This window comes from Nicotiana attenuata, chromosome 10 (genome assembly GCF_001879085.1).
Source record: "Nicotiana attenuata strain UT chromosome 10, NIATTr2, whole genome shotgun sequence".
Taxonomy (NCBI): Eukaryota; Viridiplantae; Streptophyta; class Magnoliopsida; order Solanales; family Solanaceae; genus Nicotiana; species Nicotiana attenuata.
Genome location: NC_031998.1, coordinates 21,612,400 through 21,680,153, shown reverse-complemented (window position 1 = coordinate 21,680,153; position 67,754 = coordinate 21,612,400). Strand labels below are relative to the sequence as shown.

At 39.2% G+C, this 67,754-nt stretch overlaps 1 protein-coding gene and 1 pseudogene across 2 annotated transcripts in view; one reads left to right on the top strand and one right to left on the bottom strand.

Annotated features, from left to right (window-relative positions):
- On the bottom strand, positions 20,082-33,176 carry LOC109233635 (annotated as a pseudogene).
- LOC109233137 (regulatory-associated protein of TOR 1-like) overlaps positions 54,351-67,754 on the top strand; it is a 17,449-nt gene continuing 4,045 nt past the window's right edge. The window contains exons 1-17 of one of the 2 annotated variants that reach the window (XM_019398914.1): positions 54,351-55,085; positions 58,411-58,513; positions 60,449-60,531; positions 60,611-60,769; positions 60,847-60,963; positions 61,101-61,261; positions 61,863-62,017; positions 62,105-62,249; positions 62,327-62,405; positions 62,511-62,612; positions 63,910-63,993; positions 64,084-64,194; positions 64,972-65,325; positions 65,418-65,607; positions 66,243-66,839; positions 66,947-67,267; positions 67,425-67,545. In XM_019398914.1, the coding sequence (XP_019254459.1) occupies positions 54,750-55,085; positions 58,411-58,513; positions 60,449-60,531; positions 60,611-60,769; positions 60,847-60,963; positions 61,101-61,261; positions 61,863-62,017; positions 62,105-62,249; positions 62,327-62,405; positions 62,511-62,612; positions 63,910-63,993; positions 64,084-64,194; positions 64,972-65,325; positions 65,418-65,607; positions 66,243-66,839; positions 66,947-67,267; positions 67,425-67,545 (3,218 nt within the window). In that variant the 5' untranslated portion in view covers positions 54,351-54,749. Of the gene's footprint in view, positions 55,086-58,410; positions 58,514-60,448; positions 60,532-60,610; positions 60,770-60,846; positions 60,964-61,100; positions 61,262-61,862; positions 62,018-62,104; positions 62,250-62,326; positions 62,406-62,510; positions 62,613-63,909; positions 63,994-64,083; positions 64,195-64,971; positions 65,326-65,417; positions 65,608-66,242; positions 66,840-66,946; positions 67,268-67,421; positions 67,546-67,754 lie in introns of both variants that reach the window. The other variant, XM_019398913.1, reaches the window with a different exon arrangement.

Genomic DNA, 67,754 nt, shown 5'->3' with positions numbered 1-67,754 from the left:
GGAGAAGTTCACGAACATCGGAGATACGGGGTAGACAGACCCCGACATCCAACCACTTGATAATCTCCTTCTTGACAACTTCTTGCATAGCCTCATTGAGTCTCCTTTGATGTTAAATAGATGGTTTGGCACCATCCTCCAATTTGATCTTATACATGCAAAAGGCGGGACTTATTGTTGATACCCAATTTTTCCTCATATATTTTTAATACATATATATATTTTCAAAATAGCATATGCAGTTGTAAGCATGCATAAGCATTTTTACAATTTTTCTATAATTTAAAAAGCTCCAAATCAATTTATTTCTTCTCTTTTTTAAGTATCTAATAATTATCCTTCAAATTACTTTTGTGATGGTTTAGTCATCTAAATTCTTTAGTTATGCCAACATAGTGCTTAATAATTTTAGTACATTTTTTGTAATTATATTTACATTTTTAGGCTAAATTGCACATCTTTGCAATAATAGCCTATACTAATGCATAATTACATTATTGATGTATAAAATGGTCTTTTATATTTTTAAAATGTTAAAAAACTATTTCAGATCATTTTTAGTACACGAAAATATTTTTTGAAACTCATTTATAATTTTTATAAATTATGTAGTTATTAAAAGTGGCTATTTAAAATCTGGCCTATTTTTATTTCAATTTTAGTCCTATTTCAACCCAATATCAGCCCAATTTCAATTTAAATTTACCCAGCCCAAACCCTAATACCCGATCCGGCCCCAAAACCCTTTCAATCTCGGTTGTTGATCATAGAGATCAACGGCCACAAACATCCCCTTCCTTTTTTAGTCCCAAACGACCCCCCAAACCCTTTCATTTCCCACCATCTGCCGCCGTGAAATCCCTCTCCTCTCTCATATGCTCTCAAACCTAACCCTAATCGGACCGCATTGTCACTCATCTATGGCTACCTATGGTGGTTTCTCACCATCCCCCAGGCCTCTAGTAGCCTCTCTCACGTTGGTATTGCCATCTCCAGGGTCCTCAAGGGACCAGGGTTAGTTGGCTTGCATCTATAGCCCCTTTCTCGCCTGTTTCAGGCTATCCCAGTGTGATTTCGAGTAAGATCGTCCTACATCGACTATGATCTATGGGTTTCTAAGCATGTTTCTTCACCTCTGTGTTGTTCTCCTCGAAACCCTAATTTTTTTCTTTTGAACCTCTTAGATCTGTACAGATCTGAGATGATTTGGACTTATTTCATATGAGTTTTACAATAACCTTGTGATTCTTTACAAGAATCGTATGATTTTCGAGTAATTTTTTCATCTTTCTCTAAACTAGGGTTTCCTGAAATTTCTTTTTCCAAAACATTTGGTAATTTTGAGTGTTTAATCTCCTGTTTCTATATGTTTTAACCGATTTCGTTAGGTTTGCTCTAATTTCAACTCGTTAATGCTAAAAGCCCTAAATTTTTCGACTCTTTTATTTGGTTTCTGAGTTACTTGTGTACTGACGGTGTTCTTGCCTTGGTTCTTGTGATTCCTTTTTAGCCATTTGAATGTCTCGTGGTTTTCTTGTCCTAAAATGCCTCTACTGAGTTCCTTAGTTCATTTTTTTTTTTCTGATTCCACATGTTTGTGTTCCTTCTGACTATTCATGATCAGACCTATATCTTTCTCCTTAAATCAGTGTCGTTTCTTGATTTAACAATTTGTTTCATTAAAATTATGTGTCGAATCCTGACTATTCATCTCTTACCTTATTTTATCTGCTAAACTTGCTGACTCTTTACGTGATTTTCTCTTTGATTGAACCCTTGATTATTCTGAAGTCCTTATTTCCTGGTTTGATTTGAACACTTTTCATTAACTACACTTTTGATTCTTACCTATCAACTCGGTTTAATTGAACTGCTTACCTTAATTAATTTTCCCTTGCCTTATTTGTTATTTGCTGATTCTTATTGATTGTATCCTTAATTGAAACCCCTGTGCATTCACCCCTAATTACCTACTCTGTACTCGATTTCCTTCCTTAAGTATCCTTCCTGCTTTTACCATTGATTATCCCTTGATTAAAGGGAAGACTTACTGATTTTATATGTGATTAATTCACAGAATTTCTCTAATTGCTACATGATTGATTCATTACCTTATTTTGTTTAACTCTTGATTGCTATATAAACTCCCTCATATTCTCACTTCAGACACGAACATTAGTTCACAAAAGCACACTTACACTCTAAAGCTCTCTTTTCTTCTCTACTACTTGTGATATTCACTGGTCTAGCCGGCTGAAAGCCAAGGCTAGATATTGGAACTACATCTGCTTTATATTCTGCACTCTTTTCTTCAACTGGTATGTCTCTAGTTAAATTTTTAAACGCAAACCCTATGTGTTTCATTCCTGCACTAGTTCATCAGCTATGAATTCAACATGTCTTCCTGCTTGCTTTTTTGCCTAGCATGTCTAAACTCTGTCCTGTCCAATGTGTGATTAGCATGTCTACACTTCACCTTGTTATCTGATACTTAACCAGCCTGTTTGTGAATATCTGTTTAACCCCCTAATTATGTGATCATGTTGGGCTTTCTGTATTACATCTGTGATCTATGTCTTAACTATTTACTGTCCATGACTAGCCTGCTAAGTCTCTAAGACCCTACGTGTTTTATGCGGTTGTTGACTATATGTTTCCTCTATACCCTATCCATGTACCCCCAATGTGACTCTTATGTGCCCAAATCCCTTTATCCCCATGTGAGATATGTTTGTTGATTGTTTCTGAATCTAGATATTTTATAACCAATCGATTGTCTGCTGTTTTCAAAAGAGTTTTGGTACTCTTCTCAAACTGTCATTTACCACCAAACTATTTCCTGTTTCAGAAAACCTTTTCACTCCTAAAGTCATCTCTGTACTACTTTCAAAACCTTTTTAAAACTATGTCAAGCACTCTCACTTTACTCTTAGATTACTAGGTTCTGCCCCTCAGATATGTGTACTACCTTGAGACCCTTGAGATCTCTCTGAACTCTGGCATATCAGGGCTGGCACTTCCACACTACACAATCATCAGTTACTATTTGAGAAAAGTCTGGGTGTGAGCATTGCCCAGGATCCTTGAGGTCCTTAGGGAACTCTGACACACCCAAACATGAAATTGGCTATGGAACTTTGGCATTTGCGACTACTGGAGGTTTGGGAAATCATTTGGGCCTACTGCAGGCTCTCTATAGCTTAGCTTTTATTCTATTTTGTTTATTTAATTTACATTCAGTTCTTGGTCTATAATAATTATTGTAAACAAACATTGGGATGATTAGTGAAAAAGGGTGGGTAGTTGCATATTGTGGGTAAAATCGGGTAGATAACCTGCCTATAGGGTCTATTTCAATTCAAAAAATGTGTTTGTTAGATAATATGCCTATAGGACCTGTTTTTGGTGAATTCTGCATGCTTTACTTTCACACAATTAGAAGCCATGCCTATAGGATCTAAATCAGCTCTATAATTAGATATCATGTCTATAGGGTGTAAAGTAATTGAAGTTCAGTTTCCCTTACAGCATATATTCAAATTCATCTACTTAGAAATCATGTCTATAGGATTAAAAACGGCTTTAACAGAAATCATGCCTATAGGATCTAAAATCAGCCTAACTTTAACTCACGCCTTCAAGTTCTGAATCAGATTAACTAACCTACTCGTTTCTCAATCAATGTCAGTAGAAAGTATGCCTATAGGATTCAAATCGCCCGTTTGAAATTGTTTACTGTTTTATTGCATTTCGGATCAATAATAGATACCATGCTCATAGGACATCACTACGCCTAGGCAATCCTATAGGGCGATTAAAGTCCTGCAACTATAAAATTGCACCTTGTTATTGCTCACACTCAGTAAGGTCTAAAAATCAGTAGGCAAATGGATTCAGTTCTTTCACACTTTGGTCCTAATTCAATATTGTATACCCTCAGCTCACCTAGACATCATGTTCTAAGATTTTTCTCTTAAACAGTTGTTTGAGACGTGCACTTATTTGTTTCTGCTTGCGGAGGTAAAATGTGAGCCCTTAATTGTTCTCTCCTTTAAATGCAGTCTTACTTGTTTTGGTTGATGCTTAGACTTTTCTCCTTTAAACACCATGGATGGTCTAGTACTACCCAAATTAGAGGTCCTAAATACCTTCAAGTCCATAAAGAAGGGACAGGTAGTGCACGCATAGGATATCTTTCAAAGCTGATAGAACGCTGTAGGCTATGACCAAGGGGAAGGAATTGGGTAGTAAGGATATGATGACTACGCGCTAATGCCACGTGTAGCCCCTCGTTGAGGAGTGATTACCGGGCATTGTGTGGGTATGATCCTGTAGGCTAACCAACCTAGGACCCCCTTTCCCAACTCTCGTTGTTTAGATGAATTTACTCTTCTTTATATATGTGCAACTTGTTCAAACTTTTTCCCTTGTTTCATTACTTGAATCACACATGTGCTTAGAATGTCAAAACATGCCCTTACTTGCAAGTACGTGGTCACACTGTTTACTTGTTCAAAATGACTGATTCATATAAGTTCGGCGGGGACCCACCGTTGTGGACCGCGAGTGGTGCCTAACACCTTTCCCTCGAGCTTATTTCGAGCCCTTACCTTAAATCTCTGGTAATGCAAGCTAGTCCATGAGTTAATTGCTCAAGGTGACCTAACGCACCATAATCCGTTAGGTGGCGACTCTTCAAATACCCAATTCCCAAAAGGAAAAGAGTTATTCCCCCATGAAATGTCGAAACCTGGACGTTCTCCGCAAGGAGGAAAGAAGGGGGCGCGACATAAATCCAAAAGCACGTGCTCACCTAATCAACACCTTAGGGCTCAAACTACAGTCAAAACCCAACCTCAAGTTCTACAGACTGGCCTACCACCAACACACAGAAATCACATCTCGCACCTCATCCAGAGAATCACAAGCCGTCGAGGCACAGCTGATACCGAGCGCTCATGTGCGCATAGGAATGCGTGGAAGGAATTCAAAGGATTACGCTTCAAGCTGAATTAATGTCGCACGATAAGGAAAGAAAGATGGGAAGTATATCCTAAATGTCCTGTAGCCTCTCAAAGATAGGTATGGACGTCATCATACCGATCCGCAAGACTCTACTAGACACTTTCTCAAAGAGGCAGCTACAGCACGAACGCAGGTACGCCTTCAAATCAAGAAACCATCGAACGCAGCAACATCGACATCCGGGATCTACACGCAATGTGTAGGAAGTGCAGTATGAGTACAACCGACCCCATGTACCCAAAAAGTAACAAACCTAACCTCGGGTTGAAAGTAGTGACGAGTTGGAACATAGGTCGGGTCCAACACCAATAACCAATAGCAATTCATAGCAGTGTAAAGCAAGTACGTAAAGAAGCAGCTCTGAGATAGAATGCTCAGTCTTTTCATATTTTTCAAAAAATAGCCCGCCTTTCAAGAATATCAGTGAAAAACCCAAATTCTATACCGAAAACGTCATGAAATATGAGATAGTTTGAAAACTGTAATTTTTCTAAAAACCCATTTCACAATAAATAAGATGTTTCATTTTCTTTCCAAATAACAAGTGTGAAATACCTCTCTATGCCACATATCAATGTGTGTAAAAATCATGAATGACGTGATACTGTACAGCATGAGAAAAAATGCATCTCGGTGCCCGTATGTCATGTATGCTTGCCAATGCCATGTATCTCAGAGATGAATCATGTACTCACACTCTCAGAGTACTCCACCTCACTGTATCACACCTTCCACTCATCATAATCAACCACTCGGTACTGTATATGGACCATACGGCCTTGGGAAGATCCATCCCGGAACATATACATCACTGACTATAAGTCACCCAGTACCGAGGAAACAGGCCAATCCAGCCTCATGGAGAAGATCCATCTCTATGCCAAGGGAAGATCCATCCCTGAATATAATCAACCGCGCTCACTGGGGATGTGGAGACTCCGAAGGGGCTCCTTTAGCCCAAGCTCTATAACAAGCCAATCATGGCATAAATCAATCAGGGCCCCGACCTTACTCAATAATCAATCAAGCATGATATGGCGTGAAGCCCGATCCCATAACTATCACTCATAATCAGTCTCTCGGCCTCACCCAGTCATCAATCTCTCCAGTCTCACCCACGGGCTCACAATGTCATGGAAACTGTCCGGAACAATGATATGATGTATCAATAAGTAACAATTGAGACTGAGATATGATATGAATGCATGGATGTGACTGAGTACGAAATATCAATGAATTCAATGAGATGACGGCAAGAAGTGACCACTATGGATCCCAACAATATCAGCATAAAGCCTAAACATGATATCTAGCATGATGTACAGCTCAGCTCATTTACTTTATCACATGGTGAATATACAGATATCAACAAAATAGGGTCATTATTCAGTGCCTTGGAAACAATAGTCACAATTCACAAGGTGCACACCCACACGCCCGTCACCTAGCATGTGCGTCACCTCAACACCAATCACAAAACACATAAATTCGGGGTTTCATACCCTCAACACTAAGTTTAGAAGAGTTACTTATCTTAAACAAGCCAATTCCGACATCGAGCAAGCCAAGCGATGCTCCAAGAATGCCATCACGCGCGTTCCGACCTCCGAACGGCTCGAAACTAATCAAAAAAACTTAATGACTCACCAAGAGCATTGCCCATCAGGGGCTGTGGGGGTAGGAGCTAGAAGAACTAAACCAAAAGAAAATGGACGTAGAAGGCTAGCTTTCAGAATAAGAAAAGGCACCTTATTAGCACGGTAGGGGGATGCTTAGACAAGAAAAAAGCATTCAACAAAACTTCAAAAATTCCTTCTTTGGAAGGAATGGAATGATAGTTAGCTTGGAGAGCTAATGGAAAGAAATAGAAATAACAGATATGCGATAGAAGTCGAATACAATTAAGTAACTAGGGGCAAGATACAGACATACATCAAAGAATGCTAAAGGAACCAATCCCAATCGAAAAAGGTCGAATCTTTAATCAAAAGCCCAAAATCGGCCAAAAAATCCAACCCGGGCCCGCACCTCGAAACCCGACAAAACTCACAAAATCCGTCAACCCATTCAATTACGAGTTCAACCATACTAGTTTCACTCAAATCCGACTCTGAATCGGTGTTCAAAACTCAAAAAATCATATTATGAAACTTTAGGCCAAAACCCCCAATTTCTTCTTTAAAATTCATCAACCAAAAGCTAAAATCGAAGATAGATTCACGAAATATAACCAAAACTGAGTAGAGAACACTTACCCTAATTCATATGCTGAAAATCACCTCGAAAATTGCCCAATTTCGAGCTCCCCAACTCAAAATATATTAAATGCACAAAACCCTTGTTTTAACATTGTTCTGCCTCGTTTTTTGTGCCAAAAGATCTCAAAACTTACTTTGATGCCTCCAATGGATTCCTTGTGAAATTCTAGTCAAGTTAGGCTCTTGAATCACTCCATTTGACCTTATATTGAAGGACATATGTTGGTTTTAACATTTGAAAATAGTGCAGATTTTTAAATACGCAGTCAGTGGCAATTTCGTACTTAATCTAAAAAATTTGGCAACCCAATTCTTAGTAAAATGACCATAAAATCCTCATACGATGTCTAAATTTGACGAGTCTTTTTGCTATGGCTCCGTAATTATGATACGGATTTAATGCATCAACCAAAGCAGAAATCGGAGCTCATTTGTTCAATGTGGTACCATTTATGCTTGAAGAAACGGCGTCGAAACATAAGAAAAACGAGCGCAATACAACCCAAACCTATCTGAAACTCACCTAAGCCCCTCGGGACCCCGTCGAAACATACCAACAAGTTCCATATCATAATACGGACCTACTCGAGGCCTCAAAACACACTTAACACTATCGAAACAATGAAATGCACCTCAAATCAAACTTAATGAACTTTCGAACTTTCGACTTCAAAAAACTCATGCCGAAACATATCAAATGAACTCGGAATGAACTCAAATTTTGCACACAAGTCCTAATACATCATACGGAACTACTCATGCCCCCAAACAATCGAGTGAAGTGCAAATACTCAAAACGACCGGTCGGGTCGTTACACAAACATAGCAAAAATCTAAGCTTAAAGACAAGATAAGTTGGTAAAATACCAACCTATCAAACCCCCAAACTTAAACTATTGCTTGTCTTCAAGCAATGAAAGCAACAAAATCTCTTTCCAAGTATTTAACTCAATAGTGCATCAATGTCATGCCAAGTCAAAAAGGTATATTGTAAGCACAAACACATGACTTCGATTGGTTCCAACAATTAATCCAAAGCATATGAATTACCAAAAACTTCTCATGAATTTCGTTACAATTCAAGTGCTCAAACACTATGGAAATCAGAGTAGCAATCAAGTCATGACACTAAAGCTTCAAAATTTTACTTCCTTTGTTCATTCCTCCCAATTGCAACTGGGATTAAATTCACAACTCAAATCTCATATGCCCTCACACTTAAGAGAGAATCCCACACTCATAAATTTCAATTTAAAACATAAATGGGATATAAAATGGAAAGAATTAACTCTCTCACACAAAGATGTTCAAATGCACACAAGTAGTACCATAGGCTTGCCCTTCATGTATTTCTCTGCTAATGTAGACAAACTTGGTTCAAAATTAATTAGGACTTAAAAGGTTGTAGTTTAGGCTTTTGGTTAAGGTAGGGCACAATTTTGGTTAGAGTGACTCAAAACCTCCCTAAGCACTACAATTTTTCAACAGTCCAAATACACTTCCTTCAAGAACTTTTCCACCCTTTCTCAATTTTTTTTTATATCACCTAGTCTTCCATTTATTCACGATTCCTTATTTTTCCTTCTTCTTTTTTCTCAAATATTACTCTTTCCCCCTTTTTTAATTATCTTTCGACTTTTAAGCAATTTCCACATCACAACTTTTCCAACCTTCACCCCCAAACTTAGGCTTTTAGCCTATGTTTATACTTTCAAAGTACTTAGGGAGGTAGGGTGCCAAAAGATAAATCAATAAAGAACGATGGGTTAAAGCTTGTAACATGGTTGCCAAATAAAAAAGTTTAAAGGCTCAAAAGGGGTTGACTAGGGAAAAATATGCAAGGGTAGAAAATTTAAGGCACAATAGCGGTCCAAGGAAGGCCTAACATCATTTTTCAAACCAAGTTAGTCTAGGATTCGCCTTGAAGCACATTACGGGCAAGTTCTTAACTACAGATGATGCAAAAGAACTCACAATAAATCTCACCACACATGGCACATGAACACTCAAGTGGAATACAAATTCAAAATCCAATTGAAACCAATGACTCAAAGAAGTTACATATAGCATAAGAAGCTATTTAGTGAATCAAAAAGCCAAAAATTGAGTCTAAAAGTCATGACATTGATCTTTACTTCAATTATTTTTCTTTTTCAAAGATCAAAAATTCATATCCCGAGGTTTAAATCATGTTGATATCAAGCAAGCCAGAAAATGGCCAATGGGTACAAACCCCAACTCATACTGCTTATTCTTCCTAAACTAACAAAAACTATATCTAAACTACAAGACTAATTCCCTTAAGAAAGTCTCCTAGCAATCCATCATCGGGAAAAGTCGACACAAAAATTTACTAACAATTACCCGATTCAAAAAAAAGAAAATTGGCATCCTCGGAAAAAGAATCGTGGTACAAAGAAAACCAAGGATATCGCCAACAAAATAGGCATCCTCGGAAAAAGAACCGTGGTACAAAGAAAACCAAGGATATCGCCACCAAAATAAAACATACTATATAAAATAAAATAAAAATTAAGAAGCTAATAAACATCAAGTCAATAAAACATACTACATATAAAAAAAAAATTCAAGAATCTAGTAAACATACTAATATAACACATCACATGAAAGAAAAATAACATCTTATGAAAACAAACAAAATACCAATCTACCATATCCACAGTTATACAAGAAGCCACCCCTAACTAGAAATGTTGCAATGTCCCCATGCAACTAAACAGTGGAAAGTTCTCCCTGAATATTGCATCAAGTGCTCTCCTCGTTGTCGGACTCAGTCACATCCTCCTCTCCTTCTTCCTCGGACAAATGAACCGGAGCATCATCATCATCTTCCAGCTCGATCGATGGCATTGGCTCTTGAGGCTTTAGAACTTTCCACAGCCCCTTCATACCCTTCCACATGCGGGTGAAGAATTTATCTCTTTTCTTCTCCCTTTTCTTCATCCTGGTGTGTGCCTTTGCCAGATTATCGTGAGAAGTACTCAAAGTACCGTGCACCGTGGCTAAATCAGTATATGCCTTCTCCAGTTGCTTAAGGTGATCGCCTTGCTTTTTCTAGTCATCAAGATACTTTTGAGATTCTTTCTTTGAAATGAATGCAGAGGGTCCCTCAGATGTTTCCCCAAGTCCCTATGGAAGGCCAGCTACTAGGTCGCGAATTAGCCGCATTTCCTCGGAAAGCATAGCAAATGGTCCTCCTGCAGAAGATGATGGCTGGCTACCCTGGTCGGTTTGAGAATAAGATCCCAACTTTCTCTTTTTGCTTTTGACGGCGCCGCCCTCTCCTCTTTTCTTCAATGGATTGATAGGCTTTCCGACTCTATCCAGTTGTCTCCCGGATCATCCTCAACCCAAGCAAGTTGGCACAGCTTAGTGATAAGAGATGGGAATATTAATGATGTACCATTCTGAAGCCGATACTTCCTCAGTTCATTGATGAAAATCTCACCAACATTAAGCTGGATACCATCAAGAATGGAGGCTATCATTTGAGCTCTCATTACCGGTACATTCCATATATTCGACACAGGGGAGATGCGATTGCATATGATGGCCAGCTATATCTTTGCTTTAGTAGTGAATTCTTTAGACGTGATCCCTCTCTTTTCAGCTGCCCATGGAACATCCAAACCCGGGCATAATTTGGAGACCAACCACTCCCCTGAGGCACAATCTTTTGCATGGAATGGGTCCATGTCATGGTCTTGTAGGTGATAGACTTGGTTCACAGCTTCAGCTCCGAAATGCACCATTTGCCGTGAATCCTAATCTTTGGCTTCTTTAACCTGATGGCTGGAAGATTCGCATAAAACTCCCTCACCCATTGCTCATTGGCTCTGCAAGGTTGAGGGGTAAAACAGGTCCATCCCATGTCTACAAGCCTCTTATGGAACTCGGGAAGGCGTTCCGGGACCTTATCTAACAATATACCACTTTTCGGGAGCAACTTCTTCGAAATCAGCTCAGCATAATACCGTTCCTGGCATTCCAATGACAAGAACCGGTGTTGGTCATAGTTCTCCTCCGTTTCCAAAGAATTTTCATGCGCAGATTCATCGGAGTTAGAGCTCATTTTTAGCGTATGATACCTGTAAAGAAAGTATTGGAGTGAAAACATGGTATGGCTATGAAATATATTGCAAAACGCTTATTATGCTAAGCCAAACACTTAGAAAAGTTTTGAGAAAATATTTATGTCTAAATGCGAAAATAAAAACTAACCTAGAAAGCAAATAAAGTGATCAATGGCTACAAGCATGGATACACGGGGAATTACACTCAAGTAACGATCCAATGTATTTCACAATTTTACAAATATGAGCGAGTTTATGTTAATTAGCATCGGGTAATAATTCTATATTAGCTTCTTGTAAAGACTAACAAGACTTCCTAGTTGAATTATCTCTAAAATAATTAAGAGATTAAGCACACCCGAATATGGCTACAAGTAGTTCAATCCTATCCCTAGGTAGAATCTATAAAGTGAGGGTTAAAGCCTCAAGTTCTTGTTAATTAATCTTTCGCAACCCCAAATAATCTTTCACAAAATTAATTCGAAGTTAATGGGCGAGTCCTAGGGTTAGCTAATCCCGTTGGAAACATTAAAGAACAAGAATAATTAAAAAAACAATAACCCACTTCATTATAAATAAAAATCGTTCAATACATAAGCACAACAAGATATTTAATCCACACTTTAAATATGAATATTCCCATAAACAAGATTCAAGTGTTGGAATAAATACTACACACTTAGATATACAATACAAAGCAAGAAAATGAAGAAATGAACATAAATGGGTAAGAAATTCTCAACCAAAAGCTCGAAATCTACAAGACCCAAGTGTGTGTGCAAGAACCCTAGCTTCCAAAACTTGTTTCTCTCTAGTTGAAGGACTGAAAATAAGCCAAAGATATGTTTCCCATCATCTAGGTCGTGTATTTGTGGGTTTGGAATGGAGAAGATGTGAATTTCCAAGTCTACCCAGGTCTGAAGCCCGTTGGCCGCACCTGCAGAAGGATCCTCACAGGTGCGGCTCCGCAGATGCGGATAGCCTATCGTAGAAGCGATCATTGATGAGAAACACTGGATCCGCAAAAACGGTTTTACATGCGCAGATGCGCGACCGCAGATGCGAACATTAAGCGCATGTGCGCTTCCGCAGAAGCGATGAGTCGATCGCAGAAGCAATTTCTGCCAGCTAGGTCTTCTTCCGCAGATGCGGGTCCTTTCTCGCAGATGTGAGATCGCATAAGCGACCTGGCATCTGCAGATGCGAGATATCTGAAGGATTTTGCATTTGTTTCAACTCTTTTTTGCTCAATTCCACTTCAGTTGAATTCAACTCTCTTCATGGCATCATTTACCTGAAAATCTAGCAACACACACCATAAACAACCTCATATTATAATTAAAGGACGCAAAATCTAAAGAAAAGAGACTAAAATAAGTGATAAAATCACCACTCATCAGGCAGTTGTTGACAGCCAAATTTGACCCTCCCTTTTTAAATTAATTTATTTATACTTGATAATTTATAATAAATATTTTTAAAGTGTTTTCTAATAACAAATACTTATTTTTACAAATTGAATAAGTACTAGCTTTAAAATTAATCGTGTAGTATTAACATTATGTAATTACAAAAAAAATTATTATTTTAAAATTTTTAAAATAATTCTTATATATACATTACATAGGTTCTATAATTAATTTAATGAATTACTCTTTAATTTCTAGTTAATTAGACTATTATGCGAAATTCGAAATCAGTGTTGCAATTAGAAAACAAAGTATTTTTGTAAATAATTAATTAAAACAATTAGTAGTATATATAGTAATTATAATTTTTACCGCACTTATTAAAAATTATTAAGTTTATTTAAATTAAATTCAATAAGGGATTAAAAGAAAAAAGGCCTACAATTGCAATTCTCAATCAAATGTAAAATGGCCATTTCTTAAATTTATTTTAACCCAGTTATCAAGCCCAGTCCGAAATATACCCAGTCCAAACACTCCTCTCTTTCCACTGTGGCAATTAGTGCCCTCTCTTTTGCACAAATCACCATGCGCCACGTCACCTCTCCGTAACACTTACACAAGAAACACAATGAATCTGAGCCGACTGTTCCCCAGATCAACGGCTCACAATTGGTCTCCGTTTTCTCTTTAATTTAAACACCCAGAGATCTAATCTCAACCATCCAAAAAAAAAAGCAATCCAACGCCCACCAATTTTTCCCACTTAAATTATTTCTAAATTTCCAATTACTCAAATAATCGAAGTCGTTGATCAACAGATCCAACGACTCCCGTTCCACTTCTCATCCTTAACCTAGAGACAACCCCCCATTCCCCCTAAAACCCTAATCATTCACTCAGAGACCAGCGGCCCTCATTTCCCTTTCCTTTCTCATTTCTCTCATCTCTATCAACCATCAATCTCAGAAACCTTGCACAGATTTGTGCAAAGTCACTCGATAACACTCTGAATCATTTTTTCTATCTCTCTATCCGTGAATCCAGCCTGATATTTTCCTCTTTCAATCACTGGAATTGAAACGCCCAGTTCTGAAACCCTATGCTCAAACCCCAATAATCTGATTCCTTCCTTGTTCTTTCAAATCAAACATATAGAACACTCATCTTGTCCCTGGGATGTGAAACATGTTGTTTTCTTTCCGTTTCACCAATGAAATTTCAAAAGCACCAATTATGAAATCACAGACAAAAATGTAAAACTTCAAATCTCTAAATTTCCTTCATGTTCTGTTAAATTGAAGCATGCACATGCATGTTTCAGAGCCTTATAATGATTATTCGAAGTTTAGAGGTCAAATGCAATGACCTCTAGACATTGGAGCTTTGATCGATGGGTTTTGCCTTCAACGGTCAGCTTTCTTTCATCACTTTCCACTCACAATTTCGAATCCGATTGAAACCCTAGAGCCTTAATGGCATTATAAAAATGGCCTTTAATGTTCTCACTTAACAACATCTACACAATCATATACCGCAACCTAGGATCACTAATATCACGACCCAAACCGAACCGTCCTTATGGCGCCTATCGTAGAACTAGGCAAGCCAACTACTCAACCATTTCAACATAATAAAAGTTTTGAAAAATACGGAAGCAACTAATATTTAAGGAAAACCTTTTCAAAAGCACAATAAAACTCACAACTCAATACATATCTCTCCCAAAAATCGGGGTGTCACCTAGTACATGAGCATCTATACAGAGATATAGTCTACTACAATGTCTAAGGAATAAGAACTGAAACATAAGTAAAGATAATGAAGGAGGGTTAAGGCCTGCGAACGCCATGCAGCTACCTCGATAGTCTCCCAAGATCTTAACTTCACACTCACCAACTACCGTGATCGGAAGCACCTGGATCTGCACACGAGGTGCAGGGTGCGCGTGAGTACAACCAACTCAATAAGTAACAAATCCAACCTTTGGACTAAAATTAGTGACGAACTCTACCGGTACAGTTCGATATAGAAATAACAGTGCAGAAATGTAGGCATGCTTTCAAGTTCAACGGAACCATCAAAACTCAAATTCGGGGTCTTTTACACATAAGTCAACATCCGGTCAACTATTTCAACTTAAGCTTTCCATTTTGAGACTAAATGTCTCAATTCACTTCGAAATCTCTCCGGACCCGAACTGACTAACCCGGTAAGTCATATAATAGCTATAAAGCATAAAAGGAGTAGTAAATGGGGGAACATGGCTACGACTCTCGAAACGACCGGCCAGATCATTACAACTAACTACACGAACAACCTAATAGAGAAAACAACCAATAGCTACCTAACAGTAATTCTGAGATCTCAGAAACCTAGGGTTTCTTACTGATTCTTGTTCTTTTATTTTTTGAGCGCTTTCACTGCTTCGAGCTTGAAATCTTGGGTCTTAAGCAATTATGAAGGATCTTTGTTTAGTCTGTTGCCCTCGAAAAGGCCAGTACACATCTAAACTTTCTCTTTTGATCATCTAACTTGTTGCCTTCTATGAACTATAGTCATTTATGATGCTCATAATTAGTATAGAAATGTTATTCAGTTTATGATAAGTTGTTGTCTGCTTATGATCACTTGTTGTGACTCTTTAGTATTTAATTAATGGTGATCAAGTTATTATGTGACTCCTGATGACTTTCATTCTTGAGTTTAAACAGTCTGCATGATTAAGTTGTAATATGCCTTGAATGACTGCTCATGTTTACCTAAACTTCATGGTCTTTCACTGATGATTCTGCTGTGATCTTTACCCCTACATATTGTTTACCTGCATTCTGTTTGTCTCGTGGTCGAGTTTATTTTTTGATAATCCTAACTAAGATGAACTTAAAGTTAATAAGTTCATATCATCCACCATTCAAGTGTAGCATGAAAAATCTAAGTGTTTAGATGATTTCATTCTCTATACCTATATCTGCTAACTCTGAAGGCAACTTTTGGTTATCACTATGACATTCTCATGATTTTATCTAGTTATTGGTTACATTTGTATGGAATAATCTTGTTGAGTTGAACTTTCTTCTTTTCATGAATACCAATAGTTCTACTGTATACATTCTGCTAATATTAAGCTATCCTCTTTTTCACAAAAAAAGTATGTCATAATTATGTTTTGTTATAGTTGACTAGTAGTGGTTGTTAAGTTGAATTTAGTTGTCTCATGTTTAGATGTAACTCTCAACTACATGTTTAACTCAAAGCCTATTTAGGTGTAATATTTTCTTGTCTTTAATCTCTTTTGTGACACTGTTGACTCTATGAAGCTTATATCTAGTTATCATTAAGTTATCTTCCATAAAAGGAGGACCTAATCATTCTAGTTATAAGTCAAGTGATAATTTTTAAAGCTGAGTATGATTACTTCACATTTAGATACTAATTAAGGTTATACACCTGAGTTAAACTTGTTATGATATAATACTCCCTTTGTCTATAACTCCCTCTCTTCATGACATGACTAACTTGATTATATAACATGTAGAGCTCCCCTGTCTATATAATATTACAATCTCACTTGGAGTGTCTATGTATAACTGACTGAATATTGCATGTATACCTGTTTGACTCCATGATTCCATGCTCTTGTTTTGAATATATACGCAGTCCTCTCTTTTCTGCTATTCCGAAATTGAATCTGATTCTCAATCCTATGAGAAGTTTTCTATTGCTACTGATTGAACATAATAGTTTATTTAAGGTAATACTCCTATGAATGTGATTCTGTTGAGCACCTTAGGAATTTCATGTTCAAATCAGTGAACCTGTAGTCATATTGAGAGTGTTGATCATGTTTTTGTAAAAGTTATTGGTTGTAACTATTTTTGTTTGAACCTTTACTGATGCCCTTTTAAGAGGTTCCAAGTAGTGATATTAACCCATGCATGTGTTAGTGGCAAGACCTAAGCTAATCAATCTATAATTAGTCTATCATAGTAGACATATATACATTTTCTGGGTTGCTTCACAATTCTATATCCCTTACCTTTCCTTTGAATGTATCTCCCTAATGTTAGACATTTAACATCATACCATGATGTTTCTGTCCTATATGTGCTCGAAGTCTGACCTTTAGGTTTACCTGATATGTATATTGTTCATGTGGTATCAAAATGTAGTCTATGTGCCTTTATGTTATTATGTTAGACGGGAAAGTATACTTCTGTTGTATTGTAGTAGTTAGTTTACATTAAAAGGGCCTCATTGTCACTTAAACCCATAGGAAAAATGAGTTGTTAGTGATAGGGGTATTTGGGAGTGGAGTTCAACTCTAGGTTGGGCTGCTCTCCCGGCACAAGCATTGCCCTAGGCCTTGAGTCCCTTGGGAACTTTGAAGTGTCGGGAGATTCAAAAGGGGCATCGACCATGAGTAGAACTCCCTCCTTAGCCTTTAATTCATTGACACTTTTGGTTCTTTAGGGGTTTAGTGTTTAATGACAACGAAAGATTTTCAATGTAAATTATTTGCCATGTATAACCACCACATTAGTGTAATTTCTCATAATGTTAGAGTTGTCGCGCACCTTTTTTCTCGCGAAATCGGGTTTATGACATTTGGGAGGACAACTCATTCCTTTTGGGAATTGGGTTTGATTTAAAGAGTCGCCACCTAATGATTAGAGTGCATTAGGACACCAAGGAGATTTGATTTGAGTAACCAGAGATTGGGTAAGGGCTTGAAATTATTCTAAGGGGAATGTGTTAGGCACCCCTCAGAATCCACTAATGTGGTTCCCGGCCAGATTATTATTGTGAATTTGGGTTGGGGTCTGGATTAATTTAGGCTAAATTAGAAAGCCAAATCTGGCTATAAGTTAAATAGCCCTTTTTTCCCATTTAATTTATAGAAAATAGTAAATAAATTTCTGAAAAATTAATTGAAAGCACTAAAAGATTTATAATATATAATTATCAATTTTAAAATATAAAATCTCATTTTATAAACATGAGACGAATTTTAACCTAAAAATTGCTAATATTGCAATTATGCAATTTTATCCTTAAAAATATTAAATAAATTTGTAAAAAATATCTTAGCTATATTTTAGTATAACATGATAATCAAATAAATGAATCACCAAAAAATGATAAATTTGGGGACAATTATTGGTTTTTCTTGATAAAATAGGGCAGTAAATTGATTTAAAAATCTTTGAAAAATTAAGGAAAAATAATGAAACCTTGGGATATGCTTATATATGCATATACAGACCGTTTTGAAGGTATTTTGCATATTTAAAAAAATACAGGGAAAAATTGGGTATCAACAGCTGCCCCTCTTTACCCGGAAAGGATGAAAGAGTTGTCGGGTAAATATATGATGGCCAATTTTGACCAAACGAAATGGTTTGAAGAGGTTAGGCCGCGCTCTGGCTTCTGAGCTGCCTACATATCCCTGGTCTTAAAGGAATCAGGCCATATGTAGTTCAGGATCCACCGACGGAGTATGCCGATGGAGGCTTTCAAGCACGGACGCAATATTTAGGATAGGGCTGCGGGGAACTGGAGCGAAATCGCTCCTACCGAGATGGCCGTTGCTCGCTGGTTTACCTACAAATAAGCAAATACGGGCATATATTCTGCATAAATTTAAACGTGATGCAAATTCTCGTCGGACCATGAATGTTGTCTTTGGACGGTTAGGATGACGTCCTTAGATCATGACGTCCTAGGCCATGAAGCGTATGATAAAGGATTCGCAGGACGTGAAATGATACTCTCGGGCTATGAGAATGATGCCTCCGAACCATGATGCCTGTGAATAATGATATGCAAAAGATTAAAAGGGGTCCTTAGGCCATGATATGGTGTTCTCGGGCTATGACAATGGTGCCTTCGAACAATGACGCCCTCGGATAATTTGGCGATCTTTCAGCCCATGAAATGCAATATTTGGCGATCTTTCAGCCCATGAGATGCGAAAGGTGGCGATCTTTCAGCCATGCAAGCGTAAATAAAAGTGGCGATCTTTCAGCTATGCAAGCATAAATAAAGTGGCGATCTTTCAGCCATGCAAAATGTGAATAAGGTGACGATCTCTCAGCCGTGCAAATGTAAATAAGGTGGCGATCTTTCAGCCATGCAAATGTAAATAAGGTGGCGATCTTTCAGCCATGCAAATGTAGAGGCGGCAATCTTTCAGTCGTGCAGAATGTGAATAAGGTGGAGATCTCTCAGCCGTGCAAATGTAAATAAGGTGGCGATCTTTCAGCCATGCAAATGTAAATAAAGTGGCGATCTTTCAGCCATGCAAGTGTAAATAAGGTGGCGATCTTTCAGCCATGCAAATGTAAATAAGGTGGCGATCTTTCAGCCATGCAAATGCAAAAAATGCAGATGGAGACAGCGTTTAGTATCGGAAGGCAGAATGGTAGCCTTATGCAATGCAGAAAATACAGATGGAGACAGTGTTTAGTCTCGGAAGGCAGAATGGTAGTCTTATGCAATGCAGAAAATGCAGATGGAGATAGTGTTTAGTCTCGGAAGGCAGAATGGTAGCCTTATGCAATGCAAAAAATAAAAATAAAATGGCAAATGGTAATAGAGTTCTTAGTTGATAGCAGGTTGCGATATTGCGACTGCTGGGGACATCGCGATATAGGGAATATCGCCGGCGTGCGTGGATAGAAAATACTGGTAAATGCAACAATTCTGAGGGTTGTATTCCTGAACAACGTTTGTCTTGTGAGTGTATAGTATGTCAGGTGCTTTCGCAATCTAAGTGTCTGCATCCAAAGAAAAATCGTGAGTTTTGTGGAGGGGAGGTTAGTTCGTATCCCTGCTGGCCTTGTTTGACCCGTTCGTCTTTGATCTGGTGATGCGGTATGTATCATTGGGGTAGCGTTGTTGAACAAGGCGACTTCGATAATAAACAGCATGAATTTGTACAAGTATATATATGACATAAGTATATATTTAAGAAATAACTTTTAGATGAACCGACGACTGTGACGTGGCTCAAGACATTGCAACCTCTCTTGCTACAGAATTTTGAGGGTCCTCCTCAAAATTCTGCCCCAGTTTAATGGGTTGATGCTTCTGGCGGCTGCTTGCGATGATTGACTGAAATTACTATGAAATTTTGAGGGTCCTCCTCAAAATTCTGCCCCAGTTTCCAATTGCGGGGAAAATGAAAATTTTATTGAATTATGACCGAACCCATACGGCTGCCTACGTATCCCCTCTTAAACGGGAATCAGGTCAGACGTAGTTCAATTTACATCACATAGGAAAGCATAAGATTACACATAGTAGCGCTTGACTGCATCTGAATTGATTGGTTTTGGCCAAACTTCTCCGTCCATTTCTGCAAGTATAAGGGCTCCTCCTGTCAGAACCCGGTGAACCATGTATGGACCTTGCCAGTTAGGAGAGAATTTCCCTTTGGCTTCATCTTGATGCGGGAAGATTTTCTTTAATACCAGCTGTCCCGGTGTGAACTGTCTCGGCTTGACTCTCTTGTTGAAGGCTCTGGACATTCTGTTCTGATAAAGCTGACCATGGCAAACTACATTCATCCTCTTTCCATCTATAAGAGCTAGCTGCTCGTAACGACTCTTCACCCATTCTGCATCGTCGAGCTCAACTTCTTGTATGATCCTTAAGGAAGGAATTTCCACCTCGGCGGGAATGACGGCCTCTGTACCATAGACCAGCATATAGGGGGTTGCCCCAGTTGATGTGCGGACTGTGGTGCGATATACCAACAGAGCAAATGATAGCTTTTCGTGCCATTGCTTATGCTTCTCTATCATCTTCCTTAGTATCTTCTTGATGTTCTTATTGGCGGCTTCTACGGCTCCATTCATCTGAGGTCTGTAGGCTGTAGAATTCTTGTGTTTGATCTTGAAGGTTTCACACATAGCTTTCATTAAGTCACAGTTGAGGTTGGAGCCATTATTAGTAATGATTGACTCTGGAATACCGAATCGACAAATAATGCGGTCGCGGACAAAGTCTGCCACGACTTTCTTAGTTACTGCTCTGAAAGATGCTGCTTCGACCCATTTGGTGAAATAATCGATGGCTACCAGGATAAATCTGTGTCCGTTGGAAGCGGCAGGCTCGATTGGTCCAATGACATCCATCCCCCAAACGGCGAACGGCCATGGTGAGCTTGTTGCATTAAGCTCGTTTGGAGGTACCTTTATCATGTCTGCATGTATCTGACAGCGGTGGCATTTCCAGACATACTGGATGCAGTCCGTTTCCATAGTCATCCAAAAGTAACCAGCCCGGAGTATCTTCTTGGCTAAGACAAAACCGTTCATATGTGGACCGCAGGTCCCAGCATGGATTTCCTCTAGCAGCTTAGATGCTTCCTTTGCGTCAACACACCTGAGTAGTCCCAAATCAGGAGTCCTCCTATACAGGATTCCTCCACTGTGGAAGAAATTGTTGGACAGCCTCCGAAGTATGCGCTTCTGAATAGGATTTGCAAGTTCTGGGTATTCTACTTTTGTTAAATATTCCTTGATATCCTAAAACCAAGGTTTTCCGTCTGCTTCTTCCTCAACATGGGCACAGTAAGCCGGCTGATCGTGGATCTTTACTGGAATAGGATCAATAAAGTTTTTGTCTGGATGTTGTATCATAGATGACAGGGTAGCCAATGCATCGGCGAATTCATTTTGGATTCTGGGAACATGTCGGAATTCTGTCTTTGTGAACCTCTTTCTCAACTCCTGTACGTGATGTAGATACGGGAGTATCTTAGAGTTCTTGGTTGCCCATTCCTCTCGTACCTGATGTATGAGTAAATCTGAATCTCCCATTATTAGCAACTCTTGAATGTTCATGTCAATGGCCATCTTGAGCCCTAGGATGCAGGCTTCATATTCGGCCATGTTGTTGGTACACGGGAACCTGAGTTTGGCAGACACCGGATAATGCTGACCGGTTTCTGATACTAGGACCGCTCCTATGCCAATTCCTTTGAAATTTGCTGCTCCGTCGAAAAACATTCTCCAGCCATCATAGGATTCTGCAATGTCCTCCCCTATGAATGATACCTCTTCATCAGGAAATTAAGTCTTCAGGGGTTCGTATTCTCCATCCACGGGGTTTTCAGCAAGGTGATCTGCTAGTGCCTGTCCCTTGATTGCTTTCTGAGTCACGTAGACAATGTCGAACTCACTCAACAGGATTTGCCACTTGGCCAGCTTGCCGGTGGGCATGGGCTTCTGAAAGATATACTTTAAAGGATCCATCCTTGATATGAGATATGTAGTATAGGCACAGAAGTAGTGCCTCAGCTTCTGGGCCACCCAAGTCAGAGCACAACAGGTACGCTCTAACAGAGAATACCGGGCTTCGTACAAAGTGAACTTCTTGCTGAGATAATAAATGGCCTGCTCTTTCCTCCCCGTTTCATCATGCTGCCCCAGGACGCAACCGAAGGCACCATCTAACACTGCGATGTAGAGTAGTAGAGGTCTTCCTAGTTCAGGCGGGACCAAAACTGGTGGTGTTGACAGGTACTCCTTGATCCTGTCGAAAGCTTTCTGGCATTCATCAGTCCACTTGGTGGCGGCATCCTTCTTCAACATCTTGAAGATCGGCTCACATATGACCGTAGATTGTGCTATGAACCGGCTGATGTAGTTGAGTCTCCCTAAGAAACTCATCACGTCCTTTTTGTTCTTTGGCGGTGGCAATTCTTGAATAGCTTAGACCTTCTATGGATCCAGTTCTATTCCCCGTCGACTCATAATAAACCCAAGCAATTTTCCGACGGGAACCCCAAATGCACACTTCGCGGGATTCAGTTTCAGGTTGTACTTCCGCAATATGTTGAAAAACTTCCTCAAATCTTCCATGTGATCAGTGGCCTTCTTGGACTTGATGATGACGTCATCTACGTACACCTCGATCTCCTTGTGTATCATATCGTGAAAAATGGTAGTCATAGCCCTCATGTAGGTGGCCCCTGCATTCTTTAACCCAAATGGCATCATCTTGTAGCAGTAGATTCCCCACGGCGTAATGAAAGCCGTTTTCTCAGCATCTTCTTCATCCATCCAGATCTGATGATAACCAGCGAAACAATCCACAGATGATTGCAATTCATGCTTAGCGCAATTGTCGACCAGGATGTGTATGTTTGGTAAAGGGAAGTCATCTTTCGGACTGGCCCGGTTGAGATCCCGGTAGTCGACACAGACTCTAATCTTCCCGTCCTTCTTTGGTACTGGCACAATGTTAGCTAACCATGTCGGGTATTCTACTACCCTGAGAACCTTAGCTTTGACCTGCATAGTGACTTCTTCCTTGATTTTCAAACTCATATCAGGTTTGAACTTTTTGAGCTTCTGCTTTACCGGTGGACATGTCGGATCAGTTGGCAGCTTGTGAGCCACAATAGATGTGCTCAGGCCAGTCATGTTGTCATACGACCAGGCAAATATGTCCTCATATTCTCTTAGAAATTCTGTGTATTCCTTCTTTTCTGATGACGATAAGTGAACGCTGATTCGTGTTTCTTTGACATTCTCTTCATCTCCTAGGTTAACAATCTCAGTCTCGTCCAGGTTGGACTTCGGCCTATTTTCAAAATTCTCGACTTCCTTAACAATCTCTTCCGGTATGTCATCTTCCTCTGAGTTTATGTCTATTTGTTGCGTTGTCTCATTGCATGTCACAGTCATTGGTTCATCAAGACAAGTAATAGTAATGCTGTATAAGTAAAGTAATGAGAGAAAATAATAAGAGTGTTGATTTGTAAGAAAAAATTGAAATTCTTTGATAAATTCCATAACTGTTTTGAACATTGAAGATCTTATTGCGGAAATTTAAAATGCGAAAGAAAAACTAATAAAATTAAAAGATAGTGCATGATGCTTGTTCAACCTTGCAACCCCGAGGCTCGCCGGGCTCTGGTGGTCCTGATGGTCCAGTTATTGAGGCACGCTCCTGTGCTCACAGCCTGTATGGAAGGGCCTTCCTCCCCATCCTCCTCGAAAATGACACAACAATCCATATCATCGTCTTCCAGGAACAAATTCCTCACTGCTGCCAGTGCTTCCTCTTTGTCTGACCCATAGATAACATCGGCCGGTTGGAAAGTCTGTTTCAGGCGTGGTATTGGCTGCTCTAATGGATAGTAAGGGCCGCGCCATGGTGGCGACCAGTGTTTGAATTCCTCCCAAGTATACTCATATCCCAATCCGAAGGTGGTGCCATGTTTCTTGAGTTTGATAGGCTTAGCGATTCCTTCGAGGTTCTTGCCAAGTCCCTTGCCAGGTTCGTATCCGCTCCAGTTCAATACGCTTTCAATTTTGTTGTCCCACCATTTGTCTTTATCAACGGCGTTGACCCGCTCGATGTGGTGATAAGTCTCTCCGCCTATCTTTCTTCTACCTCATATTGCCGGGATGGTCTGGCGACTGTATATGGGATTACTACCATCGCCGTGAATGATCACCTCTTGGTGATTGTAACGACCCGGCCGGTCGTTTTTGGAATTTATGCCCCGATCCCCCATTAACTGCTTCCCCTAAGTTCATTTCTGCTATTTTGGTTTGCCGGGACGTTCGGTGTTGAGTTTTGGAAAGTTTTGGGACACTTAGTCCCTAAATGAGATCTTAAGTGTTGAAAAATGACCGTAATCGGAACAGTGTGAAGACGACCTCGGAATGGAAATCCGATGGTTCCGTTAGCTCCGTTATGTGATTTCGGGGTTGGGAGCTTGTTCGGAATGTATTTTGGAAACTCGTGGCTCATTTAGGCTTGAAATGCCGAAGTTTGAGTTTCTGAAGTTTCTGGTCCGATAGTGAATTTTTGATCCGAGGGTCGGAGTGGAATTCCGGAAGTTTCTGTAGCACCGTTATGTCATTTGGGACGTGCGTGCAAAATTTCAGGTCAATCGGACGAGGTTTGGTCAGGTTTTTGATCGAAAGCGTGTTTTGTTGGAATTTGAAGTTCTTAGGCTTGAATCCTCGATTAATTCGTGTTTTCGGCGTTGTTTTAGGTGGCTTAAGGATTGGTACAAGTTTGAATGATGTTATGGGATATGTTCGTAGGTTTGGTTGAGGTCCCGGGGGCCTCGGGTGTGTTTCGGATGCTCAACGGAGCATTTTGGAGTTTCAAAGTGTTGCAGAAAATCCTTCAGCTGTGCAGATCCCAATTCCTTCTTCGCGTTCGCGTCCTCCTCTACGCGTTCGTGTAGAGTAATTCTGGAGGATGACAAGTTTCTTCATTGCGTTCGCAATTAGTGCTCCGCGATCGCGTAGCTTCACACGTTTCTTAACCGCGTTCGCGTCAGGGTTGTCGCGTTCGCATAGACTTATTGGACTCCAAGGGCTGGGCTTGATTTTCATTCAATGCGTTCGCATGACCTATGTCGCGTTCGCGTAGTTCACTGAACCCAGGCCTTCGCGTTCGCATCCATTCCTTCGCGATCGCGAAGGGCATTTTTGGTCCCTTATATTTTTCCTTCTTCGCGAACGCGTGCTGTCTTTCGCGTTCGCGATGCTTTAGACCCCTGAACAGTACTTAACATTTCAAAAACGAGGTTTTGCCATTTTTATCAAAACTCAAGGTTTGGAGCTCGGATTTGGGAGCAATTTCAAGGGTTTTTTCAAGGGCAATCACTGGGTAACGATTCTCTACTCTCCTATGACTAAAACCCATTAATCTAATCGCAAATTCACCCTTTAATTTCGTGTTTTTGAATGGGGAGTGGTTAAACTTCTTAGACTTAACTATGGGGTTTTGAGGGGGCATTTGACCTTCGATTTGGGAGATTTTTATATGGTTAGACTCCTGAGAGTACGAGGGTTCTGAAAACGTAAAAATTATTCGATTCCGAGACGATGGCTGGAGGGGCATTTTGGTCATTTTACCTATTTTCGCGCCCTAGCTCTAAATTTAATAGTGGAATCAGTTGTTTGCAATATTATTTACGATATGTAATTGAATTGAATAGATTTGGGCCATTTGGAGTCGGATACTCGTGGCAAAGGCGTGGTTTCTATTGATATTGAGCCGGTTCGAGGTAAGTGGCTTGTCTAACCTTGTGTGGGGGACCTTTCCCCTTAAGATTCGTTATTTGTTGATTTGAGTGCCTTGTACGCGAGGTGACGGGCGCGTACTTGAGCCAATTGTTGGAAATCCGATTTTCTTAAGATATTGAGATTTAGTTCCTTTCATATTTGCTTTATTCTACTTGCAATTATAACCTGTGCTAGATTAGGAAAGCATGTTTAGTTGATTTAACTTGCTTAAGTTGCCTTAATTGTACTACGTGAAGCATGCTAGGCCAGTACTACCTGTTGCTTGTCTTTTGTACTTCGTTTCCGTGTACCTTCTGGTTGTGATTGCGCATTTACATTGGGACTACGGATGTGGGATTCCGGTAGCTCCCCCCCCCCCTGTTTGTTTACTTTGGGACTACGGGTTCGATTCCCGGTAGATCCCCCTGCACTTTTACTTTGGGACTGCGGGTTAGATTCCCGATAGATCCCCCTGTACATTGATAGCTGGACTACGGGACGGTATCCCGGGAGATCCTTCGGATATACACATATGATGGACTACGGGACGGTATCCCGGGAGTTCCACTGGACAGTTGAGAAAAGGACTACAGGACGGTATCCTGGGAGATCCTCATTGTTACCATTGGTGTTGAGCTGTACTTATTCTGTGGTTGTTCCGTTCTTGTGTATTTGCTATTGCCTTGTTTAACCTCTCTTATTACACTGTTGTATTTATTATTTCTGTCAGATTATCATACTGTTAATTATTATTATTATTACTATATTTTTTCTCAGTATGGCCCTGACCTTCCTCGTCACTACCCAACCGAGGTTAGGCTTGGCACTTACTGAGTACCATTGTGGTGTACTCATGCCCTTCCTGCGCAGGATTTTCATGTGCAGATCATCCAGGTACCTCTACTCAGACACCCTATCAGTGAGGCAGGAGGACTACGGAGACTTCGAGGTAGATCTGCTGCGTCCGCAGACCGACGAGTCTCCCTCTTATTCTATCTTTAGTATTTAGTCTTTCCTTCTTTCGGTTGTTAGAAATTCTGGAGTTTGGAACCTTTACTATACACTTCTGTAGCCTGTGTTGCCTGTGAGTTTCCGGGTTTTGGGAATTGTTTTAGACTTGTGATATTGAGTTGTACTTGCCAAGCGGCATTCAGTACAGTTCCTTTTAGATATTTGATTTGATTTTCTCTATTTTTCCGCAATTAATATATTTCCGCAAAATGTTAGGCTTACCTGGTCATGGGGACCAGGTGCCATCATGACATGTTCACGGTTGGTGAACTAGGGTCGTGACAAGTTGGTATCAGAGCTCTAGGTTCATAGGTGTCACGGAACACAGGCCGGTTTATTAGAGTCTCGCTGATCGGTACGGAGACGTCTGTACTTATCTACGAGAGGCTATGTAACTGCTTAGGAAAAATCTTCACTTCATTTGAATTCCTTGTCGTGCGATATTTTTGCCCTCAATTCTAAACTTCTGTCTTCTATTCTCTCACAGATGGTGAGGACACGCGCTACTCGAGATGATCAGGCACCCGTGCCCCTACTGCCGCCGCCAGAGGCCTGGGCCGGGGTAGAGGTCGAGGACGCGCACGTGGTGCAGCCAGAGCACCTGCACGACCTGCCGCCGAGGTACCACCAGCAGATCCAGTCGGAGCCCAGGCACCTGGCACACCTACTACTGCCACTACTACTCCAGCGCTCCAGGAGACTTTGGCTCAGTTCATGAGCATGTACACCACCTTGGCTCAGGCGGGGTTGCTTCCCCTTGCTGCAGCCACGTCCCAGGCCGGGGGAGGAGCGCAGACTCCCGCCGTCCGCACTTCTGAGCAGCGAGTGCAGGTTGAGCAGGTTCCCGAGATTATTCCCCCACCGCCCGCAGCACCAGTTCAGCCCGAGGATGGGTCAGCTGCTTCAGAGGACGAGCAGCGGAGACTTGAGAGGTTTAAGAAATATGATCCCCCAGTGTTCAATGGCTTAGCATCAGATGATGCCTTGGGATTTTTGGAGGAGTGTCATCGCATTCTTCGTACTATGGGCATAGTGGAGTCCAGCGAGGTCTCATTCACTGCTTTTCAGCTTCGGGGAGCCGCCTATGATTGGTGGCGTACTTATGAGACAGACAGTCCAGTCGAGGCTGCTTCACTGACTTGGACCCAGTTCTCGGATATGTTCATGAGAGAGTTTGTCCCCCAGAGTCTCAGGGATGCATGGCGCGCAGAGTTTGAGAATTTGCGCCAGGGTGCTATGACCGTTTCAGAGTATGCTATCCGTTATACCAGGTTGGCCAGGCATGTACCGGCTTTGGTTGCTACAGTTCGGGAGAGAGTTCGTAGGTTTATTGAGGGTCTTATCCCACCCATCAAATCCAGCATGGCTCGAGAGTTGGAGACGGGCGTTCCTTATCAGCAGGTAGTGAGCATTGATAGGAGGATTGAGGGTATGCTCGCCAGGGAGCGATGGGAGAGGGAGGCCAAGAGGTCTCGAGAGTCAGGTCACTACTCTGGTGCCCATACCCCATCAGCAGGTCGTTATGGTAGGGGTTATGCGGGTCGCCCTGTTCATTCAGCTCTTCCAGCAGCCGGCAGTACTCCAGCTCCACCTGCACCTCAGGAGCCTTACTATTCACCTCCAGTTTCTAGCGCGCTCCTGTGCGGGGTGTTTCCAGAGGTCAGTCCAGCAGGCCTAGTCCCAGCCAGTCACAGCCACCGCGTCCTCCCAGAGCTTGTTTCGAGTGCGGTGATACACGCCACATGGTTAGGGACTGCCCCAGACTTGGTAGGGGTGCATCTTCACAGACTACTCAGCCGCAGCGTGCTCCTCAGAGTTCTCAGGCCACCTGCCCAGCCGGCTAGGGGCGGAGGTCGGGGAGATAGAGGTCGCCCTCTAGAGAGGGTCCGGGCCAGATATTATGCTATTCCTGCTCGTACTGAGGCTGTTGCCTCCGACTCCGTCATTACAGGTATTACTGGTTTGTCACAGAGAGGCATCGGTTCTATTCGATCCGGGCTCTACTTACTCTTATGGTCTTCTTACTTTGCTCCTCATTTGGGTGTGCCTCAGGATTCTTTGAGTGCCCCCATTTATGTTTCTACTCCTATGGGAGATTCTCTTGTTGTGGACCGCATTTATCGGTCATGTTTGGTTACTATTCGTGGTTTTGAGACCAGAGCAGACTTATTATTACTCGGTATGGTGGATTTTGACATTATTTTGGGCATGGACTGGTTGTCGCCCCATTTTGCTATTCTTTATTGTCACGCCAAGACCGTGACGCTGGCTATGCCAGGTATTCCGCGTGTTGAGTGGAGTGGTACTGTAGACCACACTCCCAGTAGAGTTATCTCTTTTCTTAAAGCTCAACGCATGGTGGAGAAGGGGTGTGCGTATTTGGCTTATGTGAGAGATGTTAGTGTTGATACCCCTTCTGTAGATTCTGTTCCAGTGGTACGGCATTATCCCGATGTATTTCCAGCTAATCTTCCGGGCATGCCGCCTGATAGAGACATTGATTTTGGCATTGATCTGTTGCCGGGCACTCAGCCCATTTCCATTCCTCCGTATCGTATGGCTCCTCCTGAGTTGAAGGAGTTGAAGGATCAGTTGCAGGAATTGCTTGGTAAGGGTTTTATTCGACCCAGTGTTTCACCGTGGGGTGCTCCTGTTTTGTTTGTGAAGAAAAAAGATGGTTCTATGCGCATGTGTATTGACTACCGCCAGTTGAACAAGGTTACAGTGAAGAACCGTTATCCTTTGCCTCGCATTGATGATCTGTTTGACCAGCTTCAGGGCGCACAGGTGTTTTCTAAGATTGAGTTGCGCTCAGGTTACCATCAGTTGAAGATTCGGGAGCCAGATATCCCGAAAACTGCCTTCAAGACTCGATATGGCCATTACAAGTTCCTTGTCATGTCATTTGGGCTGACCAATGCCCCTACAGCTTTCATGCATTTGATGCACAGTGTGTTCAGGCCATATCTTGACTCGTTCGTGATTATTTTTATTGATGATATTCTGGTATATTCCCGGAGTCGGGAAGATCATGAGCAGCACCTGAGGACCGTGCTACAGACCTTGAGGGAGAAAAAGTTATATGCAAAGTTCTCAAAATGTGAGTTTTGGCTGAGCTCTGTGGCATTCTTAGGCCATGTGATTTCTAGTGAGGGTATTCGGGTGGATCCGAGGAAGGTAGAGGCCATGCAGAGTTGGCCCAGGCCGTCCTCAGCTACAGAGATTCGCAGTTTCCTTGGCTTGGCGGGTTACTACCGTCGTTTCGTGGAGGGATTTTCATCGATTGCTGCCCCTATGACTAGATTGACCCAGAAGGGTGCCCCATTTCAATGGACAGAGGAGTGTGAGGCGAGCTTTCAGAAGCTCAAGACAGCTTTGACTACAACCCCAATCTTGATGTTGCCTACCGGTTCGGGGTCTTATACTGTCTATTGTGACGCCTCGAGAGTTGGCCTTGGAGCAGTGTTGATGCAGGACGGTAGGGTGATTGCCTACGCGTCCAGACAGTTGAAGATACATGAAAAGAATTACCTTGTCTACGACCTTGAGCTAGCTGCCATTGTTCATGCCTTAAAGATCTGGCGTCATTATTTATATGGAGTGCCTTGCGAGATCTATACTGATCATCGGAGTTTGCAGCACTTGCTCAAGCAAAAGGATCTCAATATGCGTCAGAGGAGGTGGTTAGAGCTGCTGAAGGATTACGACATCACCATCCTGTATCACCCGGGCAAGGCCAATGTAGTGGCGGATGCCTTGAGTCGCCGGGCGGAGAGTTTGGGGAGTTTGGCATATTTACCAGCTTCAGAGAGGCCTATGGCGATGGATGTTCAGGCCTTAGCCAGCCAGTTCGTGAGATTGGATCTTTCGGAGCCCAATCGAGTTCTAGCTTGTGTGGTTTCTCGGTCCTCCTTATTTGATCGTAACAGGGAGCGGCAGTATGATGACCCTCATTTGCTTGTCCTTCAGGACAAGGTTCAGCGTGGAGATGCCAGAGATGTGACCATTGGAGATGACGGGGTATTGAGGATGCAGGGACGGATTTGTGTGCCCAATGTTGATGGTCTTCGAGAGATGATTCTAGCAGAGGCCCATAGTTCGCGGTATTCCATCCATCCGGGTGCCGCGAAGATGTATCAGGACCTGAGGCAACACTACTGGTGGAGGCGGATGAAGAAGGATATAGTTGGTTACGTGTCTAAATGCCTCAACTACCAGCAGGTGAAGTATGAGCACCAACGCCCAGGTGGGTTGCTCCAGCAGATTGAGATTCCGGAGTGGAAATGGGAGCGCATCACCATGGATTTCGTATCGGGACTCCCACGGACCCTGAAGAAGTTTGATGCCATTTGGGTTATTGTGGACCGGCTGACCAAGTCCGCTCATTTCATTCCTGTGTGTAGCACTTATTCATCGGAGCGGTTGGCGGAGATTTATATCAGGGAGATCGTCCGTTTGCATGGTATTCCAGTTTCTATCATTTCAGACAGAGGTACTCAGTTTACATCGCGGTTCTGGAGAGCTGTGCAGGAGGAGTTAGGCACTGGGGTGGAGTTGAGCACAGCATTTCACCCCCAGACGGACGGACAGTCTGAGCGCACTATTCAGATTCTTGAGGACATGCTCCGTGCGTGCGTGATTGAGTTCGGAGGATCTTGGGATCATTTCTTGCCACTGGCGGAGTTTGCTTACAACAACAACTATCAGTCCAGCATTCGGATGGCGCCGTATGAGGCTTTATATGGCAGGAGGTGTAAATCTCCGGTGGGTTGGTTCGAGCCGGGTGAGGCCAGGCTATTGGGTACAGAGATGGTTCAGGATGCATTGGAGAAGGTCAAGGTGATTCAGGAAAGACTCCGTACAGCCTAGTCTAGACAGAAGAGTTACGCGGACAGGAAGGTTCGTGATATTTCATATATGGTTGGTGAGCGGGTTCTGCTTCGGGTCTCGCCTATGAAGGGCGTCATGAGGTTTGGAAAGAAAGGAAAGCTGAGTCCGAGGTTTATTGGCCCTTTTGAGGTCTTGAGCCGAGTTGGGGAGGTTGCTTATGAGCTTGCCTTACCTCCCAGCTTGGCCAGAGTTCATCCGGTATTTCATGTTTCGATGCTCCGGAGGTATCACGGTGATCCGTCGCACGTGTTGGATTTCAGTTCAGTCCAGTTGGACAAGGATCTATCCTATGTTGAGGAGCCAGTGGCTATTTTGGACAGGCAGATCAGAAAGTTGAGGTCAAAGAACATAGCTTCAGTAAAGGTTCAGTGGCGGGGTCAGCCGGCCGAGGAGGCGACTTGGGAGATCGAGTAGGATATGCGCAGCCAGTACCCGCATCTTTTCACTACTTCAGGTATGTTTTCTATGCTCGTTCGAGGACGAACGAATGTTTAAGTGTAGGAGGATGTAACGACCCGGCCGGTCGTTTTTGGAATTTACGCCCTGATCTCCCATTAACTGCTTCCCCTAAGTTCATTTCTGCTATTTTGGTTTGCCGGGACGTTCGGTGTTGAGTTTTGGAAAGTTTTGGGACACTTAGTCCCTAAATGAGAGCTTAAGTGTTGTAAAATGGTCCGTAATCGGAAAAGTGTGAAGACGACCTCGGAATGGAAATCCGATGGTTCCGTTAGCTCCGTTAGGTGATTTCGGGGTTGGGAGCGTGTTCGGAATGTATTTTGGAACCTCGTGGCTCATTTAGGCTTGAAATGCCGAAGTTTGAGTTTCTGAAGTTTCCGGTCCGATAGTGAACTTTTGATCCGAGGGTCGGAATGGAATTCCGGAAGTTTCTGTAGCACCGTTATGTCATTTGGGACGTGCGTGCAAAATTTCAGGTCAATCGGACGAGGTTTGGTTAGGTTCTTGATCGAAAGCGTGTTTTGTTGGAATTTGAAGTTCTTAGGCTTGAATCCTCAATTAATTCGTGTTTCCGGCATTGTTTTAGGTGGTTTAAGGATTGGTACAAGTTTGAATGATGTTATGGGATATGTCCGTAGGTTTGGTTGAGGTCCCGGGGGCCTCGGGTGTCTTTCGGATGCTCAACGGAGCATTTTTGTGTTTCAAAGTGTTGCAGAAATCCTTCAGCTGTGCAGATCCCAATTCCTTCTTCGCGTTCGCGTAGCTTTGGCCTTTTTCCTCTTCGCGTTCGCGTCCTCCTCTACGCGTTCGCCTAGAGTAATTCTGGAGGATGACAAGTTTCTTCATTGCGTTCGCAATTAGTGCTCCGCGATCGCATAGCTTCATACGTTTCTTAACCGCGTTCGCGTCAAGGCTGTCGCGTTCGCGTAGTTCACTGAACCCAGGCCTTCGTGTTCGCATCCATTCCTTCGCGATCGCGAAGGGCATTTTTGGTCCCTTATATTTTCCTTCTTCGCGAACGCGTGCTGTCTTTCGCGTTCGCGATGCTTTAGACCCCTGAACAGTACTTAACATTTCAAAAACGAGGTTTTGCCATTTTTATCAAAACTCAAGGTTTGGAGCTCGGATTTGGGAGCAATTTCAAGGGTTTTTCAAGGGCAATCATTGGGTAACGATTCTCTACTCTCCTATGACTAAAACCCATTAATCTAATCGCAAATTCACCCTTTAATTTCGTGTTTTTGAATGGGAAGTGGGTAAACTTCTTAGACCTAACTATGGGGTTTTGAGGGGGCATTTGACCTCCGATTTGGGAGATTTTTATATGGTTAGACTCGTGAGAGTACGAGGGTTCTAAAACGTAAAAATTATTCGATTCCGAGACGATGGCTGGAGGGGCATTTTGGTCATTTTACCTATTTTTACGCCCTAGCTTTAAATTTAATAGTGGAATCAGTTGTTTGCAATATTATTTACGATATGTAATTGAATTGAATAGATTTGGGCCATTTGGAGTCGGATACTCGTGGCAAAGGCGTGGTTTCTATTGATATTGAGCCGGTTCGAGGTAAGTGGCTTGTCTAACCTTGTGTGGGGGACCTTTCCCCTTAGGATTCGTCATTTGTTGATTTGAGTGCCTTGTACGCGAGGTGACGGGCGCGTACTTGAGCCAATTGTTGGAAATCCAGTTTTCTTAAGATATTGAGATTTAGTTCCTTTCATATTTGCTTTATTCTACTTGCAATTATAACCTGTGCTAGATTAGGAAAGCATGTTTAGTTGATTTAACTTGCCTAATTGCTTAAGTTGCTTTAACTGTACTACGTGAAGCATGTTAGGCCAGTACTACCTGTTGCTTGTCTTTTGTACTTCGTTTCCGTGTACCTTCTGGTTGTGATTGCGCATTTACATTGGGACTACGGATGTGGGATTCCGGTAGCTCCCCCCCTTGTTTGTTTACTTTGGGACTACGGGTTCGATTCCCGGTAGATCCCCCTGCACTTTTACTTTGGGACTGCGGGTTAGATTCCCGATAGATCCCCCTGCACATTGATAGTTGGACTACGGGACGGTATCCCGGGAGATCCACTGGACAGTTGAGAAAAGGACTACAGGACGGTATCCTGGGAGATCCTCATTGTTACCATTGGTGTTGAGCTGTACTTATTCTGTGGTTGTTCCATTCTTGCGTATTTGCTATTGCCTTGTTTAACCTCTCTTATTACACTGTTGTATTTATTATTTCTGTCAGATTATCATACTGTTAATTATTGTTATTACTATATTTTGTCTCAGTATGGCCCTGACCTTCCTCGTCACTACCCAACCGAGGTTAGGCTTGGCACTTACTGACTACCATTGTGGTGTACTCATGCCCTTCCTGCGCATGTTTTTCATGTGCAGATCATCCAGGTACCTCTACTCAGACGCCCTATCAGTGAGGCAGGAGGACTACAGAGACTTCGAGGTAGATCTGCTGCGTCCGCAGACCGACGAGTCTCCCTCTTATTCTATCTTTAGTATTTAGTCTTTCCTTCTTTCGGTTGTTAGAAATTCTGGAGTTTGGAACCTTTACTATACACTTCTGTAGCCTGTGTTGCCCGTGAGTTTCCGGATTTTGGGAATTGTTTTAGACTTGTGATATTGAGTTGTACTTGCCAAGCGGCATTCAGTACAGTTCCTTTTAGATATTTGATTTGATTTTCTCTATTTTTTCGCAATTAATATATTTCCGCAAAATGTTAGGCTTACCTGGTCATGGGGACCAGGTGCCGTCATGACATGTTCACGGTTGGTGAACTAGGGTCGTGACAGTGATTCCACTCAAACTTCACTGCCTGATGTAGTATTGACGGTACGGCCCCAGCGGAATGAATCCATGGTCGTCCCAACAACAGATTGTAAGATGCCGGCACGTGTATTACTTGAAAGTCAATATCAAACCAGGTAGGCCCCATTGGCAAACACAGGCTAATTTCCCCAATGGTAGACCTTTGGGAATCGTCGAAAGCTTTGACGTTGATGGCCCCGTCCTTGATCTCATGCAGTCCCTTTCCCAATGTCCTGAGTGTTACCAACGGACAAATGTTGAGACTGGACCCTCCATCAATCAGGATTCTGTTAATAAAAATAATCTCCGCATTGCACGGTGATGTGCAACAACTTGTTGTGACCCAACCCCTCTGGTGGCAGCTCATCTTCATGAAAAGTGATCTTGTGACTTTCCAATACCTGGCCTACCATGTTAGCCATCTCCCCGCCGGTGATGTTGCTCGGTACATATGCCTCACTCAGCACCTTTAACAAGGGCATTCTTGTGTGCATCGGAGCTCTGTAGCAAAGCAAGGATAGAAATTTGCGCCGGTGTTTTGTTCAGCTGATCAATGACCCAGTATTCCCTGGCTTGTATCTTTCTCCAGAGATCGTCGGGCCCGGTTTCAGTGATGGTTGGTCGACTAGAGGCCTGCTTGCTTGACTCAGCCAAATGTTCCGGGGTATAAACCCTACCGGTTCTCGTCATACCCTGTGCCGCAACAGCTTCCCCGAACTTGACCTTCCCTTTTCTTCTTGCCTCGGCTGTGTAGTCCCAAGGTATGGCATTTGTATGGAATGGTGTTACGACCGACATTGCTACTGGAATTGGCGTGGCTATCTTTACCCCGAACGGAGCATGCACCATAGGCGGTAAAATTGTAACTTCGAAGGGTGTAGGTGCATTTGCTGGTGACATAAATTCGACCTCAATTGGCGCTGGCATCTTTGCAGAGGATGGTGCTTCAAACTCAAGTGGCATGGACATATTTACCTCGGCATCCCCAGAGGGCTGAATCTGGACTACAATCGGATTAAGGGTGACTATTGGCTTCTTTGGATCGTCACCTTCTGTGATCAAACCGATCAATACCTTGGGGTCCCAATCATCCTCTATTTCAATCATGTGAACGCCTCCACCCTTGTGATCTGGCAGAGGGTTATTGCGGACATTCGGAGCAGGCTCCTTTACCACAATGATCTTGTTATCAATTAAAGTCTGGATCTTATCTTTCAGAGCGCGGCATTCATCAATGGTATGTCCTTTCATGCCGGAATGGTATGCACAGGACTTATTTGGATTAACCCACTGAGAAGGGTTCTCAAGAGCAGCAGGGATAGGGGTGACGTAACCAGCAGTTTTGAGTCTTTCGTATAATTGGTCGATAGGTTCAGCAATAGCCGTATACTATTTTGGGGGTCTTCGGTCAAAGTTTGGTCGGGGTCTAGGGAAGTTTTGGCGTGGAAGAGGGGATTGGTAGTGGGATGGTTGAGTGTTGTAGGCTTGGTAAACATGTGCTGGTTGGGGATATTTGATAGGTGAGTGGTGGAGTGTGGTAAGAGGTGAGGGTGCTTGGTAGTTTGGGGTAGGCTGATATATGATTGGAGGTACTGGGTATGTTTAGTATTTGACGGGAGATTTGGTTCTCTATGCCGCCATTACGGCTCCCAAGTCCCTTTTCTTGGACACACCGCCTAACTGTAAGGCCTTGTTTGTAGCTTGCAAAGCCTCAAAATTCGTAACCATACCGCTTTTGATGCCCTCTTCGATCCTTTCTCCCAGCTTGATAATGTCAAAAAATCTGTGGCCCTCGATCATCATCAGCCTCTCATAATACTATGGGTCCTGGGCCCGAAAGAAGAATTTGTTCATTTGTTCTTCTCCTAAGGCAGGCCTAACCTTAGCAGCTTCTGACCTCCATCGAGTAGCATACGCGCGGAATGTTTCTGTGGGCTTCTTCTTCAGATTTTGAATATAGAACACATCTGGTGCATTCTCTGTGTTAAACCTGAACCTGTCCATAAAGTCGGACGCCATGCTTACCCAGTTCGGCCACTTCTTTGGATCTTGGCTAATGTACCTAGACAAAGCATCTCCCTTCAAGCTCCTCATGAAAAGCTTCATGCGAATTTTCTCGTCTTTTCCTACTCCAACCAATTTGTCACAGTACGTTCTCAAATGGACCCTTGGATCCCCTGTACCATCAAACATCTCGAACTTAGGAGGTTTGTATCCCTCGGGCAGTTCGACATCGGGTTGTATGCAAAGATCTTCGTAGTTCAGCCCTTCAATTCCCTTACTTCCCTCAACGCCTTGAATTCTACTAGTCAATTTCTTCAGTTCTTCAGCTAGGTTCTTGATAAGCAAATCTTTTTCATCAGACTCGGGTGTGTTTGAGATGGGTGGGGTGGAGTGCGGCACCGTCTCCACGTAGATAGGGGTATTATGGTGGGTGTGGCAGTGATCATTTGTGGAGTTTTGTGGTTCTGGGATGAGCAGCGAGGTATTGTTGGAAGTATGGCAGGTGTTGCACTGGTGGTGAGGAGAGGGATGGTTCTGTTGCTTTGGGAGACTCTGTGGAGGTGTGGGGTTCTGAGCATGTGGGAAATTGATATCTGGAGTAGTGAGGGAAAATGACAGATTCGCCAAATTCCGGACTTGATCAAGTTCTTCCTGAAATTTCAGCAGCTTTTGCTCCAGTTGGGAGGCATTCTCCTTGGGGACCAAAGTACCATGACCGTGAGTGACCTCTACCCGTTCAGTTGAGTTTTCCTTTCTGGCATTGTTCAAATCTTCCATCTTCCCTTTGTTCTTGTTTTTGACGGGACTGAAAGGAGGAGTGGGTGGAGGGCCCCTAGATCTGTTGAAATAGGATGATGTTGCCAGAGTTCACGAACTAACCTTTGGGGAGGGGAATAACAAACAAAAAGTAAAAACAAAAAAGGTAAAAAGTCAGTGAGGGTCATGAAAAGTATTGCAATATTTAAACACATAGTGCAGGAATGTAAAACGTGTCCTAATTTGGGAGCCTCATTGTGCCCGAGGTAGGCCTAGCGACAAGTTGATTTGGAGAACTTAGAATGCTAAATGCCTCATTTTATTGACAAAAAATAGACGAATCCCAAATATGCAAGAAAAAAAAATCACTAATGGCCATTGGCCTTATTACATTTGTAAAGCGAAAAAATAAACTCCTATCTACTTGGTCCCAGAAGGACTTTTCCTAGGTTGAATGCTCTCGTTGATCAAATCCTCCAGCTCGCGTAGGTTCACCAGTAAAAATGCCTTTGCCAGGTGTTCTCCTTCGTTTCCCTCAGAGTTCTGGCAGTCGGTGACGCTCTTCCTCACTTTTCCTTCCAATTCCATTAGACTGTATTCCAGATATTCCAACTTTTCACTAGCGTTGGCGGCTCTCTCTTTCCACTCATTGATTTGGTCATTTGATGGAAGACTCCTCCACCAGTCTAGCAAGAGTGGGGGTGTGCTAATCATACCGAAACTGGGGACCTCCTGCCTCATTTTCTGCAAAACAAAAGGGTCAGACCCTACCCCCACCAGACTCAACTATTTAATATCAACAATTAGCATGACGCATTTTAGTTCTCCAAACAAATGCATAGAACGTGGTGATGTCCGTTTGGGTTTAGGGAAACCCAGTGGACTTTGGACAAGGCTATCTTAAAGGATCATTATGTGGACAACATAATTGACCCGGCTAGGTTTGACCATGATACATGCATAATTTGAACAGAGTGAGGTTTCTATAGGGTTTTAGACTGGTACCCTTGAGCGGACAACTCAAGGGGGAAAGGCACGGAACCGTCGACTACACCGTTGATCGACTGGTTTTACCGCAAATACGCCTTTTTCAGATTTAGGGGGTGATAATATTGGAAGAGCGCAACCACTCATTATAAGCGTTGCTATAGGATTTGTTTGGCACGAGTGGAATATGATGTCGAGCATGATTATGCAATAATTAAAGGCATGTTGTCACGTATTTGCATGTTTAAGAAAGCGGTAAATACAACAGTTTTCATAATTTAAAGCAGTAGTAAAAGGAAGCAGAAAAGGAAAGAAACAAAAGACAAGTCAGTTTTGTAGTTGAAAAGGAAATTGAATGCTTAAAGAAAATAAACAAATAATTGCGCATAAAGAAGCATAAGTTCACAATAATAGCCTGAAATGTTAAAAGCCTAAAAGAATCCCCAGCGGAGTCGCCATGCTGTCGCGCCCCCTTTTTCTCGCGAAAATGGGTTTATGACATTTGGGAGGACAACTCATTCCTTTTGGGAATTGGGTTTGATTTAAAGAGTCGTCACCTAATGATTAGGGTGCATTAGGACACCAAGGAGATTTGATTTGAGTAACCAGAGAATGGGTAAGGGCTTGAAATTATTCTAAGGGGAAGGTGTTAGGCACCCCTCAGAATCCACTAGTGTGGTTCCCGGCCAGACTATTATTGTGAATTTGGGTTGGGGTCTGGTTTAATTTAGGCTAAATTAGAAAGCCAAATCTGGCTATAAGTTAAATAGCCCTTTTTCCCCATTTAATTTATAGAAAATAGTAAATAAGTTTCTGAAAAACTAATTGAAAGCACTAAAAGATTTAAAATATATAATTATCAATTTTAAAATATAAAATCTCATTTTATAAATATGAGACGAATTTAAACCTAAAAATGGCTAATATTGCAATTATGCAATTTTATCCTTAAAAATACTAAATAAATTTGTAAAAAATATGTAAAAAAATATCTTAGCTATATTTTAGTATAACATGAGAATCAAATAAATGAATCACCAAAAAATGATGATTTTGGGGACAATTATTGGTTTTTCTTGATAAAATAGGGCAGTAAATTGATTTAAAAATCTTTGAAAAATTAAGGAAAAATAATGAAACCTTGGGATATGCTTATATATGCATATACAGACCGTTTTGAAGGTATTTTGCATATTTAAAAAAAATACAGGGAAAAATTGGGTATCAACAAGAGTATTGATGTTTTAATATGAATTGTTCTAGTTGTTTGTTTATATATCTCGTACATGGTTGAATATGCTAAAAATATGGAGCTCTAATGATTTTCTCTTCTTTTTGAAAGTGTTCATCCATTTGGGCCTGCTGAGTTCCTAAGGGACTCAAGCCCAATCCCAGCCTTGTCGCATTTTTTCTGGAGAGTCCAAAATTAGTTTTACCTGCATCTCTTTACTATTGGGACTACCTTATTCAGTCCCAATTACTAGAGTCAAGTTCTCTTTCCCTCAATTCCTTTTGTTATTATTTATTGTTTCGTTAATCTAGTTTACTGCTTCATTACCTTTTATCTACTGCCTTGTCGCTCTGTCGCATCATTGTTGTCAAGTATTTAACACTCATATATTAGATCACATACTTTATTTCCATGCTTTAATATCATGTGAAACATAGGCAAGCCTTAAACAATATAGGATTTTAAAAAAAAAATTAGTTAGAAATTAATTCTCATTTCGTTAATTACATTTGTTCATATCATATTATGTTCTCGCTCACTTTCCTTTTCTTAAAAGATTTTGAAACCCAGAATTTAGTAAAAACAGTGGCCCATTTTTAAAAGGAAATTAGATCTGAATCGTAAGGCTAGAAAATCGAATCTTTCTAAAGATCAAAGTATTGTTGTCCAACAAGAATCTCAAAACCATTTCTCAAGTCAAAATTTAAGATTTCAGAATCTAAGGTATATTCTAGGTTCACTTTCTTACTAACACCTTTTAGAATTACATGAACACCTATTCCCTAAATCAATTATTTTCATAACTTAACCTCTTTTCACAAGCTATATAAGAATATAGACCACTTACATACATAATTCATAACTCTTTCAACATATATCTAGACTCCTTTATAATTCACATCCTTTTAAAGGTCTCAGGTTCCTTTTATTAATATTATACTCTCCCTTAGATATACAGTAAGTCATACTCTTTAATAGTAATCAATCATAGTACAAATAATTGATCCCAAACCTACCCTACGTCCTATGGAACTACCTCAGGTAGATTTTAAGGGGTGTCTAACACCTTTCCCTTAGAAGAACAAGTACCCTTACCCATAATCTCACCGGTTAGCAGACTAATAAAGAATATGACTTAGTAATTAAACAGGTACCCTAGTATATCTTTAAATATTAGGTGGAGACTATCTTTTATCAACAACATAGAAACCACAAGTTTAATCTTATTTTGACTAGTGCAAAATAGGGTGCAACAATGCCCAATTCCATATCATGGGCACGGGTAGTAAGTTCTTCAAATGTCCTAGGCTTGATACCTTGCAAGACGTAACAAAGTCCCCAATGCAATCCTTGTATGTACATCTCTATGCAAAAAGCTTCACTAAGCCTATCTTTGCAATTGAAGCTTGCATTCCTTTAATCATTGATAAAGCCAATAACTGGTTCATACTTCCATTGACGAGTGTTTGTAAGTTTTACAATGCCCACAGCACATCTCGTGCTATAAAAGTAGTTAAGGAACATTTGCTCTAGGTGATCCCGCCTATATATATATATATATATATCATTTTCCTTTAGCGAGCGAATAAACTGCTTGACGAGGTAATCTCTATGAGCCCCAGCATTATTGCATGTCTTAACAAAGTGGTTCCACATGTTGCATTGAATTTTCCTTTCCATCGAACTGCTAAAATTTAGGAGCATGGTAGCCAGTGGGCATCTTCAAGCTATTGATCCTTAGAGTGTACGGCTTTGCGTATGTAAAGGAGGACCTGGCAGCAACTTCATACTTATTTTTTATAGTCTCTTCAATAAATCCTTTATTCCATTGATTAGAATCATCCCTTCAAAAGAGACTGAGATTTCATAGGTGGAAATTACTTGTCTTAACTCTTGGGGGAGGATCAACGTCTTGACACTTCTGGGTGCTTGCCATATGCATGACTAGATTCTCCTTCCATCAAGACTTTCACTCAATCTGTAACTTATTAATTTGAGCGTCTTTATTTTGCATGCATTTGGTCAAGCTGACAATTGCTTCTGTCAAGTTTGCTAGTTGCTCCTCCATAGATGAAGTGCTCCTCATTATTGCTTTACATGAGTATTGTCGACAATAGAGAATAGCATAGATTGTCATATAGGTTGATCCTTGGTTGGCTCACATCATGCGGTGTAAGTGGGGAGTATTCGTCACTTGAAGTATCATCATCTTCCTTCATAGCAGAGTTCTTGGATCCAGAGAGGATAAGTAGAGCAAGAGTATCCTTAATCTTTTTAGTATAGTTACTTCCACGTTTAAATGCGTGATAAAAGATCATGTTCCTTTTGAGTATGAAGATTTGAAAATAGGAGTTGATGTTGATGATATTTAGAGTACTTGTTGTCCTAGAAAGCTTGCTTTGCTTCTTGTAACTAGTCTAAAGCTTCCAAAGGTAACTTCGAGGATGCTTTCCACATCAACATAGAACATAACAACCCTAAAGGACGTCGATTTAGAGTTTATATTCTTTGAAGCGATTTTGATATTCTTGAACTTCGTTGATCGAAAAGATGAGATGAGAGGTAGAGATTGTACCACAGGACGTGCCAAAATTTGTAGACAATAAAATTCACGTCAAGATAATAATATGGACTGAAAAATATTATAACAATCTTAGTATTTTATTTCAAATAATCTGAGTGTTAGAATCTCTATAAATTCTCTGATTCTTCTTTCCTACGAAAAAATAAAATAAATTTAAGGGTTCTTAAGCTTGATCTTGAATTGTATGTGTTTGATCCAAGGGCTTGAAGCTTGATCATGGACCTTTGTCTTGATCTTCGAATCCTTAGGATGCACCTTATTCTTCGAATCTTACAACGCTTATTGACCTTCGAATCCTTAGAACACTTGAACGCTTGCAACTTGTACAGAAAGTTGTAGTATTTGATCCACAAGCTCTCTCTTGCTTCTCGTTTGAATTCTGGTATTTTTTCTGAGTTATGAAGATCTCTATTTATAGTTGGAAGGGAAGAGTTGTGATGAGGTCAAACTCTTTTCTTTTGATTTAATTGATTGACTTGAATAGCCGACCAATCAGATTGAAGCAGTGACAAGGCCGTATTTGATTGGCCAGAACATATAACTTATACACATAATATAATTTTATTTTTCTTTTAATTTAACTTGGCATGTTATGTCAATTTGACATGTGGCATGATCTTATTGGCTCTTCTATTTGACTTGGCAAGCCACGTCACTTAACACTTAGCACCAAAACTGGACTTTTAGGAAGATGACGTCTTGGAATTACTGAAGTGGACTCATCATTCGTAGCCCAATTAAATGGGCTAGCTAGATTTGAACTTATTTATTTAATCTATATTTATTGGACTATATTAGTCCTTAATATTTATTTGAATTAATATATCTTGAATATAACATATAGTCCAAATTATTTTATGAATTTAAATTCAATAAAATTTGCATGTTTATGAAACTTCCCCGGCTTCGCGCATAGCGGGAGCTTAGTATCGGACTGACTTTTTTATAACAGCTTTATTCCTAGTGCTCTAATCTCATATCTCTGGTTAAAGATGCATGGAGGAATATTTACCCTACATCGCAACATTTGGTAGTATTGTCAAATGAGTCATGACACCTTCTGTTGTTATTTGTGCACGTAAACGACTCCTTGGCAAGTCGAAATCGCTATAAAATGTTTGGATTTCATTAGAAAGAATTTCACTTAAAGTTGTTTACTACTTTTTCTATATATAATTGTGTGAGTTAACGTCAAATTCTGACATAATTCAATCAATTAAAGTAGTGGTTACAGTTTTCCAGTACGATATCAACCAATCACAGTATTAAGAAGAATAGAGATGAAGACAGGTATACACACGTGGATATGTGTAGGTTGAAGAATCTATGATTAATCAAAGGTGGCTGTTGTGGAATATGACTAATCATAGAGAGTTTCAACTTTGTGTAATCAAAATGATTTAGACTTGCTAATAGAGGCGGATCCGGTATTTCAAGAGGATGGATGCACTATTGTAAAGAGGTGGATCTAGAATTTATATTGGACGGGTTTAACTTTAGGTTCTTACCCTGAACCCACTGCACTTTTGAAATTATAGGTTCAAAATTATACTTTTTGAAATTTTACTGATTTTTACATATATATTTATACTAAAAAGGGCAGCCCGATGCACTAAGCTCCCGCTATGCGCGGGGTCCGAGGAAGGATCGGACCACAAGGGTCTATTGTATGCAATTTTACCATGCATTTCTGCAAGAGCTTGTTTCCACGACTTGAAACATATATATTTATACTCCATGTGGAAAACAAGACCGTTCGGAGTGGGTTTTGAATCTCTAATTTGACTTGTAGAGGTACACCCAATAATTATTGCACCATAGGAGTTCTTGAGCATGGATGCACGCACATATATTTAAGTAATTTTGAAAAAATATAATATTGTATACATGATTTAGAGAAAGGGGCATGGGTTCACGTGATCCATATCCTAAGACCTAAATACGCCCCTGGCCAATGTAGTGACATATTTGTATGTGTCAGTTTTTAGTTACTGTAACTGTTTACTTCTTCTTTTTCTTTTTCTTTTTTCGGGGGGGGGGAGGGGGGAGGGGGGACAATATTCAAAAGAAAAGAAGTTAGTAGATACTTTTAAGACGCTTTATACATGTGATTAAATATTGATTACTGTAGATCGATTTTATATTTCATAAAAAATATTCTTTTAATTATGTTGGTCTTTTTGTAGGATATTTTTTTCCTATTAGAATTATAACTAATTATAAAAGATCATTTCTTCTTTCAGTCAAGGGACAGGGTCTAGGCTCCACATAGAAGGTGTAATACACTCATGCTTTAAGAATATATTGTATTTACTTTGAATTTTTTTATTAAATTCTATATTGGCCTCAGATTTTCATAGAAGTATTTCACATACTTTTACTTGGTATAAACTTACATTATATGTAACATTACAACAACAACAACAATAACGGCCCAGTATAATCCCACAAGATATGTAACATTACGTATGCAGAAAATTTTACTTCCTGCTTCGGAAATAAGCATCTTTTCTGAGCATAGATGACAATTTTGTGAACTCAGAATGCTTGGTTCATTAGCTGGCTTCAGCTATAGAACTCTAGCTCCCATTATTTTAATTTTTTCACTTTCCAATTTCCCATGAGATACTATATTTTGTGTTGTTTATGTTATCTCTTTGATAATGTAAGGGATGCAATCTTTTCATTTAAGGTGGGAAAAAGGTAAGGGAAGCAATCTTTTCATTTAAGGTGGGAAAAAGGTCGATTTCAACCTTGTCAGATCAAAATATCTTGGTAAAAAAAAAATTATTCGATACTTGCACAGGTGAAAAATAATAAGTGTCATGTGACGTTAGTTGATGTGCGCGCAAGTTGCTCCAACACCACGATAGAATCCACGTTTATAAAAGATAAAGCAATTATGTCTTAAGCCTTTGAGATTTATATTTAGACTTTTAATTTGTGTGTATGTATGTGTTTAATTTAGCATAAAAATGGATAACAAGTGATAATGATAGAAGATGAGAGATGGATATATGCATGAATGACCTTGCAAAACATAGCATATGACTACATACAGAGTAAGAAATGAAAACGTCAATGAACTTTTGGGGCTAGAGTACAAGCAAATTGTATAAGATAATGCAGTTTTGGTATATCTGTTGTACTTTATTTCCCACTTGTGGTTCTCTATTATTCAATATTACAAAACAAATTTAACTTTCTATTTTATTAGACAATGCAGATTTCATCTAATAAGATATAAACATAATTAACTTTGACTACTCCATTACCCACGATTTGCGGGAGAAATTAAAACAATAACCAGATTTACAAGTGGTCATTCAAAAATAGCCACAATTTCAAAAGATATCGAAATTTAGCCACTTTTCATGTAAAGATAAATCTGGACGGAAATATTGTTCAAAATCCGGAAAATACTCCTGCATAATATACTGGAGTTCCATTATAATATACTGGAGCCAACAAAGTATACCGGTCCAGCATAATATGCTGGAAGTTCATACACAGGTGCACTGAACTCCAGTATATTATGTTGGACCGGTTTCTGTTGCAGCAAAATAGTGGCTATTTTTCAATGACTTGGCAAACGCTGGCTATTTTGAATGACCAGTCCGAAAACTGGCTATCTCGTGCTATTTTAACACGATTTGCCTGGCCGTATTTGCTTTTCGAAACGCATAATGTTCGCAGTCTAAGCCGCATTTGTTTTATTAAGATTAATACGTTTGAATTTAAATACACATCTGAATATTAAAAAATTGTATTAAAATTTAAGTACTGAATAATTAAGATTATTTGTTTTCTCTACATCTGAATGTGTAAATGTTGTCTTTATTTAAAAAGTAATAAGTATAAATTCAAATCAAATAGTAGTAATGAATTTAATACAATATTAATAAGATATTTTTAAAAAATTATATCATGGTTAGTGGTGGTGATGGCTAGCAGTGGTGGTTGTGGGTGCCGATTGGGTAATAGCTGGTGGTGGTGTTGGTTGATAGTGGTGATTATGTTTAGTAGATGGTGGATGACAGTAGTAGTTAATGGTGGCGTTTGATGGAGGTGGTGACTCATGACAATGATAAGTGATATATAGTGGTGGTTGATAGTGATAATTGGTGATTGTTGTGGTAATAGTTGTAGGTGGTGATATTATAAACGATGACTAGTGGTAGTGACAACTGATATCCATGCTTGGCAGAGGTGGTGGTTGTGGCTGAGGATGGTGGTAACGGGTGGTGGTAGTCTATAATGGTAGGGGACATCTATAACAGTGGTGATGGTGATTAGTGGTGAAAGTATAGGAGTAATAGTGAAATATTATTTCAACAAAAATTGTTGAATGTATAACGTCTTACTGATATTAAGACTATGTTATAGATCTTGATCATTAAAATCTATTCAGACCCATTAAGTGATTGTAAAATTGAAAAAACAAACAGTCTTAATGGTTGAGATCTCAACGTTTAAGATTAAGATCTAAAAAGACAAATGTACTTGGTAGGCGTTTGGATACAATTTTTGAAAAAAGTAGTATTTGGAGTTAAGTTGAAAAATGATATTTGAAATTTGAAATTATGTTTGGACATGCATTTCACTTGAAAAAAATGTTGCAGTTTTGTGAGTAGGGAAACAAAAATTCCCGAAAATTTTGAAACAATGATCAAACCCACTTTTTGATTTTAAAAAACTCATTTTTGAAAAATTTCCTAAATCTTGCAAAATTTCATGGACAAATATATTTTTGAAAAAATTTTCGAAAAAAAGGAAAAAATATCTATGACAAACGGGTCCTTAATGATTGAGATATGAAGAATTAAAATTCAAATCTCTATTAAGTTCAAACAAATGAGACCTAAATATAATCTAAACAATAAATATATTAATCTAAACACAAAGAATTGTCATATACATAGGCGAATGTAGGATTTAAACTTCATGATTTCGAGTTAAAAAGTTTACCAAACTCTTATTTGATATACTGAATTCAAAATCTAGTAATTATACTTATTTATTAAATTTCTTAAGCTGTTGAGTTCGGTGAATCCATAACTCCAACACTACTTTTCACCCTTGGTCATATGAATCGCTGTTTATCAAAGCAATTTACATGTGTTAGTACTTTTTCAGATAACTTGAAAGTTAAACATACAATTTACTTATGTTAGTACTCTTTCGTATATACTTTTTAAAGACAAAAGATGATACATCAAATAAAATATAATAAGATGATTAAACCTGCTAGCTTAAAGATCAATATATAAGGTATAACCGCAAAATTGCCAATTCAATTCATTTACATGACATTTATTATAATATTTATATTATGAAATTATGAAAAGGATAATCCAAATAAATCACCACAAATAATTGAGAGTATATTAAAGAGAATATAGGCACCAAAATGGACAGTTAGCATTAGTTCAGTGGACAATTGGCTTTACGGTGGCTTTTGAGCAACAAATTGAAGAGACATCCAAATCTAGTTTGGAAAATCCACCGTGCATAAAAACCATAGAAAAGTTTAAATGCATTTTAAAAACATGAAAAACGTGGGATAATGAAAATTAAATATAAAGTCACGGGCTAGTATTAGAGACTAGTCTACTAGTTACTATGCTTTTCTTTCGTTTTTCTTTAACAAAAATTAGTGGTGTTTTCGAATCAACTTTCAATATGAAGACTCGGTGGATTAGATTAGTTAGAGGACTTCCTTTAGCCCTACAACTAGTATAGTATAGCATAGCAGCCAGCTTCAAAGCTTACCTGATTATAAAAATAAGTATTATTAAAAAAGAGAAAGGTTAGGGGGCTGAGAAGCTCTTGCTTGCTGCTTGCTGTCTACTTCGCGAGCCTTCACTGCCCCGTTCTCGGCGGACTCTTCTTCTTTGAAGCATTCAGAGAAAATCAAGATTGGCTTAGTCGGATCTTGCCGGGCAATTGCCTTTTTTCCACAAGAGATTGCTCTCCTCCGAAGCTTGAGAACTTATTCCCTTCTTGTTCACCTTTCTTTTTCTTTACAAGTAATTTATACTCTGCAAGTTAACCAATACTTCATGATCCATTTAATTATAAAAATCAAAGACTGTTTAGACTTTTTTTTTTCTTTTTCGAAAAGAGATAGAGAGAGGGAAAGAGAAAGAGAAAGAAAAGAAAGTGTATTGGCAATTGAAAAATTGCAATTCAAACCACTGTTTTAAAAGGCGATGGCATGAGGCGAGGCGTTTTAGTTAACGTGGGGCTAGTCGTAAGCCCCAAGACATGGGTCGTAAGCCCCATGTGTTGGATTATATAACGCATCAGAAGCAATTCAGGTATCGAATCACATATAATATAGACAACTAGCACATACGGGATTTCACGGGTTACCTCTTGAAGCGTGAACAAAGCTCATCTATCACACGAGCCTCCAGTTCCACGGCAACTCAATGAAATCTCCACTACCAGCACAGTCACGATCCTCAAACATTCCATGCTCTTCTACTATGTTACCCAAATAATATCAATTTCGTGTAGGCGAAATTTTTAGGAAAACATGGCTGAAATTTTCGACTACCGTCCTCTCTCACCTCTATGTGGAAAAACCTTATGTATTCACGTCACAAGTTTTAAGGGTTAACTTTTTCAAAACCTGTTGGGTTTTCTTTTCCACCAAGAAAATGATTCCTTTATTTCCTATTATTTGGACACAGCAGGTACCACCTAATTCAATTAACAAGGCTTCCATTATGAAATTAATTTCTAATTTTTGAAATTAATATCCACCATAATAAATTACGAATTATTCCACTAAAAATTCGTAATTACACTCCTTATTCAATTTCGAAATTCATCCATTACATCTTATTTAATTCCCCATGTTAAGATTCGAATACTAATCAATTAAATTAAATTACTGACAATTAAATTACTGACAATTTAATTTATTGATTATTTTCTTTAGACTTTCGCTTAACTTATTTCATGTGTCGGATTCAAAATTCACCGGCCGGGTTTACACGTGAAAACTTATAAGCTTTCATAAAGATGTATCATCAATCTCTAAACCGAGACATGGATTCCATCAACTAACTGTTACTTCGCCAATGTACATTATTATTATCCAACTTACCAGGCATATTGACCTACGAAAGAATCTCGCCTTTTAATAAATTAAAATAATAATTTTATATCAAGATTAAGAGTATAAGTACATTTAATGGCTAGAGAATTTATTTTATTAAGTCAGTATAAAATAATTATCTCTACTTGGTCCGTTCAATACATACAAAATGTACTAGCACAAAAAGTTAGAATAAAAACCATTATCATAATCCAGATAAATTATATTTAATCATGTGCTACAATCATTCGTGATTGATTGTCCAATTCCATTATTAGATTGTGAACTCAAACTTTATACTTATAAGAACCGATGATTTAATCTTCCGTGTATAAAACTCCAAACATTAAACCAGCAACAATATAAGCAAAGGACACACACTAATATATGATCTATTTAAAACTTTATTAAAATTGTTATTCCATAATAAATACTATATCCAAACCAAACACATGGTTAAATATTATATATCCCAATACCATGTATCTTTAATTTTTTAATTTATAAATTAATAGAATAGCAAAACAATTATTAAAAAAATATAAAATACATTAAAATTTTAAGAAAATTATAAGGGAGTAAAAATCACATAAAAATAAAATATCTAGCATCTTTTATGAATATAAATAATGAAATAGAGTTAAAGTTACTATGAGATAAAATTCAACTAAAACATCTTATCTTTCAAACGATTAATAAAATTATAATATTTTTAAAAATGTTATCAAATTACAAAGTTTACCTCTCTAAAAGTTAATAATCATTAAATTCCATACATAAGTCTTATATAACTAAGCTCCATACATAAGACTCGAGGTATTTTGACAGTGCCCCGCCCTAAGACAAGCCTTGAGCCGAGTCCTAAAAAGCCTTTTAAAATACTGATTTTGTTATAAATAAAGTTCTATTTATGGTGAATGTCTATATTTAGGGAGATTCTAGGGTTTATTACTTGGTGGCTAAGTCACCCTCTCCCTATAAATAGAGGGTTCTATTCCATTGTAATTCATCCCAAATCAATAAGAATTCTCTCCCTCTACTTCTCTCTGCAATACTCTTCTTCTTCTTTTATTGTTTTATAACACGTTATCAGTATGAGACTCTAACCAATTGAGTAAAAGCTTTGGTATTGAGCATAATGATTGTCAATTATTCCATGAACTTCCTTCATGATTAAATTCTGGATTTAAGGTAAGTATTTTATCGTATTTTTCTCTTTTATTCTATACTTTGATTTTAAATACAAGCAAAGACAACAAAGTTTGATTATAACTCTAATGGAGTTTGTAAGAAATTATAACCACTTGAAGTGTAAAATTTCTATGCCTCGCCATGATCAAATTCATGTATGATTGTGGGCAAAGAATTGAAAACCCATCCCATTGAATTTGCTCCATTCTCATTCCCTTAAGAGAATGTGATAGCAGTATGTGATAAGTCTGAAAGAAGACAAAATTATTACTATGAATGTATCAATGGATATGGACGTGGCAATAGACGAAATTATGATCGTCATCATTTGTGATAATGAGAACAATAAGGATTCTCAAAATAATCTTTCACTCTATGAAAAATATTTGTCATCGATTTGACATGAGATTTTGTAAAGCACATATAGATGGTTATGGTCCATTCATGATGTGAATGTGACAACATCTGATTTATGAATACATATTCATTCTTCAAAGAATATGAACGTGCTAGTGGTAGTGAATATACCGCACTCACCTCTAAAAAGAGGTTTGAGATGATATAAGAAAATAATATCATTATTATGGCATGAATGGTCATTGGTCACGTACCTATTGTACGCCAAAATATTTTGGCATTGTGATTGTTAAAAGACAATGGTAATGCAAGAAACAGATTTTGCATATAATTTTGACCATAACCATAATGGTATAACTTTCTTTTTAAAAGAGATATTCACCATATAGGTGTTGATGAATATGTGGTACTACAAAATTAATTGAGAACTCTGCAAGAGCCAATTATACTATTTTGGAGAAACACAATTAATTACCAATAAGGTATTGTGTTGTAGTAAGTCTCAAAGAAACTTATTCAGTTTCCAAAGTATACGCGAAAACGGTTGATTATATTGAGACTATAAATAAAGGAAAGATTTAATATCTTCTATTAGTACAACTTGTAGCGGGGTAATATGTATGTGAAAAGCTACCCGCTTTATTCTCCAATTTGTGCTACATAAACAAAAGAATACCACAATGAAGTGGATATTTATTGATATAAAAACCCATATCATAATAAACTTGGAGTTTATTCATAATTGCACACATCATGGTAAAACCTGAAGTTTATCAATATTGATAATTTATTCAGTTTGCATAATTGGTTTAGCCATGTTAATTCAAGTATGATGTGCAAAAATAAAAGAGAATTCACATGGGTAAATATTAAAGAACTAGAAAGTTCTTTACGAATTCTCTTACATTGCTTGTTCTCATTAATTAATAGACCAATTAAAATTGGAATTGAATCCCATGAATGCTGGAAATATCAAAGGTGAATATGGGCTCATTCACCTGCCATGTATACCACATAAGATGCATCGATGAGATGGTTACATGTGCAATTATTATTGACCCGCAACCTGGTGTTTGCGAGGTAACTTGCTCAATAATTTAATATAGAGCATAATTTCCAATTTTTTTTATTCAAGATAATTCTTCTTGATAAGTTGGTTTACATCACAGTTGGTTTAGCAAAATGATTTATTGAGTGCCTCCACTTAATAGCTAAACTATTGCTTATAAGAACAAAGTTATTTATATCAGTTTGATATAGGTTATATACGAAAGTATATTACATTCTCCCCTCACAAGTGGTTTCAGGGTCAGGAACCAAATAATTCTATCTCATTAGTATTGATGTGCGGTGTATATTTTGATTAACACCATAACGCACAAAGATGGGTTCTCAAAGTTGAGGAAACAAGTTAGTTTTTCTAACATGAGGGGAAGACAAGATACAACAGTTGAGAAAAAGTTACATGAAATGAATTATCATTTATACATCTAGATCCCCGAATAAAATAATATGAACTTGAAGTTCATAAAAGGATAATTCATCTGCAATATATTGCAAAGCATGCTGGACGCATTTGCTGACCTAAAGAAAGTAACTACATTCTCATTGCAAATGCTCCTATTAAGTCCTAGAAGGACAAAGTCTATAGTACGCTTAAAGCATATAGACAAATCGGTTTCAAATAAACTTCTTGATAAAGAAGATGAGCAAATGATCAAAATAATCATAATAAAGGAGGCAAGTGATCTAGAAGATCACATGACATAACACTTCATAAAATCTCAAGAGAGATTTAGGTACCTGAAAATATGAATGAAGAGATCTCTATGTAATGTCTTTATGAAAAAATATTGAAACTGATATAAAATGTTTGTCGACGACATCTATGATAGCGCTAAATATATATATGAGGATCTTAAGTCTGAAGAAACAATTCAAATAGAATTGGTTTCATATGAAAGCCATGTAGTTTTGAATATGTAGTTCAAACACTTAGAAAGTATAAAGTCAATGGTATGTGCAATCAGTTTTCGATATCTTATATGTCTAGCATGACATGAAAACTTGATATGCATCTAAAGTCTATTATATGGCTTATATAACTTAACAATCCCTGAAGGATTTAAATTGCTTAAAACATATAGAATTCATGGTCATGAAGTACTACATCCTCAATGCAATTTGTGCACAAATGTATCTTGCTATAACTATATGCATGATAATATGATAGCAAGAGTTTTCACCCCTATGTGAAGATATTGAAATGATGATTCCAACTAGATCATATGAAGACAATTCATCTCTATCAAGAATGATGATTTCAAGGTGCAATATATTCATTCAAGTTAATATGGCTGATTTGTTTATCAAATATCTACCAAAGATCTTTTGAAGATGGTGCACAAGATTGGAATGCAAATGCTTAAGGATGTGAAGTGATGCTCTCATGAGGGGGAGTTAATACGCGTTGTACTCTTTTTCCCTTACAAGATTTTGTCCCATTGGGTTTTTCTTGCAAGGTTTTTAACGAGGCAACCAAAAGGCGTATTATTAGATATGTGTACTCTTTTTCCTTTTCTAGGATTTTTTTTCCCATTGGGTTTTCTTTTAGTTAAGGTTTTAACGAGACACATTATCTGTTGAATAGACATTCAAGGGGGAGTGTTATAAATAGAGTTCTATTTATGGTGAATGTCTATATTTAAAGAGATTCTAGAGTTTATTACTTGGTGGTTAAGTCACCCTCTCCCTATAAATAGAGGTTCTATTCCATTGTAATTCATCCAAAATCAATAATAATTCTCTCCCTTTACTTTTCTCTGCAATACTCTTCTTCTTCTTTTATTGTTTTATAACAGATTTGGACTATTATTATTATCACGAATTCATGCTAATTTGTGATGAGATTGATAAAAACTTTTCATTTCTAATAAAAAATAAAAAATGAGACAGCCAGTCACACCTTAGTCGACAAGTGAAATGGTACATTGTGTATATACGCTTGTACTCGACTCTGTAAATTTTTCCCTTTTGGTATATTTTGTCAAATTGCTTACTTTTTCTTATTTTTTATTTATTTATTATTATACTACAAAACTACAACTCTATTCTCTCTCTCTCTCTCTCTCTCTCTCTCTGTTTTCTCGTTTTGTTGCTTCAACAGCCGCACTGTCCTTCTTCTTCGTTCTTCTTCTTCTTCTGCAAAATCACCAGCATCTTCTTCTAGGGTTTCTTCTAGGGTTTTCCAGAAGCTTCTCGAAGCTGGATTCTCCTTCCTTCCTTGTTCCCTTCTCTCTCCATCGCTTTTTCACCGGTTCGATTAATCCCCAAAATACCCTCATTTTTATTGTGAATTATCATTTATCGGATAAAAACGGTAACTTTATACTTTCTTGGTATCTGAATCGATCTGTGTTATGAGTTTTACTCCAAAATCTGTTCGATTAGGGCAAGGTTAGGGCAAACTTACACGATTTAAAGGTTTTTGATTGTTGATAGTGTGATTTTGAATGGCATTGGGGGATTTAATGGCGTCCAGGTTATCGCAATCATCAGCAGCTTTGGATGAATTTGGCAATCATCACGAGGATGAAGCAGAGAGGAGTAGTAACAATGTTAGGGATTTGGATACTACTGCTACTGCTAGTAGCAGTAGCAGCTATGTTGTTGGTGGTGGGGGTGGAGTTGTGGGTGGTGATAATAATGCGATGACAACGACAACGAGTATGGCTTATTTACCGCAGACTATTGTGTTGTGTGAGCTTAGGCATGATGGTTTTGAGGATTGTGTTCCTTCTGGTCCTTCTGATACCGGTTTGGTCTCTAAATGGCGGCCTAGGGACCGTGTAAGTTGTGCCTCTTTTCATTTGTTTATCTCAATGTAGCATGAATTGAGTGGAGCATTTATATTGTTGAATTAATGCGTAGTTGATTGATTGTTTGGTTAATGTAACAAGGAGTGTACATTAGTGTTGCAGTAAAGCATCATACTTGTTTGTTGTTCCTTGATTTGTTAGCTGGTTTTCTTCTGAAAGTTGAATGCTACTATGCAATTGTAAGCTGATAAGACGTGCTTGCTTTGTTTCTCTAGAGTGAACCTTATGCTACATCATTGCCTTATAATTCAAAAAAATTGGAAAAACGTCGATGTCTTATTAAATTGGGTGCCCTGAGGTTTAATCTAATAATAAAAGAAGTTTGTTTCTAACAGCCAGTTGGAAGATGGAGGTTCGAACGAGAGATTCCAGCTTCTGCTCTGTGATCTGCAAGGAAATGTCGGATACTAGATTTAATTTAATGTTTCGTGGTTGACGGTGAAGATTAGTACTGTGTGGGAGCATGAGTGATCATCTGTCATCATTGCAGGAGTATCTACCTTTGTGTATCCAAGTGAAACTGAAGCTTGTTTTCATCTTGGATGTTAAGTTGGGGAGCTAGACATGAGTTTCCATAGAACTAGTTGCTGATTGTGCTCTTTTTTTGATTCTTTTGGCATGAACTAATGTGGAAGATTACTTTTTTCTTACCTCAATTTTGAGCACTTGGAACATGTGGATAGTGTCTCCCAAAATTGCAGGAACATCAGAATCAAGGTTGTTCTGACTAAGACATTAAACATGTAATTCCTTAAAGATTAGGAGGATTGTTATGAGACTAAATGCTTATGTTGGTCTGTTAAAAATTGTCTTCGCTTTCTGTTGAAATGTCATGTTTTGACTTCTAACATAGTAGGATAACAAGGAGTCAATGGGGCTAGAATACTAAGTGGGGAAACTTATTGGGTCATTGTGTGCCTTTTATTTTTCGTGAGTCTCACATTGGTTGAGGAATGAGTTGTGGTCTTCTTATCTGGGCTTGGTAATCCTCCCCTCATGAGCTAGCTTTTGAGGTTTAGTTAGGGCCAATGTCCATTTCCTTCACATGGTATGAGAGCTAGACACATCGCTCCCTGTTGTTGTGTTTCTCAATGTTAGGCCCCTATCTTACGTTATCCAAGCTTCATTTGTCCAATCCTAGGCGTGTGGAAAGGTGTTATGTCCCAGAAGGGAATGAGTTGTGGTCTCCTTCTATAGGGAAATCTTCCCCTCACGGGCTAGCTTTTGCACAATCTTCACAATTTTTAAGCTTTAGAACATTAGACTTCAAGAGGCTTATTAATTGCTGATCACCACTCTACCAGCCTCCTTCCCAAGAGTGATTCCCCTTGTGGGTAATCATTTGGACTTGATGTGTCAATGAAGGCACTTGTTGATTTAATGGGAGGAATTCAGTAGGAAGTTCTTCTGGAAAGTCTGAAAGTAGAGCGTTTGTTTAGAGTACAGTATGTGGTAGAAGACTACTTTCTTGCTATATAAATTGTCTTTTGAGGGATTAATAAAGAAATGCTATCGTTCAATTTGGGACAAAATGGATCATGGATTTTACTGGAAATAGCCCGAAAGAAAACAACACAAGGAAAAACTCATTGGGCTTAATATATTTTAATATCATAAGCAAATATTAGATGCAAGCACCAAGGCTGTCGCTTAGCGGGAAGTGAGTGAAAATCATGGAAAAACACGATTTAAACCCAAGCAGAGACAAAAAAACCAAGTGATTTCTTTCTATATGTCAGAGCCTTAATATCTTTTGATGGTAGGTAGCAGGTACCTAGTAATATCGTCAAAGTGTCTGCAAGCTTGCTGAGACAATAACATTATCTTGTGTTATTAAAAGCTAATCGCTTTGTCGCGTAAAAGCAATGAAGCAACGTCTCGTGAGGGGTTATCGCGTCATAGGTGAAGCTATCGCTTCAGAGATATGTGCGCTTCAAACAAGGATCGGCAAATTGATCCATCAAACGAAAAGGGGTCGGTTCTTTGAATATCAACTTTGCAATTGTGCCCTTTACTTTAATGGAGTGTACACTTCACTTCTTGCTTTCGCTTCAAGCTCCTAGGACCTTGTCGCTTCTTTTGCGCTTTTTGCTTTTAAAAACATTAACATCATAAAAAAAAGCTAGTGTTAAATTGCTATATTGAGTGACACGGATAGCAAGGATTCACATAGCCGAAACAAACTAACTCGGGGTTGAGGCGTAACAGTAGTAATAGTTGTTTTGAGAAGAACAACTACTAGTATGACGCCTCAATAGTAGTATTAGTAGTTGTTGTATCATAAGCAAAAATTAAACAACAATTGCTGTCGAAGTCCTCACACAATTGACTTTGTGAGGTCCTTTTTTAGTGTTAATCTAGATTTTTAAAATGAAATGAACTATTGTTTGAAGAAGTAATTATCCAGTTATGCCCCTCCCATAACCAAATTAAAATGACTTTGTGAGGTCCTTTTTTAGTGTTAATCTAGATATTTAAGATGCAATGAACTATAGTTTGAAGATGTAAGTATTCCTTTATGCTCCTTCAGTAACTAAAATAACATGCATTATCAAAAGAAAATAACTACAATGAAATGCATAATAGCATAGAGATAATACAAGCATTAGGATGAAATCTGTAAATTTTAGGTATACTTGAGTTTACAATAAAAAGTGCCATAACCTACATTCTGAACTAATATTGCCTTTTCTTAAGCAACTAAAACATTTCATTAATTGTTAGGATAAAGAAAAGGGAGTATGGTAAATAAATACCATGTTGGCATAAAAAATATGTGCATATGAGTATAGGACTGCACTACAGTCATCCACAATATTCTTTAATTTGTGAAAGGTATTACCTCCCTTATCTGAATTGAGATTAGCTAGACGAGAAGCGGAGGCTATTACGGACCAAATTTCATTCCAGGCACTATGATGAAGTGTGTTCCCTTCAATAATCTTTTCTGAATGGTGTACCATGGTGCTCTAGCGTTATTGGTATCCAGATGAGATTGTTTTCTTCTTTGCAGAAAGAGACAGCTTAGTGCTGGCTGATTGAAACAGCAGTTTTGCAAAAAAGTCCAAAAAAGAGTTTGGATTCATCAAATGCTTGATAATTTTTTTTCTAGTTGTTGCTTGTTACTTAATATTTAAAGTATTCATTGACAGATGTAATGCTTGATGACCAACGTGCTTCAACTGTATTTTACAATCTCACTAGTATAACTTGCATTTGGAACTTACCCTCCACGCAGTAAACACACCCAATGTTTTACCTTGTTGTCCATCTTAGCATGCTAAATTTTCTGCAGATGAAGACGGGATGTGTTGCCCTTGTTTTGTGTTTAAACATCAGCGTTGATCCACCTGATGTAATAAAGATATCTCCTTGTGCTCGAATGGAGTGTTGGGTTGGTATGTTTCTCCTCCTCCTCCTCCTCCTCCTCCTCCTCCTCCTTCTACTTCTTCTTCTTCTTCTTCTTCTTGTAATATAACCAGCTACTGCTCTTTTTGCTAATATTTTGTTTTAATGAATATACTTTATTTCATTCTATTTACATTTTGTAATTTTCAGCAATACCTTTTATATCCTGAAGGATGATTGTCCATGATGATTGACCATAATATTCCCTTTTCCCCTAAGAAAAATAATCTCAGTGGTAAATTTGTTTTAAAGTGAGACCCTGCTCTTCTAAAGGATTATAGCTTTTCAATCTTCTTACTTGCATTGTGATAGAGATATTTGCTGAAAGGACTTGGACTATAGATACAACTTCTCAAGAATTAGCTATTGGTAAAGTGTACAAAGGCGACTTGAATTTGATATGTTCCAGGAGGATTTGTTAGGAAAGCAACCTGGACTTTCAGGATAGACTTCTCATGAAGCCTAGGAAGTTCATTGCTCAAAGTTTCCTTTTGTTCCTTGATAACAAACCGTATTAAACTTGATGGTAGGATCTCCACTCTCGTAGAAACTTTAAATTCATAAGGGCAATATATCTAACTCATGTAGAACCTCAGTTAAAGCACTCCTTATCCAAACCAAAAACAAAGAAGAGAGAACCTCAGTTAAACTTCTTTAAAATCTGGGTAATTCTATTAATACCAGGGGGGGAGGGGGGGAGTCTGCATAAAGGATGTGACATGCCATCAAGAATGTCTGCTTTTCCAGTAGAGATTCTTCTGTCAGCAATAGTAGAATATGTCATGGATGCAACCAATTTATAGATCCTTCTGAAACCTCATCTTTCTTTGAAATTTATCCAGGCTTTAGAACTGTTTCGTGACATTTGGCTTTGAAAGATAAGCAGAAACCTCCAGTGCTGGTGGGAGGTAGTAGGTACCCGTGGAATTAGTCGAGGTGCATGTAAGCTGGCCCGGACACCACTGTTATAAATAAAAAATACACCATAATTTCAGATGAAGATGTCGTATCAGTGATTCAGAGAAGTACCATTTTGATAAGTAAGATCCATAGGAACAGTCCCTCAAGCAGCTCCGCTTACATCGGGAAATTTCAAAACTACCTAATCTAGGCTTCTCCTAGTAAGGGTTTGCTTCCCCTGGCTGACATAATTCAACGTTAGTCTGTCTTAAAATGTGCTTTGTCCCTATGACATACTTCGATCGAGTAGATTTCGGGCATTGTTAGCATTCTGAGTCTAACAGAGATGAAGACCTCGAGCTGAGTCGCTGGTCGATTTCGCTCAGAGAAAAAGGTAAGGAAGAAAGAGAACAGAGTACCTGGATTTTCGTTCCTAGTCTTGTAACTTTCTGCCTTTTCTTTCGTTTTCCTGCATCTTCTGCTTCAGTTTGTCTTCCTTGTCTTCTCAATGCGTCTCCGTCTTTCCGTCTTCTTTGCTTTGTTCAAAGCATTTGCCAGACTTTAACTGGATCCAGTAAGAATCTCTTATTGGCATCAGCTTCATGTCTCATGGTAGGGGTAAATGAAGGATCTGTTTTTGGTAAGTAAGTGAAGCAGCCACTAATACTTGCATTAGGCTAGGTTGATTACATCACACCCCTAGGCGTGCGGCCCTTCCCCGGACCCTGCGTGAATGCGGGATGCTTTGTGCACCGGGCTGCCCTTTTTTTCCAGAACTTCAAATTAAATAAAAACAATTGATGACGGTTCTTCTTGGCGGAGTCTGTTTTACTTGAAGGAATGTGGATGTTTTTATCTCAGCAAATTTCATTGTGCAGGTATCATATTCTCTGAGGGGTTATAAGATATAATTTGATAACTAGGCTGTCTTTTTTTGCTTTCCAGCTTAATTTTCTAAGGTTAGTGCTTGAAATTCTTCAATAGACTAGTATTACTAATGGTATTTATTACTGCTTGTTTTACAGATCCATTTTCGATGGCACCTCAAAAAGCACTTGAAACAATTGGGAGAACTTTGAACCAACAATACGAGAGGTGGCAACCTCGGGTAAGAAAATGTTTTTGCCACTAATTTGATGGTGAATGAGTAGTTATAATGACAAAACATTGTATGTAACCATATGCAGGCTAAGTATAAGATTTCCTTGGATCCTACTGTTGATGAAGTCAAGAAACTTTGCACAACTTGTCGAAAGTATGCCAAGTCAGAACGAGTTCTTTTCCATTATAATGGACATGGTGTACCTAAACCTACAGCCAATGGTGAAATTTGGCTATTTAATAAGGTTTACTTTCTTACCCAGATTGCTTTCTCAGGGCTGTGGGTGATATTTGTCTTTTCTTATTTGGGTGTTTGTTTTAGAGTTATACGCAGTATATCCCTTTGCCAATCAGCGACTTGGATTCCTGGTTGAAGACACCATCGATCTATGTGTTTGACTGCTCTGCTGCTGGGATGATTGTTAATGCCTTCATAGAGGTATACTCTTAATTGCCAGTTTACGTCATGTATGTTGTGTCTTCATAGGAAAAGAAAAATTGTACTTCGTGACGTGGTACTGATCTATCCATTCCTACTGGCCCTCTAATTAGTTTTAATGCATTTTGTTTGATCAGCTTCAGGACTGGACTGCTTCTGGTTCTTCTGGAACTTCTGCAAGGGATTGTATTCTGCTTGCTGCTTGTGAAGCACATGAGACGCTTCCTCAGAGTGCTGAGTTTCCAGCCGATGTATTTACTTCCTGCCTCACCACACCCATCAAAATGGCATTGAGATGGTGACATGCTCTCAACAATTGTTTATGCTTTCTTCTTTTTCCTCTTTCTGCCTCTCTCTTCACTTGTCCAATTCTTCAGTGGAGCAAGCACAGCTGTAATTCTTGGGTGATGGAAAATTAGTATAGTTTCACTTTTCATTTTCACTTTGTGATGTTACATAGTTCCTCTCTTTCCCTCTCCCTCTCCCTCTCACTTTTTTTCTCCTCTTTTGAATTTTTTTTTATAGGTTCGCCTACATGTTCACAGTTAATGATAGCCTCTGTAGCAACAAAAAAAGAAAAAAAAGAAAAAAAAATACACGAAAATAACGGTTACCTCTCGGGTCAATCTGTTTAATAGGAAATAGATAATGACATCTTAGTGCATTTTCATAATGTTAGTGTTCTAAGAAATGCTTAACTATCTTTTGCTTGCTCGTGTGTGTTGTTACGTCCTTAAACCTAATGTGCTACTTCTCTCTTTTTACATTGATGCATTTGCTTCTGCTAAATAAGTCAATTACTTTTTCCTCGCATTTGTTAAAGTGTGATAGCTACATCTTTTTTCTTGCAAAAATTGCTAGCCATTTAAATCTCACTATCTTGTGTGTTTGGCTTCTAGGTTTTGCACCCGTTCATTGCTCCGAGAGTCGCTTGATTACTCTCTGATTGATAGAATTCCTGGCCGTCAAACTGATCGGAAGACACTTCTGGGCGAACTGAATTGGATTTTTACTGCAGTTACTGACACAATTGCCTGGAATGTTCTGCCGCATGGTAATGGAATAGATTATTTAGATTGATGCAGATATCATGATTTAAGCATGTTAATTTCCTTCTGAAGTATGAGTTCCAAACATGCAGAGCTGTTTCAGAGATTGTTTAGGCAAGATCTATTAGTTGCTAGTTTGTTCAGAAACTTCTTGCTTGCTGAAAGAATCATGCGCTCGGCAAATTGTTCACCGGTTTCATACCCAATGCTACCACCTACTCATCAGCACCATATGTGGTAACTACATTAAATATTTACTCATTACTAAAATTCATATTTACCCTTCTCTCACTTGTGGTCTACATGTATGATAGGGATGCATGGGACATGGCAGCAGAAATCTGTCTTTCACAGCTTCCAACTTTAGTTGAGGATCCCAATGCAGAATTTCAGGTGGGCATATTGCTTTACCATCTGTTTGATATGTATACTCATAATTCCAACTTCCACAAGAATATTATATATAGGACTTACATATTGCCTGTGTTATGTCTTCAGCCAAGTCCATTTTTCACGGAGCAGTTGACAGCTTTTGAAGTATGGCTTGACCATGGATCAAAGGATAAAAAGCCTCCAGAGCAGTTGCCCATAGTGCTACAGGTAGGAAATTTCTCATGGTCCAAATCAAACGAGGAGCTCTCCTTGGTTCTTCTTGCCATCTTGTGGTGACTTTAAGTATATTTTCTGGGATGTAGGTTCCATCCGCCCCGCATCTCCTGTCAACTCCTATGTCTTTAATAATTTGATGAAAAGGTGGGATAAAAATATTAGATACTCCATGCTGTAGTCAAATTCATAAACCATTTGGATCAATAGCTTTTGTTCCATATTTATCAAAAAATTCAAAAAGTTGTTTTTCTTTTTTATTGACTTGATAAAAGCGCTGGCTGCTGTCTCTTCTGTCTTTGATAGAAAATATCAAAGAATGCTTTGGCATGATGCTGTGGAATGCTTGAAGCATCTCCCTGTGTTAGGTTGAGATGTGGGAATGATTTAACTTTTTCCTGTTGGCATTGACTCATTTCTAAGGCCGCCTAATGCTGGTTTAATATTCTTGGCACAACATGTGTTTTCCATTTCTTTCGTAGGCTTCTTTTTATGTGAATATTGAACTTTCTTCTTCCCATGTCCCCTGAAAAGTGGAAGTGATCTATCCATGTCCAGTAGATTAGTGCACTTTTTTTTAATGATTGTGGTGAATCTTACTTTGTATCTACTTAGAAATCAACCGGATGCGAGTTACTAAAGTTTTGGGTTAGCAGCAAAGCTTTTTGTAGTGTCATTGTTGAGGTTAAAGAAATGCATCGTGTCTGTCGGAGCAGATATTGCTGTTGGTATTATTTGCTGGTTGAGCAGAGTTTTCTCATTTGAATTATGAAGTAGGTGTTGATTTACTTAATGTTTGTCCTTGTGACACTAAGTGGGCGTTTGGACATAAGAATTGTAAAATTCCAAGAAAATGGTGAAAAAAATTTTCAAGTGAAAATGGTATTTGAAATTTAGAGTTGTGTTTGGACATGAATATAATTTTGGGTTGTTTTTGAAGTTTTGTAAGTGATTTGAGCGAAAATTTCGAAAAACAGCTTCTTGGAGTTTTTCAAATTTTCGAAAATTTCCAAAATGCATCTTCAAGTGAAAATTGGAAATTTTATGAACAAACGCTGATTTCGGAAAAGAAGTAATTTTTTTTTGGAACAAAAGGAAAAATTTTCTTATGTCCAAACGGGCGCTAAAGATATGTACAGAGAATGATAACTATAGTTCCTCAAATATGAGCTGCTAGTGGTCTTTGCTATTTTGGCTGGTTATATTAGGCTTTCTTTACATTCAGTGGTTTTGCTATCTTCGTGCATTTTTCCCCTTGCATGCCTCTGTAATCAATCTTCTTTGTTATTAGGTGTTACTTAGTCAATGCCACAGGTTCCGTGCACTTGTACTTCTTGGAAGATTTCTCGATATGGGACCTTGGGCTGTAGATCTGGTAAGGTGGCTGCGCGTTTCCTCTTTCTGTAATTGGTTGTGGCATCTACTTTGCGACTAATGTTTAAGCCAACAATTTGCTTCCTTCCAGGCCTTGTCTGTAGGAATATTTCCTTATGTTCTTAAGCTTTTGCAAACCACCACTCCTGAACTTAGACAAATTCTCGTCTTCATCTGGACGAAGATCCTTGCACTAGATAAGGTACATGATTTGGTTGTAATTCATCACTTGTGCTGTCTAATATTTCATTTCCTATGTATTCTATCTTTGTGTTTATTTTTTCTTATACGAAGTTCTCCTTTTCTCTCTTTTTTGTTGTTATTACTACCTAAGAAGCACACTCACCAAAATTTGGCCTTACAATCAAACACCTGCCGACAGTGATGGACTCCATCCATGTCTTGTTGTTTTTTTTTTTGTTTTTTTTTTTTTTATGTTGTGACACTTTGCCATGTTTTTGGAGATCAATAGGACATGAGTTTGTAACTTTTTGTGTTATTTAAACTGTTAAAGTGCTTTTCTTTTGGTGTATAAAGCAGACTTTTGAAAGAACGAGTGATACTTTCTGTGATTAAAATAGACCTAAAATCTCCAGCCTCTTTCACTGAACTAAGCTCCAATTGGAGAGCAAGAAGTGGAGATCTTGCCGCTGATTCCGATAGTTTTGTGTGTTACTGTTTTTTTCCCCCAATATGTCAAACTACTTAGAATAGGTTATATTCTTTATTCTGATTTTACTCAAATTTAGCTACTCTAATTTTGGAGTCTGTTACACCTGTGGGGTATTCTTTTCTGTTTTTGTAAGTTATGATGTCATAAGCTCTTCAGCAAGTAAAAGTGGTTTCTTTTGTCATGCTACCTTACTAAATTTTCTCTCTTTGTCTTAGGTTGTTACCTGTATTTATCCTGTATTAGTTATTTGTTCTGATCTTCTAATTCTGAAACTTATTAGATTATTGTTTTCCTTTGAGTCAACAGTCTTGCCAGGTTGACCTTGTAAAGGATGGAGGACATGCGTATTTCATTAGATTTCTTGACAGTGTGGAGGCTTATCCAGAGCAAAGGGCAATGGCTGCATTTGTTTTGGCAGTCATTGTGGATGGTCACAGACGGGGTCAGGAGGCCTGTACTGAAGCGGGTCTTATACATGTCTGCTTGAAGCATCTTCAGGGATCGACCCCTAATGATGCACAAACTGAACCACTTTTTCTTCAATGGCTGTGCCTTTGTCTGGGAAAACTTTGGGAGGATTTCACAGAGGCACAAGTGCTAGGTTTGCAGGCAGATGCACCAGCAATATTTGCTCCTCTGCTGTCTGAGCCCCAACCTGAGGTTTGTTGTTTAATTTTCTGTTGAGTGGATGCAAGTTGGTCCTCAATTAAATATTTGGATTTTGACTAGTAGTTTAAAATTTATTATTTCAGGTCCGTGCTGCAGCTATATTCGCTCTAGGAACTTTACTCGATGTTGGATTTGTCTCAGCTAGGGATGGTGTTGGAGGGGATGAAGACTGTGATGATGAGGAGAAGGTTAGGACTGAAGTCAGTATAATAAAGAGCCTTCTAAGTGTTGCTTCTGACGGAAGCCCTTTGGTTCGAGCAGAGGTTGCTGTAGGTATGCTGTTGCTGACTGTTCTACCTGAAGAGTGAAGATTGTTCATTTTGATACACTTACGGTGTTTCCACCTTCATTTCCCAATATTTGGTCTTTATTTGCTAGAAGGAAAAATATTTTTAGTTGCACTATTATTTGGAAAGATTTGCCTATAAAGACCTGCCTTTACAGTTCTGTATGATGAGGTGCCTTATGCATGGTATCAGTCCCTATTATGAATTTTGTTTATCTTTCACTTTGATGGTGGAACCTGATGCCAAAAATATCATTCTTTATCATCATGTCACTTCTTTGTTCAAATATCTTTAATTTGCTTTAAAATAGGAGAAAGGAAAAGAAAAAAAATGATATCCATGTCGGAAACTTTACTCTGGTTGTTCAGTTGTATTCTTAGCAGTGCAAGTAGTTCAGCCTGAAAGTTGCTTCATCATGCTTGATGAGTTCTGATTCTTTGGTGCAAAATGCGAGTATCAGCTGCCTTACAATCATGTCTAGTTCTCTGATTTTCCCTCATTAGTCCTTTCTTGATTTTGTGTGTACCCCTATAATATTGTACCTTTTTAGTGTAATCACTGCTATTTACAGAAATTCTAACACTGGTAGGAGTTGGGTTCATGTTCTTTTCATCTTTGCAGCTTTGGCACGTTTTGCCTTTGGGCATAACAAGCACCTGAAGTCAGTCGCCGCTGCATATTGGAAGCCTCAGTCCAATCCCTTGCTAACTTCCTTGCCTTCTTTCGCGGTCAAGAGTTCAGGTAGTGGGTATACAACCCCAACTCACTGTATTCCACATGGAAGTAGAGTTCCGTCTCCTATTCCTCCTTTACTGAGGGTGGGGGGTGACAGTCAGTCCATATCTCGCGATGGGAGAGTCTCGACTAGCAGCCCCCTTGCAACACCCGGCATCATACATGGATCCCCTTTATCTGATGATTCCTCTCAACATTCTGATTCCGGAATCTTGAATGATGCTGTTACCAATGGTGTTGTAAATCATACAAGACCAAGGCCTCTAGACAATGCACTCTATTCTCAGTGTGTACTGGCTATGTGTGCCTTGGCAAAGGATCCGTCACCACGTATTGCAGGTCTTGGCCGGAGAGTCCTTTCCATTATTGGGATTGAACAGGTTGTTGCCAAATCAGTTAAGTCAACCGGTGAATCCACAATAGCTCCAAACACCGGTTATGCTGGATTGGCTCGATCTTCATCTTGGTTTGACATGAATGGAGGTAATTTTAGGGTTTTCATGGAAATTATTGTCCATTTTTTATTATTTTTTATTGAAGTGACTCTGGCCTCATTTAATACCCTTTTTTCTAATATGCTGTTATTGCAGGGCATTTACCTCTGACTTTTAGAACTCCTCCTGTTAGTCCCCCGCGGCCCAGTTACTTAACAGGAATGCGAAGAGTTTGTTCTTTGGAGTTCAGGCCCAACCTAATGCACTCTCAAGACTCAGGATTAGCTGACCCATTGTTGGGTTCTGCTGGAGCTTCAGAACGCAGTTTTCTTCCCCAATCAACCATCTACAACTGGAGTTGTGGCCACTTCTCAAAGCCACTTCTTACTGCAGCTGATGATAGTGAAGAGATGATTGCTAGAAGGGAAGATAAGGAAAAGTTGGCCATTGACCTCATTGCAAAATGCCAACACTCTTGTGAGTGTACTTCAGTTCGCGTGTCTTTCCCTTTTGTATCCATCCCTTCTTTCGCTTGAGTTTGTCATAATTGTTATCATGTAGTCCTTCTCCATTTTTTTAAATACAGAATGAAGTCTAAATTTTAATATGAGCAATGCTTTTTCTGTCTCAGCAGTAAGCAAACTTCACAATCAAATCGCTAGTTGGGATACTAAGTTCGAGACCGGCACCAAAACTGCTTTGCTGCAGCCCTTCTCACCTATCGTTATTGCAGCAGATGAGAGTGAAAGAATCAGGTAGAAGAATCTTATCGAATTACTTTTTCAATATGAAACCCAAAAAAAATAAATCAAAAGGTCAAAAGCCATTATTGCTGTAATATCTTGTTCATTATGTTCTTGAAAATACTGGAAGGTATAGGTTAGTTCAGGTGCTATCTTAGTTGGAGCTGCAATTTCAACTGAGTCTGTCAGTAAACAGTCAATAGCAAGTGGAACTCCCCCCC